At 37.2% G+C, this 72,089-nt stretch overlaps 3 protein-coding genes and 1 non-coding gene across 4 annotated transcripts; 3 read left to right on the top strand and 1 right to left on the bottom strand.

The window, feature by feature from the left end:
* Window positions 1–16,489: 16,489 nt before the first annotated feature.
* PDX2 (pyridoxine biosynthesis 2) lies at window positions 16,490–18,399 on the top strand. Its single transcript, XM_079076480.1, has 6 exons — window positions 16,490–16,741; window positions 16,839–16,966; window positions 17,140–17,227; window positions 17,332–17,405; window positions 17,527–17,795; window positions 18,071–18,399. Exons 1-6 carry the CDS (start codon window positions 16,690–16,692, stop codon window positions 18,204–18,206), a joined length of 747 nt encoding a protein of 248 aa, XP_078932606.1. The 5' UTR covers window positions 16,490–16,689; the 3' UTR covers window positions 18,207–18,399.
* A 462-nt stretch (window positions 18,400–18,861) lies between these two features.
* On the top strand, window positions 18,862–20,502 carry NF-YC10 (nuclear factor Y, subunit C10). Its single transcript, XM_079076485.1, has 4 exons — window positions 18,862–19,375; window positions 19,962–20,046; window positions 20,139–20,180; window positions 20,276–20,502. Exons 1-4 carry the CDS (start codon window positions 18,881–18,883, stop codon window positions 20,338–20,340), a joined length of 687 nt encoding a protein of 228 aa, XP_078932611.1. The 5' UTR covers window positions 18,862–18,880; the 3' UTR covers window positions 20,341–20,502.
* Window positions 20,503–28,612: 8,110 nt separating this feature from the next.
* Window positions 28,613–31,813, bottom strand: LOC145157453 (putative catabolite repression protein creC). The gene is made up of 11 exons (XM_079076492.1): window positions 31,450–31,813; window positions 30,802–31,149; window positions 30,615–30,723; window positions 30,414–30,507; window positions 30,211–30,298; window positions 30,031–30,114; window positions 29,796–29,892; window positions 29,628–29,715; window positions 29,419–29,524; window positions 29,230–29,325; window positions 28,613–29,151 (listed from the first exon to the last, which is right to left on the bottom strand). The coding sequence occupies exons 1-11, from the start codon at window positions 31,648–31,650 to the stop codon at window positions 28,804–28,806; spliced, it is 1,659 nt and encodes a 552-aa protein (XP_078932618.1). The 5' UTR covers window positions 31,651–31,813; the 3' UTR covers window positions 28,613–28,803.
* A 32,249-nt stretch (window positions 31,814–64,062) lies between these two features.
* LOC145151787 (small nucleolar RNA R71) lies at window positions 64,063–64,169 on the top strand. Its single transcript, XR_013732342.1, has one exon. It is a non-coding gene; the product is annotated as a small nucleolar RNA R71 (small nucleolar RNA).
* Window positions 64,170–72,089: the final 7,920 nt, after the last annotated feature.

The raw sequence follows: 72,089 nt of genomic DNA on the forward strand, positions 1-72,089 counted from the left end.
AGCCTCCAAATTGTAGATCTAGCCTCCTAGGGCATGGTTACCACGTAAAGTTGCAAACTTTACGTACATGCAAGGCCTTAAATGCCAAAACCAAGCTAATGAAGAGGTTTAAGCCAAAGAGAAGGGCCAAAGCATGATAAATGCGATAACTTTATGATTATGAGGGCTTAGAGGAGTCCAGATCTGTAGTTACAACTTCAGATCATGCTCAATACTCGATGATAAATTCGATAACTTTATGATTATGAAGGCTAACAGTAGAATGATCAAGGTAACAACTTGTTACCTTAAAATGGAAGCCAAAATGGAGTAGGTACTGGATCTACAAGCTTCTCCTTGATCCAAGCTCTTGATTCTTCAAGTTCCTTGCACTAAAACCACCTTCCAAGCTTTTACACACACAAAATGGGCAGTAATACACGATTAGGGTTTTTTTAGGTCGGGGGGGGGGGGGGTACGATAAGTGAGGCAGAGGATGGCTAATGATCCTTTAAATAGGGTGCAAACCCCTGGAAATTAGGGTTTCACATTCCAGCTACAACTCGTCGAGTAGGCCTTAAATCACGCGGCCATATTCGTTTCTACACGACGAGTTGGGGCATCCAACTCGTCGAGTAGGCCTTTAAATCTTAATATAAAGCTGTAAAATTTATACCTGGGAGTCGGGGTGTTACACTGAATGGCAAGTTGCAGCCTTTGGAAGTTCCCATGTGGAAGTGGGAACATATCACCATGGATTTTATCACCAATCTACCAAAGAATGCCAAGGGTTTTGAGGCTATCTGGGTCATCGTGGATCGATTGACCAAGAGTGCCCACTTTCTGGCCATCCGGGAGAGCTCCTAGGCCGAAAATTTGGCCGATGTGTATGTTCGTGAGATTGTTGCTCGTTATGGGTAACGGTCCCCATTATCTCAAATTGAGATGTTCGGTTCACTTCCCGATTTTGGCAGAAGTTCCACGAGGAACTGGGTACGAGGCTTCATTTCAGCACTACCTATCATCCGCAGACCGATGGCCAGAATGAGCGGACCATCTAGACACTTGAGGATATGTTGATAGCTTATGTCATAGATTTTAGTGGGAGTTGGGATTCCTACCTACCTCTTATGGACTTTTCCTACAACAACAACTATCACTCCAACATTGGTGCACCGCCCTTCGAGCTTCTGTATGGTCGGGAATGATGTATCCCAGTTTGTTGGGGAAGTTGGTCAAAGATTCATGGGGAGGACTGAGGTAGTCCTCCAGACTACAGAGCTCAATCAACAGATAAGACAAAGATTGCAGACAACTCAAAGTCGGCAGAAGAGCTATGTCGACCGGCTTCGATCGGAGTTGGAGTTCCAGGTCGGCGATATGGTGCTACTGAAGGTCTCACCCTAGAAGGGTGTGATAAGCTTCAGAAAGAGGGTGAAGTTGGGTCCCCAGTATATTGGACAGTTCCGTGTTATCGCCAGGGTGGGCAGGGTGGCCTACCAGTTGGATTTGTCGAGTGAGCTCATCCAGATCCACAACACTTTCCATGTTTCGTAGTTATGGAAGTGCGTGATGGACGACAAGGCAGTGGTCCCTTTGGATTATATTCAGGTCGATGAGCACCTGAATTATATTGAGAGGCTAGTAGCGGTGGTGGAGAGAAAGATGAAGGTCCCATGCAACAAGGAGATACCTTTGGTAAAGGTTTAGTGGCAACCTCGGAAAGGCTCCGAGTGGACATGGGAACCGGAGGCGGAGATGCGGGAGCATTATCCTGAGTTATTTGCAGCAGCGGACTTCGAGGACGAAGTCTAGTTCAAGTGGGGGAGAATTGTAACATCCCGATGATGAGGTATTTTCAATTTTGACCCTTTGTATGAGAAATATTGCATTTTCGGCCCTTGTGCATGAGAAAGGTTGCAAAATGGACCATATTGGCATTTTCATAATTTTAGGCCAAAGGTTAGTATGTTGGGCATACATGCTCGGGGGCTAGTACGGTGGGGATACCTCGCGTATGCAGGGCGTACGTGCGAGGGTTTCAAACCCTAAAATTTCGGGCTTGGACCCTATTTAAGCATCTTTATGGCCTCCAACCTCATCTCTAATCCGCCTCCAACATCTTCATACGATTTTTGCAAACCCTAATCCACTTTTGATCACTATTAAGCTTTGTGTGTGTGTTTTGGTCACCTTGAAGGAGAGAGGAAGAAAAGAAGAGCATCTTGAACGGATCCAACATCTCATCACCATTTATCATCACTTTGAGGTAAAAAACTTTGATCTTGATGAAGCTATGCATAGATCTAAGTTAGTCATGAAGTTTGTAACCTTTTGGTCCCATTAGTTGGGTATTTTGAGTATGAGCTACTCCAATCCATTTAAGTTGTCCTTTCAGGCATTTTGAGGTGTTTAGAAACATAAAAATGTGGTCTTAATTGTTTCTTCCCTTCCATGCATGTGCTACAAGGACATAATGGGCTAAGTGGTTAAGGTTTTTGATATTAAGCACTTATTGGCCATGCAAGACCATAAAGTTGGAAACTTTATGGTCAAGAATGATATTTGGGACTTGGATCTGCATTTTAGACGTAAAAGCCGAAGTATTAAGCACTTAATGGGTTAAGATGAGGAACTGTTGCGTATGTTGGGCGTATCGTTTGGTACGTTGCGCGTATGCGGCCAAACCCCCGATTCTGGCCAGCCATCGAGTACGCCCCGCATACAGAAGAGTACTCCCCATGTACGAGGCCTGAGTTGGGCTCGGCTGGTTGTGTTGATTTGACCGGTTTTGACCTAGGGGTATTTTGGGTATTTTGAGCTTTTAATTAAGATTAGGTCCTTGGTATTGGTTAGGTGGTCGATTGAGTCGATTTCCGGAGCCAAGATTTATTTCAGCTTGCATTCAGACTGAGAGGTTAGTTTCTTCTCACTGTACCGTGGGTCGAAGGCACTAATACCGACCCACTAGATTATTTATCTTGGTTAGGATAGTATTATGCTAGTTTGTGGCTGATTAGTAGATCTGCATGATTATCTGTAATTGTTGGTTCTGTGTTTATGTTTATCTGTTACATATGTTGATATATTGTGTTGGGTTGAGGTTGTACTGCTTTGTGTTGTAGCCAACAAACCCGTGAGCATTCCAGATATGAGATGAGGGCCCGATTGGCATGCCAGATTCATACTATGGGCTCAGGGGTAATCCAATCTTTCTAGTTGTGGACTCGGTATATGTTGTTATATATATATATATATATATATATATATATATATATATATATATATATATATATATATATATATATATATATATATGTGTGTGTGTGTGTGTGTTTGTTTGTGTGTGTGTGTGTGTTGGTACTTTGGGGGAACTCACTAAGCTTTGGCTTACAGTTTTTAGTTTATCGTTTCAGATACTTCAGATGATTGTGGAAAGGCAAAGGCGTGATCGCACATAGCTTCCTGTTTTATGTCACTGGGTCTTGGGGAAACTCCGATTTGAAAAAATGCTTTTGAAACAATGACTATTTTTGTACTAATGGTTGATTTTGAAAAACTTAAATTTATTGTGATTTTTGTTGTGTTACACACCTAGTTTCTTGGAATTCCCATTAAGATTATTTTTCCGATCGTTCTCTCATGCATATTTGGTGCCCCCCCCCCCCCCTCTCTCTCTCTCTCTCTCTCTCTCTAACCAGTGGTAGCCGGAAAAGAGGAGTCAACGCCTAGGTCAACTTATCGATGTATATGGTTAGCTTTGTGAGTGAGTAGGATGTTTCATTATTCAAATTTGTAAAATTGATCGTGATAAAACATTTTTTTAACCGGTAAATATAAATTTATAATCTATTCCTAAACTAACACATAATTCTATTTATGTTCACGACGAAACTTGAACCCTAGACCTCAATGAAGGAGAACACCAGGCTAGAAACCTTTTAGTAATTACTAATTACAATTGACTAAGCTCGCGATATAAATGAAAATATAACTTTCAGATTGTTTACAATAATCCATGTTCTCAAACATGGTGGGTATACGTTATAACTTATATGTAAAGCTATACTTTATAATGTATAATTCTTTTGTTTTTTAATAAATAAAATAATCTATTGTAATAATCCATATTCAAGTTTGAAAAAAATGTGTTCGAACGTGGTGTCAACTTCAAAACCCTGTTCTCGTTTTATTTTTGGTCATTTCCGTAGTTGGGCGTCCATTTAAAAATAATAAATGGCACTTGGTCCATAAAAAAATAATGCACACACTCTCGAGTCTTGTCATTTTCATTTAGCGACATTTGAGATTTTTTTGGTCTTAAGATTCATTATTTCATTTGGTTGGCTAACAACAAATGTAACAAAAAGTAGGAATTTAGGGTTTTATAGAAAACCACGATACAACATATTGAGCCAATTATATGGAGATGATAAAATCTAATCAAGGTTAAAACCTATTTCACTTTAAAAAATATGGTTATGGTGTTGTTTGTATACCTTTATATGTATCTTACACTAAAATGTTTTGTACACTAGGTAAAAGAACATTAATTGAATCTACAGTTGACCAATCTTTTAGATAAATTTGTAATCATTGTCACATTTTTAAATGTCTTCTATCTTAGCCTAATTTGCAGAAAAAAACTATCATCATTTACGCTAAGCCATTTAATTTTATCTTGTAACCATTGTCACATTTTTATCAATAAAACGAGGTTCCAATAATATACTGTACATCATATCATGAAACATAGATTACAAATTCCAGAGTGAATTGATATACACACCTAACGTTGAATTGAGTTTTTTTTTCTTCTCAATCAACGATTTCTTGTGCTATGTGCTCGATTGATATTTTGTGTTCATTGTTCAGTCAATAAATGATTCTGCAATTTATGCGTTTTGCTCAACTAACATTCTTATCGTTTTTTTAGTGATGCTAATAAGACACTCTTTAGACATCCAATTGACCATTTTATAAAAAGTCAACCTATAATTAACTACTTATAATCAATTTTTTCGGAAAACAATGCGATTTCAACCAATAAAAATATTTCAAAATTTAATTAGGGTGTCTATATGGTAAAATGGGGTGTCTTTTTAGCAAAAAAAATTTCGTGTGTTGTGTTTAATCAATAAATGTTTAAGGCTTCGATGCATAAATATGAGATGCAAAACGGAAAAGATGTGAACATTTTCGGACTCTTTTTATAAGTGGTCCACATATAAAAGATGTCTAAACCGTTATCAAAAGAAGTTCCAACTAAAGTTTGTAATAAGACAACGATACTTATTAAATATATTCATTACCTATAGAACCACCATGTCTTTACTCACACCTCTTTTATACAGAGTTATTAATGAAAGCCCCATTCATTTATCAAAAGAAGTTCCAACACACTAACCACCATTCTTGAAAGCAATCGAGTTGAACAACCGCCATTCTTGAAAGCAATCAAGTTGAAAAAAAATGGTAAACAACTAATGGGTTTCACACTATGTGGTAGGGTTGAGCATTTGGACCGGATCGGATCGGCTTTTGGACCGAACCGGTTTCGAAGAATATCGTGGACCGTGGACTGGACCGGATGAGACTTACCGGGTCCAGGTTCATGTCTGGGTCTAGGACCGGGTTTTCCGGTTCTTTGACCCGTTTGGACCGATACAACTTTACATGCATATCATACAACTTTCTTAAAACAAGTTTTTGGGTTTGATACAACTCGTTAGAACGAATATGTTTTTGGATTTGATATATTACAACTCGTTAAAATAAATACTTTTTTGGGTTTGATACGGTACTATTCGTAAAAATAAATATGTTTTCGTTTATTGTGCCGTTTGGACCGGTCAAACTTTGATTGTTTATACATTATACCATTTGTTTGAAGGATTGTAACTCATTGAATATAACAACAAAAACAACATAATTATAGTCCAAACGCATCTACAAACTCTAAATTACACGATGGAAAAAACCGCATGTCAATTCGACATAAAACAAATAAGATATGCTTGTTTAAATAATTTTACATAATACAAAAGTTCAAATTTCTTGCTGAAAAGCTGAAATATTTCAGCTTTGATATATCATCTTTGAAGGGTTTTAACTCATCGAATATAACACCAATAACAACAAAAATATAGCCTAGAATCATCTACAAAGTCTAAATTAAACGTTGGAAAAAACCGCATGTCAATCCGACTTAAAACGAATAAGATATGCTAGTTTAAAAATTTTCACAGAATATAAAAGTTTAAATTTCTTGCTAACAAACTGAAATATTTCAGTTTTGATATCTCATCTTTGAAAGATTGTAACTCATCGAATATAACACCAAAAACAACAAAATTATAGTCTAAAATCATCTACAAACTCTAAATTACACGTTGGAGAAAACCTCATGTCAATCCGACTTAAAACGAATGAGATATGCTTGTTTAAAGAATTTCACAGAATACAATTTTTTTTTAAAATAAGTCGGTCCAAAACCGGTTTTTACCCAGAACCGGCCGGACCAGACTAGTAAAAAAACCGGACTAGTTTTGCTCAAATCCTAGAACCGAGAACTGGCCCGGGGGTCCAAAAAAACGGGCCGGTCCGGTCCGGTCCGCCGGTCTGATTCGGTTCGCCAGTCCGGTCCGGTCCACAGGTCCAAATACTCACCCCTACTATGTGGAGTCCAAATAAAACTCCGTAAGGCTAAACACGGAATGTAGGAGCTTTTTACCGACATCATTCGATGTGGATGCATTTATTGGCGACAAAACACCGACGACAATCTCGTAGGCAAAATTGGGTGACATATTTTTACCGCTGAAAGTGCTGGAGGCAAACCTTCTTAACTAGCCATTAAGAGGGTTAAACATATAAAAAATTGTTTTTTTTTAACTAATTGTTTCTAGCTAGACCTGACAATTCGTGTATTCGTGTCATGAAAACGTGTCTGCCACGAATTTAACACGATACGATTACACGATGAGAAATAAGCTTTATCTCAATTTTTAAAATGTATTCGTGTCGTGTCGTGTCTCTCACAGATTCATGTATTCGTGTCTGGATTTGTCAGGTCTATTTCTAGCTGAATATATATAAAAAAAATTCAACACTACAAATACACACATCTATTTATTTTACCACCTTAAATATTACTACCCTTTCGGTTGGAGGCATTAAATGACACCACATCATAATATAGGCATCAAATGACAAATGTTAGAGACACCATATGTGATGTCTATGTAGCACCAAATATTGGAGGCAATTTGTAATATCCTTAAATTGAGCCTAAGAGTTTTGCAATTTTTAGTGAAAAAATTAAAATTTTGAAATAAATTAAAATAAAATAATTAGATCATAAATAAAATAATAAATTAATTATAAAATGATTTCAAGAAGTTGTAAAATATAAATGATTAGATTTAAATAAAATAAGTGTTGGATCTAACAAATGGAAAAAAAATGATGAGGGGCTACTTTTTCCAAATAACAAACTTTAATGACTATTGTTAACTTAGTTAAACGACCTAGTAACTAAAATGAAGTATATTTGGGGCCAAAGTGTAAAAGAATAAAATTCTGCAAGATAGATTATTAAATGATGTCATTTTTGAGAAAGTAGGTAGTGGGAAGGACCAATGGTGCCAAATGATGAAAGAATTTCAACCCTTGGAATCCAAGGATTTTATCACTTCAAGATGTATTACGATGTTCTAGAATAAATTAAGAAGACTAATTGAAATGATGTTTGATAATAATTAAAGTCTTTGAGAGCTTATTGGCTAATAAGAGTTTTAGATGTCATCTTATGCTTTCCTATAACTCTTATTACCTATAAAGATCTTATTGATTAAGCCATAAAGTGGATAAGACTTAATTGTGCTTATATAATGTTATTGACCCTTATTTGGTCCATTAAAATCCTTTGTCGAACTTTATTGAGCATTGGAAGCCATTGGTGCAAAGTACATGGCTTAAATGAGAAAAACTACACTTTTGTGGTGACCTGCAAGAGCCACCTTGTGATCTTAACTAAGCCTTGGCTGACTTTTTGTTATTGTTCTTGCGAGCAAAGGGCAACCTACGATTCTAACTAGCCATCCGAAATTGATACGAGGTGTGTGAATTTAGTGTAAATCGAGATGGGGGGGGGGGTGTCCAACATTTTGTAAATGGTACTTTATTTTTGAAAAGCTTAGTATTCGACCTCTGATTGCTCCCAAGTTTTAAATATAAGCTGGAATAAGAGAAATAAGCTTATGAATGTCAAATTGTTAAGAACTCTGTAGCAGTATTTTGGTTATTTTCTAATAAATATTTGGTAATGACAATAGGTGGTGTTTAAGATGTATGTGAGTTTAAAGAATAAAAGAATAACTTAGATTCCATTGACTTGGTTCTTCAGTCACTTCTCGAGTCATATAGTCAGTTTGTTAAAGACTACTATGTGATCGACAACGACGTGACCCTTATTGATATGATATAGTTGTTGATTGTTGTTGAAGCAGAAATACTTTGGCGCACTGGTCAAACAAATTTGATTGGAAGATCTACATCCCAAGATTCCATGGACATAGGAAATGACAAAGGTGATAGTCCAGAAATGGTTTCTTCTCCTAACGGAAAGAAATCGACCATGGTCGAAAAGTTTGATCATAAGAGAAAGGCAAGTTCTGAGATAGTCTCATGTGTCATTCCCAAAGATTCCATATGTTTCTATTACCAAGAGAAGAGGCATTGGATGCGAAGCTGTCGTATCTACCTGAAAGATCGCAATGATAGTAAAGTCAAACTGTATGACTCTGCTTCAGGTATTACCACTATCTAACTCTATTAAGTTCATATTTATAGATTCTTAATACATGATGTGATAAGATTGCATTTTGATGTTTTGTAGGATCGAAGAAAAGGAAGGAAATTTAAAAGAAGAGTAAGCTGAGTTTGATCGTGAAGACATGGATTTCAATCACATGGTTCGATGATTGGATTTTTGAGCTGCTACTTAGGAGTTACGATCGATTGCTTAGGAATATTTAGAAACATAGTTTTCATATGTACTTGCATTGTAAGGACAAGTTTTCCGCACATTAATAAAATTGTTTTATTTACTTTATATTTCCTTGCAATGGCATTTATTGAAAATTGGTGTTTTATATTTCTATTGTTGGCAATATTTAAAATACATTTGATTATTGGTTGTATCATTTGCGGTAATGTCATAATTTATCAAATAATGAAGGATTCTCATCACTCAAGTTTCAATTGGACAGAGACTTGGAATCATGCGACTTGTATTGTGTGATGATTGAGAATCTTCATCTTTGGAAAATTAATACTAATTCCTTGTTCACATGTATATGTGAGTCAAGTGAAAGACCAATGGATCTAGTACACATTAATGTGAACGGGTCAGATCCACCACAAAGGACAATGAGACTATTCGTCATGATTTACTAGAAGTTCAGTAAATATGGTTATACTTATATGATTAAGTATGATTCTAATACTTTGAAAAAGTTTCGAAGTATAGCAGAACGAATAAGAAGAATCAATCAGGCAGAAAGATAAAAGTTTCTCCAATCTGAAATGAAAGGAGGGTACTTTAGTATCGTGTTTTATGATCATCCTAATGATTATGGAACCGTGTCACAATTGATCCTCTAAGGACACCCTAGTGCATTTATATGACTAAGGAGAGGAATCGGGAATTGTTGAAATGGTTAAATCAAAGGGATGAATTATACTTCGTTCCAAAGTCGAGTTTAAGTGTTATACTCTAGTTACTTCAAGTTATACCTTGAGTAACATGTTCTAAGTAGGTTTATAACACCTCATGAAATGTGGAGTAGAAATGTTTTCTAACTCTTGCACAATTGAAATTGGAAGTTGTGATTTTTTGGATAAAACAAAGATCAACTAAAGACCAATCATATGAAGTGTCTTCTTGATAAGAGTCCTCACTAACTCTTGAATATTTGTTTGTTAAGGAATGTTCATTGACAAGAGAATCTTATATGTCAAGAGGTCAGTGGAAGTCTTAATGATCTTGAAAATGTTCAGGAACTAATCAAGAATAAACCTTTTAGTTATCACTAGCACACGACCTGAGGTTGACAACCTATCGTATTGACATATTCTTATTTCTGTGCCTATTCAAGTTAAGATGACTATGCGTGTGAGTTCTATGAGTTCTCTTTTGATTGCATAAGGCAAAAACACCTTGATCAGTGAAAGTACATTAGTCAGTGTGGGTGAGCTGGTCAATAACTTGGAAGCAATGGTAGGCCCTTATGCTGCCGAATGACAAGAAATTAAGATTAAGCAAGTTCAGTCCATATGAGTTTGAATTTGTCATAAACCTTGTCTTGTGATAGTGGTTCGAAATGAAAAGTTCACATGGATAGGAACACATACACCATAAAATCTAAGTGGCAAGAGATTTCTCTCTACTTCATGAAAATGATTATGAGGAAACGGTTTCACTTGTAGATTTTATAGGATTAGAGTTAGTAGTTGTGATAAGTGCGTTTCCAAATTCAAGTATGATTACAACATCCCTTTTCATAGTTCGAATTGTGAGAAATGGCAAATGGTTTGAACATTTGGGACTTATCGCTATAAGTTCTGAAAAGGTTTAGACACACTCATAAGCTATCTGTTGAAAGGTGTATGAGCTTGAGAAGTTTAGGAAAAGACTTATCAAAGCATCACATATCATAAATCTGAACTTTGGTAAGAAAGTCAATAAGTATTGCTTTCTAGAAGTCCAACTGATTTTTTAGTACATGTCAAAGCTAGTGGGAGCATAATTGTTATGCTAGTAAGAATATAATTATTATTCTAGTGGGGACATAACTATTATGTTAAGTGTTGCAAGTTAGCAATGCTATTTATAGGACACCAAAATTCTAAATTTGCAAAGTTGCAGAATTTGGAAATTGTCTCACTGTAGTAAGGCTTAAGGGAGAGGGCATTTATACTTCATTTCGAATCTAAAAGCTAAGATAGAAATTTTAATCGAACTTAGTCATGGTCATATATGAATATCATGTTGAAATGTTTTAACATAGGAAATTCTATATATGGAAATATTTTAGCAAGTATCATCTCTTTATGTAAGACATTATGAATCGTATCCTATATGCTTCAGGTATAGGATCAATTGCATATGCTATAATATTAACTTGTTCTATTTTTCCAAATGCTCAGTGCATTAAGAAGGAAAAATGGAATAGAACTTGATATGACTAAAGTTGTTAAACAATTGTCAAGAACAATTTGAGGCTTACCAAAGATTGGTTGCTTAAGGACAGTTGGAAGTATAGTAAAGGATGAACCATATTGACGTAATTCTTAGTAGATAGGATTCTATTAAGAATAGATTGTCATGTGGCAATATGGAAATGTTTCCATAAAAGGAGTTGGATATTAAGAATCTATGTGTAAATTTAGAAACTTTAATGCAAAAAGGATGTTAAAGGAATGTACTTTGAATGTGAGACTTCATTTCCATGGAATTGTTTTTGTAACCAATCTCCAATGGAATGCTTTATAATATCATTGTCCAAGTCTCTATGACTTTGGTGCCTTGACATTACAAAAGGATTATTGCATGAAAGTTTAGACTTTAACACATTCTAGTAAGTGGCAAGAATTTTGTATTCTTACACTTATAATAAGGATTGAGAATTGTGAAATGAGCATCATTGGAAATGTGTTCAATTGATCTATTTCACAATGAAAGGACCATGGATAAACATGGTGTGTATGCTAAGAGCATGGCGTGACGGATGTTTTAATTCAAGTATTCAGATGATTGGTCGAAACAATATACAATGAATAAGGTCTAATTAATATGGTGATTAAATAATAAGTGTTTTATTTATATTCAAAAGTTTGAGACCATATTGGATTAGATTATTCTTGTGTTTCATTTCGCATGTTTTACTTCCCGAATAATAAGATTATTCAAATATCCACAGCCGATCATACTTTGGAAGTAAGTAGTGAGGTAAGACTGTTATGAATCCGACTGTAGATTGTCTAAGTGTTTAGACATGGCAAATGTTTGCTGCAGTGTTCATGAGTACTCCTGAAATAGGAATTTCAGTATTGGATTAAACCCACGCTCATTTGAATCACTTCATGGATTTTATCACAGGTGATTGTGAGACGATAATATCTTATATTCTTGAAACGGAGACATATAGTTGTTGTTTGCAAGTCGGTTGCGCATTGATAATACGTAAATGCATCAGTAACTTGATGTTATAAAAAGTATTGTTGTGTGTGATTTGATGAGAAAATAGTACAAGCATATGAGTCGAAGTTTATCCGTTCCTTTTACCCTAAGGGGATAAAAGCTATATATGTGGGCCCTTCGATGGTTTAGTGATGACACCCTAAGCGCTTGGTCAAGCCTGGACTGATTTGATTTGTTCAATTAGTCGGTCGTCATAAATAGGAAATCGGGAAACAGAACTTGGACAGGGAGAATGATCATAATCCATGTCTCTTGTCCATATGATATCTTGTAAGAACGGAGGAATATTTGATCCCTTATCTAAAGGGCGAGTTACTGATATGATCAGAGTTTGACAATGGCTTTTGAAAGCTACGATTGTTAATCAGATTCTGAAGTCATACTTGCAATAATAGTTATTAGACTGTTGGATTAGGTGTATAAGCCCATAACTATATTTGGTATGTACTTGATTTGATTATGAGCATGGTCCTTTTGGGGTGCCTTCACTCATGCAACTTGATAGGATGACTAGTGGAGAGAGAGAAAAAGTAGGATTTATTATGTGAATAATAAATTGGTACTCATAATGATTTTTTATTAATATATTATAAGATTAATATATTATTTGGAAATCATATTATTAATTAGTAATTAATCAGAAATTAATCTAGTATTAATTTTAGGATTTAAGGAACTGATTAATAATGGAGGGACTGGTTTTGCAAATCATTGATAGTTGCAAAACTGGGCTGATGGACTCCATAGAGTGAAGTGGATGAAATCCTATAGGGAGGCCCTATAGATTTCGTCTAAGGGCTCTAAAGAAGAAGTCCATGGGCTACTTAAGCCTTAAGCAGGAATTAGGGTTTCCTCCAGAAACCCTAGCAGCCCACACAACCTATATAAACCCTCCAAGACTAAGAATTTTTGGCCCTAAGCTTGAGAAACCCTAAGGTGGCCGATTTCTTGTCTCTCCTCTTCATCCTTGTTGTGTTGGGTGTTTGTGACTCCATTAGAGGTGCAACATTTAGGGCACTAAGCTTTCAAAGGTCAAGGATATTCAAGGCGAACTTGTTATTGCCACATAACAAGAGAGGTAACATCTAAACCCTAATTTATATGTCAATGTCGAAATTGTATATGCTAGTCTTAGGGTTATTGCTTTGGAGTTTGTAGTTGCATGTTCAATAGAGAAAAACTTAGATCCAAAGCAATTAGGGTTGCATGATCACATAAGAATGTTGTTATGCTCAAAGCCCATCAAAATCTTATTTATAAATTCATAAAAACAACTATGAATCTAAATATAAATTACACTAAAATAGAATAGAGTATAATTTTAACTTACAGAGATTCCCTAGACAAAAGTCTGGAAATTGCACCATCAAAGCTTCTATCTTATTCATATGAGCACCGTTCTCGACGAGTTTTATATCCACGTGTAACTATCTATGAGATTTACAACTTTCATTTAGACTCCATTGGCTAATTTTGACTTTATTTTTAAAGTTATATTTTTAACAGACTTAGACAGTTAAAGTCCGTTAAAAATTCATAACTCTCTCGTCTAACGTCTATTTCCGGCTGTCTTTATATTGACAGACTCCTATTAATGAGATATCCGATCCTCATTTAGATTGTTTCGGCTAAAAACTAACTGATCAAAATTTCGATTTCTTTGCTAACATAGTTATGTTGAAATATTAGAAAAATCATAATTTCCTCTCATGAATTCAGATTTAGACATTCTCTATATGCACGCTCTCGGTTTTACGATTACTACAAATTTCATTTAGATCACTTAGGCTAATAAGCAATCTATCTCCTATTCACTCTTTACGACACTCGATGTCGTATCGGGTCAAACACGAAACTTCAATGAATCGTAACTTCTTTGTTATAAGTCTGTCTTGAGCGTTCCGTATATCCCCAGAATCCTCATCACTACTACTTTGACTTTCGTCAAGGTTACTTGGCCTAACTATTATTCTATTTAAGACGCGTATTTTATTTCTTATTTTATTATATCGCTTTAAGCACGTATACTACATATAACTACACACAGAACACATAATACTCACTAATTCTCTTTATTTACTTCATAAAGGTTACAATTTCTAATTTTTATGACTCGATCAACTTAGAAACATGCAGAAAAGACACTTATAAGGTTTGGAGCAGCTCCTACTCAAAATGACAAAGGTCAAGGGACCAAAATGCTCATAAACCTCATTACTAACTAGATTTATGAAAGACATCATCAAGGTTCAAGCTTTATACCTCATGGAGAATGTTGATGAGGTGAAAGGCCTGAATCTACAAGCTATAGACTCCTAAGTGCTTCTTCAAGGGAATCATTCTTCACAAAACACTCAAAAGAACACACAAATGCTTCAAAATCCTCACAAGATGGCTAGGGTTTCGAGGTTACTGCATATGAGGGTGGAGGCTGAGCATAGGAAGGCTTCCAATGGATTAGAGCCTTTAAATAGGGCTCACAACCCCTCAATTAGGGTTTTGGTCAGCAGCGACTATGCCCTGTGTAATAAGATTTACGCCATGCACAGATCATTAAAGACACATTCCTCCATCAACCACTACGCCATGCGTAGCTATACTACGCCCTGCGTAGGCAAAACTTCCATCTCCCCGCTCAATTTCAATCAATCATAACTTCTTCGTTTCAAATCCGTTTTCGGTGTTCTTTATATGAACGAAAAGGTATTAAAAATCCCCACACTCCTATATAGTCACCTTTGGCTTAACACATGCCGAACTAAAACCATAATCCATACAAGAAGCCCGCCCTATAACTTTTCCCTTTCTACCATTTGGTTCCAACATACGAATCAAGGGCTTAGACCCCACAACCAATGTTATCAAACTTTAATAAGGTCAAAACTTTACTTTCTCAAAGCCCAAAGCCTTTACATGATCGAATTACGACCCTCAAACCCCGAATTAAGAAACATCCGAAACAGGGTGTTACAAAAAATGTGTGACATGTGTCTTATATTGGGAAAACATCACGAAGTACTCACATTGGTAGTTAGGTTACTATCTGCATTGTTTCCCTTTATCCTTTGCCTTCAAAGCTTTCCATTTTTTCTTCAGTTACTATAAAATTGCCGCATTGGAATGGTTAACTAACCATCATCATATGTTTCACACATAACAAGTTTCAACATGCCCATTTAACCAACCCAACCTTTTATTCCATTCCATAACATTTTATATGTTGTTTAGCAATACACTTTAGCACTATAATTCTCCCTTCATTGGTTATTTAACTTATAATGGTTTTATCTAGGAATATAAATATTTCTTTGACCAATTGGTTACTTAAACTTATTTAAACAATATAATGATCTTTGAATAAGATATTAACCCAAATACTAATCATGTTTTAATATTCATGTGTAAAGCAAGCAAATTGCATTAATACTCTTGTTAAAGAACCATAAGAATCAATTTATAATTTATTTATCCAAGTCTTCATATTTCAAATTCCAACTCATGACTAGCCAAACTTGCAAATTGCTAAATACATGCTATTTCTAATAGATAACATGTTTCTCAACTCATTTTATAATTTTCTAGTCTCAAATCTCAATTTGATCATGGAAGCAAACTCTTAAAAAAATATATAATAGATCTATACCTTCAATCTTTGCTTTGAATGAGAAAAACTTTTTAATTTTCCTTGGAATTGAGTTTTTAAACACTAGGACACCAAGAAGTTACACACATTTTTTCTCCCAACTCTTCGAAGGGCAGCAAGTTTAAAAATGAAAGAAAAATGGCGTTAAAATGGTAAAAACCATAAAAAAATGGTCTAGAAGCATTTTAGTGACATCTTACTTTTAACTTAATTTTTGACATTATTAATTATTTTGTGACAACACTTATTTACTAGTAGAAAAACAATCACATAATGCTTTGCAATGGTTTTGGAGATGGAGTGGTTAAGAAAATTTGAAACTTACTTTATATAAATGGGGCCATTCGTCTCTTTTTCACGTATTGCTAACTAGTTTTCACTAATTATGTAGTCATTTCTTTTAAATATATAAAAATGACTATTTTTGTAATACTAACTTCCACTTTATTTGTCATTTGTCATTTTAATTATTAGCTCTTTCTATTTCTATTAGGGTTGATATTGGACAACCATTGTACATCATTCATCATCAAACATATACCAATGGCCACCCAAAAGTCCAAAACAAGTCCAACAACTCAAACCCGTGCATATACTCATGACACGGTTCGATGCCCATCAACAGAATATCGAGTGACGCAAGCTCTTACACGACACGAGTCAAGCACACCCAAGTGAACTCAGCCTCACCTTCCACCAAAGCGCAGCCTTTTTTCACCAAGAATCAAGAACATCAAAACCCCTTTTTCTATCATCCTCCATTTCTCCTAGAAGCCGAAAGCCTAAAAAAAGTACAGTCAATATGCCGGTCGGCGTTCTCGCTTTACAGGGTTCCTTCAACGAACACATCGCCGGTTCGTTCCCTCGTCCTCTGTTTTTATTTATGAGTATGTATGTATCTATTTCAAGGAACTTTCCATTACTGAATCGTGCGATTGTGTTTGTGTGTAGCTCTAAGGCGGATTGGGGTGAAGGGGGTGGAGATTAGGAAAGCAGAACAGTTAGACAACGTAAGCTCGCTCATTATCCCCGGCGGCGAAAGCACCACCATGGCTAAGCTTGCCGAATTGCACAATCTGGTAAACTTCTATCCATCCATCTGTCTCTCCACCTTTCCGATGCCCATTTGATTCACACAACCCAAATCCAAAAATTGTATTGAAACTCTATACATGGTGTATTTGCACTCTATATGTTCGACAAAAGTCCTATATGAGCCTTTCTCTGAATCAAATTGGTAATCTGCTTGTAGTTTCCTGCACTCCGTGAGTTTGTAAAAATGGGAAAGCCAGTTTGGGGAACATGTGCTGGTCTCATCTTCTTGGCAAACAAAGCAACTGGTGAGATTCTATACAAAGAACACATTTTTTGTATTGCAAATAAGTTAAAGACTCAACATTCAAATTCACGAAATTGACACCAATGATTCATTTTTCTGTTTCAGGACAAAAAGAAGGAGGGCAAGAACTTGTTGGAGGGCTGGATTGCACAGTTCATCGTAATTTCTTTGGTAGTCAGGCAAGTACTTTCATTATTTTTCTCATTAAAGCATTATACTTTCATAAATTTAAATGACATTTTTAAAAATACAAAACAAATAATGAAAGTATGTTGCTATTTCTTGCATAATAATATACAGATTCAAAGCTTTGAAGCTGAGGTTCCCGTACCAGATCTTGCTGCTAAAGAAGGTGGCCCGCCAAGTTTTCGTGCTGTTTTTATCCGCGCTCCTGCAGTTCTTGAAGTGGGGCCCGATGTTGAAGTGTTGGCTTCTATTTCTATTCGGTCAACCGAAATAGTTGACCCAAGTCAAGAAGCTCAACCCGATACTAAAGTGATTGTAGCTGTCAAACAAGGAAATCTACTCGCAACCGCATTTCATCCTGAGTTGACTATTGACTCTCGATGGTATTTCCATTTCCTAAATTATTTTTTCAAACAAAAGATTATTCTTCTAGCAACCCTGAGCTGACTCACACTCACACTGTCCAAGAACATCATATAAGATGTAAATCATGGCCAACTTTGAAACTCTCGTACCAGTCTGTTGCTGCTGAGACTTGAACCCTTGACCATTTCTTTAAGGATTATACATTTATACCCTAGAAAAAACTTTTATATATTTCTTAAGTTGTTTCTTTAAAGTGCATTGCTAATATTTGTTTTTTTTTTTTTTTTTATAGGCATAGTTACTTTGTGAAAATGTCGGTTGGTAATAATGAAATAGTGGCATCGAGTAGTAGCAGTAGCTCTTATGAAGATCAAGAAAGTTTCCTTTACAACAAGCAACCAAAAACCGATCTTCCTGTATACGAGTAGCTATGAAATTGATTGATATAATTGTTGAGGGGTGTTTTTGTTAATGGGATGATTCAACAAGGGGGTGTTTGCAATTTTCAGGTCATTTGTGTATATAATGAAGGAAATTGATTCATCTTTTGCTTTTTGTTTTGTTTTGTTTGGACAAAATGTTTGGATGTTATCATTTATAAGAGATTGGATTTATGTTTTATTTCTTATGTGGTGTGGTTTGATGAATTTATGTTAGTGATACACACTTAAGGACTTAAAAACTCGATTGGGTTTATGTGTTTTTTTAAGCTCTCTTTGTGATGAAACTCAAATTTAATAACACGATCAATCTTGAATTTACTTTGATTTTAAATTAATTGATAAACTCTTCACTTAATCAAGTTTGATAAAATCTTCAGAATCCCGTTCTAGTCTAGATGTTGGAAACACAAACAATAGATATCAAGTATGGAAACCGGTTTAGAATGAAACCAGTTTGGGGGAAAACCGGTTTTTGTATATACCCTTAAAAAAGTGCAACGGGTTAAAAACCGGTTTGATTAGGCAGCCCAATTTGTGCACGTTAACATGTGTATGGAATGGACTTTTAGATGGGCCCATTATTTAAAATGGGCTTATATAAATGACAAAACCTTGCTAATAATATTTAGTAGCGTGACGAATTGCTGTTCTCAGGGAAAATGGCGAAGGAGCAAAAAGCTGAAGGTGGAAGAAGCAAAAAAGGGGAAACTGCTCCGGCAACGGCGAAAGCTAACGGTAAACGTAAGATTAAGAAAAATGCTGAAGGAGATGTACAGGTGGAAGTTCCGATCGTTCAGTCTTCAAGTTCCAATTCTCATAACCACGAGAGGAATGGAGTGAAATCAGAAGCATTCAAAGAAGAACAAGTGGAAGTGTCTGGAAAAGAGGATGTCGTTGATGATTCTGTAGAGGCGGAGGAGGCGATGAAGAGCACTGAGGCTTCGAAGGAGAAGAAGAAGGAGAAAGCGAAGGAGGAGGAGGTGAAAGAAGATACACATCATAAGAAGAAGAAGAAGGTGAAAGAGGAGATTGATGAGAAAGACAGTAGCTCATTGTATCAGATTCCGATGAATCGTGTGAGTCGTATCATTAAGGTCGAAGATCCTAACGTTCGTATCACTCAGGAGGCAGTTTTCATCATCAACAAAGCATCGGTATCACTAAATTCCCTTGCCTTTAGCTCCCATCGAATTAGGGTTCATTAGTTGCATAAAAAACACTATGGAGCAGTTTAGTAAAACAGATTCGAAATACTATAATTAATTTCATTTATTGTCCAGAATCGCTCATTCATACAAATTATAACCATGGTAAGCTGCAACGAGAGTCAAATTGATGTTTCAAATCATCGATTACTCCATTAACATTTAGTCTCTTTTGTTTTTTCTCCATTGTACCACATCCTAATGCTTTGACGAATCATTAACCCCCAAAATTTACGAACAATCAATTTGCAGATTAGAAACTTACGACCTTCCTTCTTGTATGATCAGAAACCGCTTCAAAAGACATGAATCCTGCTTTCATACAAAGCTTAACTTAAGCGACACATTTGACATTTTCTTCTTTAGGTCACAATGATCTCTTTTCAATGCTTTGAATGTTTGTGTTTGACACTAACAAATTAAAGCAACTCAACATAATATCTTCATAGAACATCAACAACTCTTTGGTCATATCACCTGTAATCTCTCTCTTATGAAATCTTTCAATGGATCAAAATTTCTTGTTTGTGTGCAGGAAAAGTTTCTTCAGCTATTCACTACAGAAGCATATGCTAGTGCTTTTCTTGATCGCAAGAAGCATATTGGTTACAAACACCTTTGTAAGTTCATCTCATTTATATTATACATCATGTGTACAAAAATTCATTACAGCATCTCATCATAAATGTGTAAATCTTTGTTGTTGAATCAGCATCAGTTGTTAGCAAGCGTAGGAGATTTGATTTTCTTTCAGGTATGTGAATATGTGATATGCAGATTCCTTTGTTTTATCAGATAAAGATTTATGGATTGTAATTTGTTTGTGTGACTTGTTGAATGTTGATGTAGATTTTGTTCCTGAGAAGGTGAAAGCTGAGGATGCATTAAAAGAAACACCAGCAGTGGAGACTTGAAATTTTTATTGTGAAGTGAAGATGTAATCCGAGTAGCATTTTTGTGACATTTGATGAGGATTCTCATTTTGTAATATTAATGTGCATTTGCTGTTGTTTGAATTGAATTATTGATTTGATTTTGTGTAATACAAGAATGGTGTCTTGAACTTGCTTGGTTAAGAGTTGATTTAAGGGCAAATTGCAAAAAAGTCACATCACACCATCAATCCAGCATTACGTGCACAAAAAAAAAAGTCACGCTGACCCATGGCTGTGGTGCGGTCCTCTATAGGGCGGGACACAGCGAGGCAAAAACCTCCCTAAAAAAGGAGGGTCACCCCTCCTCATTTCTTTACACCAATTCTTCCAACTCTCTCTCCCTCTCGAGATTTCGGTTCATCGTGATTCAACTTCTCGTTGTGTAATCTAGTTAGCGAAGCGTTGGAGATTTCAGAAGGATAATTAAGGAAAGGAAGTAAACATCGAAGTTGTGCTCACGACTATTTGGACCTCATCAAATCGAATTAGTTACACTTACTTAATAGTTGTTTCAAAAATATTCATGTGAATTAGTCTATTCATGTAACTCTATTCCAGCAGTCCTCACATTCTAACATACAAATGACATATATTGTCACATATGGTATGGTGAGATAACTCACCTGAATATTCTTGAAACAATTAAGAATGTTAGATAAGAGTAAGTGTAACTACTCAATTTGATGAGGTCCGAATAGTTGCGAGCAGAACTTCAACGTTTACTTCCTTTCCTTAGTTATCCTTATGAAACCTCTAGAGCTTCGCTAACTAGATTACATAACGAGAAGTCGAATCACGAGGGACCAAAGGAGAGAGAGAGAGAGAGAGAGAGAGAGAGAGAGAGAGAGAGAGAGAGAAGAAGAAGAAGAAGAAGAAGAAGAATTGGTAGAAAGAAATGAGGAGGGGTGACCCTCCTTTTATAGGGAAGTTTTTACCTCGCCTCGCCACGGCCATGGGTCAGACTGACTTTTCTTTCGTGCACACAATGTTGGACCTGTGGAGTTAGGTACATGTAATAAAACGTGTTGCGACACATAGAGGTGTGATGTGGCTTCCATATCACAATATTGTCATGTCATTTATTTGGTAACGTGCTAGATTGATGGTAACCGGTCATTTGGTTGATACTGCAACAAAATTGTAAATATAGTGACACAATTTAGAAAAAAAAACATAGTGTCAAAATCGCAATTTTGGTAAACAAAGTGACTTTATTGCAATTCGGGAAAAGTAGTTACCGGGAGAACAGAGAGAACCAATCATTTGATTGATATTGCAACAAATTTGTAAATATAGTGACATAATTTAGAAAAGACAAAACTGCAAGATTGGTCCCTATGGTAATCAAAAAACTTTGGATAGGGTCCAAAAAGTTTTCCACTTGCATAGAAGGTCCAAAATCAAGGTTTTTTTATGTGTTTTTGCTCCAAAAAACTTAAAAAGACGGTTATACCCTTTTACTTTCTTTTTTATATATATTTTTAATTTTTAAAATACTATTTTAATTTAAAAATAAAAAGAAAATAAAATAATTACCCCCAACACCACCTCTCCCTCTCTCTCTCTCTCTCTCTCTCTCTCTCTCTCTCTCTCTCTCTTTCTCTTTCTTTCTCTCGGAAACACAAAGTGGGAAAGGACATGCTTTTTAGTTCTTCATTCATCCTCTATCTTCTTCTTCAACGAAATCACACCTGTACCTCCATATTTCCTTCTTAACAAACATCCTTTAAAAATTGATTTCTAAAACCTAATCTTAATATGAATCGATTTCTGATGTGAACCCTAAACCTAAAATCGATTTCTATATATATGTAGGGCTAATCGGATGAAATCCCTCGCACATCTTCATCTTAATCCAAAATTATATAGATAGATATAGTGATGATGTATTTAAAACCAATTTCTTTTGATCTAGAAAAAGAAAAAGATGATCAATATGTAGGAACAACAACAAGAAAAAAGACAAAAAATACATTAAATCCAGAAATCAACATCAATCCACATTCAACGAATCCACACATATATGGGTTGATCCGACGAATGCTTTGAGGATAGTTTGATGGACAATTAATGATCCTCCACCACCGGAATCATCAAAGCTTGGATCTGAAGTTGTTGATGTGTCGCCAGTGGTGCTCGTCGATTCTCAGGAGGTTGGAGATCCAGAGTGTATGTTCACTACTAAGAACAACATGTCTAAGTTTTAAATCGCTTAATGGACAGATCTAAAGCAGGAAGCCCTAACTAAAGAACGAAGACAAAAACCCTAACCGACGAACGAAGTCGTCGTCGAGATTTGAAAAAAAAACCCTAACTGAAGAACGACAGCGATGAAAACACCACTGATGCCAACCTTCTTCCTGCGTCGACATAGCTGTTGCCGGTTGGCGACGCCGGAGGCTAGGGTTTTGCTAAGGGTTTTGTCGGCGATGAGAGAGATGGAGAATACCCAGTTCATTATAGATCTAAGGTTGGTGGCGTCAAATGCTAGGGTTTTTCCGACGAACATTACAGATCTTCACCCACCTTCACCATGAACACAAATTGCAGGCGAAGAAGACCCAATTCATCGGTTGTTCACTTTTCTTGGAGAATAAACTTTGTTATTGGACCTGCGTAAATGGGGAATAAAGGGGGCACATCTTGGATCTTAAATAACTTTAAATCGATATCAATTTTGAGTTTGAAAAACAATCCCATTCAAGTTTTCCCTTTTTCTTTTCCAGATTGTCAAATTGAATTTAGAAGGGGAAAAAGAAGTTGAAGAGAGGAAACGATGAACGACAAAACCATGGTATGGAGAGAGAGAGAGAGAGAGAGAGAGGTGGGGTTGGGGGACAATTATTTTCTTTTATTATTATTATTTTTAAATTTAAAATAGTATTTGAAAAATTAAAAAATATAAAAAGAAAGTAAAAGGGAAACCGTCTTTTCAAGTTTTTTTGGACCAAAAACACAGAAAAACCTTGATTTTGGACCTTCTATGCAAGTGAGAAACTTTTTGGACTCTATCCAAAGTTTTTTGAATACCATAGGTGTTGGGTTTTTATTCAAAAATCTGGTTTCACAATCGGTAAAAATGACAACGGAAGCTTTAAAAATGTTGAATAAAACTAAACTATTTTACCCACCAATGATCATTTTGCAAGAGTTAGAAAGATTAAAACATCCATAGAAGGGAAAACATAACAACCTCTGAAGACTTTGATCCTCATGGGAGGTTGGAAGTTGATGAAGTGTGGCATGAAACTCTAAAACAAGAGTTTTCTACAAGTATCCACCAAGCAAGAGTAGAACCATCAAAACATGCTAGTATTCACTTGTAATTTGTTGTTCATAACCCTTTGAAATATATACCAAATATATGTTCAAAAGTGAAGCAACAAATGGACATTCTTTAAACATTAAAATGCAAGAGAATGGAGGAGAAGAAGAGAGCCAAAACTCGAAATTTTGGCAGCCCTATAGAGCACTTGTTGCTCTCGGTTTTATGGCTAAAAAGAAGAAAAAGAAAAAGCTTGCTTGAAGTGTTATCTAATGCCTCCATACCTTAGCTTATATACTAGCCAAAAGTAATAAAGTGTCTTACATAAAGTAAGTCAAAGGTATGGCTTATGGAGAGAAGCATGCTTGAAGAATAGACAAGGCATGCATGCCTTGTCTCCTCCTAATTTCGGCCTTATGGCTAATGCATGGAACCAAAGGATGTTCCATTATTATATGTCTAGTTTATACATGTATAAATATATATACTAACTTTATATAAAAGACTATCATTTATATAAAGTGATTCTTATATTCAAACAACTAGTCATATATATATATATATATATATATATATATATATATATATATATATATATATATATATATATATAAACTCTAATTAGTTTATTAAGATATAAATATAACTTATAAATAATCATACTTTATGATATTTTTTATAAGTTGTTATTTCTCCAATAAATATTATTTTCACAAATAATAAATTTCCAATTAGTAAAATATTATTTCCATGAAATAATAATTTTCCAATTAAATACAAGTGTTGATATATTTATTAATAATCAAATTATACTAATAAATAATCAATTGACGGTAATGCTAAATGGTGTGACCCTATAGGATCATATATTATTAGCAATATCATTCTATAATGACTTTTGAGCATACTAGATCTTTCAACATGGACCAATCTTGCAGTTTTGTCTTTAGAAAAAAAAAACTCAGTGTCAAATTCGAAATTTTGTGATAATATAGTGACGTTTTTTTTTTGCAATTTGCCCTTGATTTAAATGACAAATATCAATAAAAAAACAAACAAAGGGTAAGAATGTCATTTCATATGAACTAGGATAAACCATAAGAAAGTTAAATAATAAATAGAGAAATCAAATATCCTCCACTTTTTTTCTCCTACCATCTTCCTATATATTTAAGATCGTGACATTTGTCATATTAAATAAATTTTTATTACACTTGTCATCATCTAAAAGGGGTAGAAAGATAGATAGAAAAAATAAGTAGGATGCTATTTAATTTTTCTAACAAATATTAATAAGCAAGTGAATATTGTGCGGATGCATAGATAGTGAAGATAAGTATTAGCAATAAAATACAAAACAAATATTAGCAATATGAGCTCAATCTTCCTCTCGTGCTACTTCTCAATCGGCTTACATTAATGTCTTAAGAGAACTTTCTGATTAGCTCGAATGTTATTTCACACATTATGTGGTTACTCTCCACTTTACTCATCTCTTATTTATGTTGTGATCAACGTCATTCTTAACACCTATTTCTTATAGACAATGGGTACTTGAAACTCTCAAACTCTCATTTGGGTGTAGCATTTGCTTAATGATACACATTTCTACTCCTCTCATTTCTCCTGAAAAATTGCACCATATATATTTTGTATTAACTGTAATTATCGATCCTAAGCTCTTTTTCCTGAGATTGATTTTTCAAATCATTTTATCTTATTTTATTTTAATAAAAAAAATTGGGATAGGAAGATGAACATTTCCATGGTTGTTGGATGAAATAAGAAGATAAAGAAAAGTGATGTGGCCAGAATGGAGAGATGGAAAGATATCATTCACGCATCTGCCAATAGGAAGAAGACTACTTTACCAAAGTTTTGTACATATGTGACATATGTATGTGCACATTCTCACAATGTGATGTAAAATTAACATATAATGGGAGGTCGTATATTTATAATCAACTTCAGAACAAGTTTTTTATTTTTATTTTATTACTATTGGATATGTATTTTTTGGTCGAATAAGTATAAACCATTCTATATAAACTTAAATGTTTTTGAGTTGGTTTTTAATACAACTAACCCCTTACTCCTAATTATAGCTAAATTTTAAATCTTCGTTATATATTTATCAACTAATTTCTTTTAATAAATAATAAATAATATTTTATTTTAATGCTTGGTATTATATATATATATATATATATATATATATATATATATATATATATATATATGGGTTAGGTTATTTTTGTTTTTACTAACTATTGTGTGCCAGAATGCACAGATCTGGACCATCGGATAGAATATAATCAAATGTCATGATCTGAGGGTCTATGATAGTAGAATATGATAACATGTACCATATAATCACACAAATTTCAACATAAGGGCATTTTAGTCAATTAACCTATATTAAAAAAGGAAATTTTCGGATTTTTAGGGATGATTAATTCCTTTATTTTTTAAAAATCTGAATATTTTAAATTAATTCAAATTTAAAAATCCGATTTTATTCTGTCAGAATGATAGAATGCCAACCATAAACTAGTGAATATATTTTTCGATTTTATTCTGTCAGAATGGCAGAATGCCAACCATAAACTAGAAAATACATTATGAAAGAATACACAAATCAATTCTTCAACTAATAATATAACAAATAATTACATTGTATGATTGTAATTCATTGAATAATAACAACATTCTGAAAGAAAAAATAAAAAAAAACATCAAAATCTAACAAAAACACTAATTTATTCTGAAAGAATATTATTTTTAAGCAACACTTTATACATTGTAGCATAACACATTCTGGTATATTATTTTTAAGCAACACTTTATACATTGTAGCATAACACATTCTGGTATAATACACTCTCGTTCTATATGTTTTCTTCCTTCTCCACATCAATGTTAGCCTCTTCAAAACCTAAATCCACAAAGAAAAGATAATCAAGTTTCAAAAATTAAACAATTCAATGCATTATAATAGAATACAACAATAAATATTCTTACAGAATAAACTATTCTTGCAGAATGGTTTTGAATATTCTTAAAGAATTTGTAACATATTCTACCGGAAACGATATAATAGAGAATGATAACATATTCTACCGGAATGTTTTTTACTTTCCCTATTTTTACAAATAAGAAGATTGAAATCAAATTGTCACAGAATAATAAGCATTCTGAGAGTTTTGACAGAATACATACAACATGGCCAGATTCTCTTTCAGGAATTTCCACAAACACCTTTTGTGCACACATATATAAATAATAGAGAATCAAAAGCTTAAAGTATAAAAAAAAACAAATATCCTCATTGTTCTTCTGATGCGAATTTAAGGGAGTGTACAACTCAGCAAAACTTAACATCCATTAAAATAGGTTGCTTCATCAATTAGGGTTTAAGAAAAAAGGGTTAAAGTATAATCGTTGTTACCTGTATCGGTTATCTTTATCTCACTTGTAGGTGAATTAAGTCTGGTAAAATCATTGTCAACTGCCTCAACACCTTGATTTCTATTTCTATCGTTGGGATCCTCTTTTGGAATTTCATGATGTTGCACTTTCATCGGCGAATACTGACTCGTACTCACACCGCCTTCTAACCGAGACAGATGGCCACATAATGCGTCGATAATTGCATTCGCCGCCGCGAACTCGCCTCGGAACCAGGAGATCATCGTGTCCCTGGCGAACGTCTCTGTTTGATGTACCGTCGGGGCTAGATCGGAAGTTGTAGAAACGTCGGTTGTCGGCGCCATCGCCGACGAAAGGGCCCGGCTCCACCCGTTCTCTTCTCCAATCCATAAAGTTGGTGGTTCTACCGTGTTATGGGGTGGTGCTACTGCTCTGGTGGTGTCGAAATAAGGAGAGGATAATGGTTTCTGGGTCTGTGAAGAGAGAACAATGATTTTAAGAGAAGTAGGGGGAATCGGTGGTGGTGTTATATGAAACTGATAACCTAAATTAGTGGGATATTGATTGATTTTGTTTTCTTTTACCATAATTATTTATAGTGTAGATTACTCTTATACCCTTTTATTATTTATTAGTGATTTAATTATTTCCTGAATTCTCATTGGTGCATTTAGACACACAATACTTGCTAAAAACATTTGAACCTAGCTCATATATATATATATATATATATATATATATATATATATATATATATATATATATATAATATAACTTTGAGTTTGTGAGTATAAGTTACTCTATCTAAAAGTACAATCTTTATGTACAATGTACAAGTATCTTAAATTCTTAATGCATGAAGTTCAACTTTAATCCCTCAAATTTGTATGACCCGTCACTTGTAACCCCTCTATTTCATAAAATGATATTTTCCATCCTATATATATATATATATATATATATATATATATATATATATATGTGTGTGTGTGTGTGTGTTTCCCTCTTCTACTTTATTAATACACAACAAAAACACGTAAAAGTTCGTGATAAAGCGCAAACTCCATTACTAGTTCTTAATTATAGTATAATATTTTTATAACTACATATTTATGATCTTTTGAACTTTTGGGGGGAAAACACCCTAAAAAGCTTAATTAAATAGTTAAATTTTTTGTATTGTAATATACTATTTTAATTAAATGTGTCACATAATATTTCATTTAAAAAAAATTGACGATCGTATAAAAAATAACAAATTTAGATGAGAATTCTATAATTCATTTCATATGGATGGGATAAATCAGTTAACTTATATACGATTTTTTTTTTTTTTTTTCAAAAATGGTCAATGATAGGGATAGATTAGTTAATAAATTTGGTGGAAAACTATGTTGTAAAACAAAAAAGCTATGCTTAGGGCGGAAGAATGTATATGCTCTAAAAAACAAATTAATTCTTTTAAAAATGAGATAGTGTTTTTGCTACTTTACCATCTTTGTTCCATATTCAAAAGATCATACAATTATCCCAAAATCTCAACCAAACACTCTTAAAAAAAAAAAAACAATACTACATTATCATTAATTCATTATAATAGTTTTATGGTCCCAAAACGGCCACAATCATTCTACATTTCACAACACCCGCAAAATGAGGCCAAAACCAAAACATTACACAACAAATTACCCACCAATCTCAATTCCAAAACTATAATATCACATACAAACATGCCATCTTGGACAAATTTATTTCAAACTTTTCACGGGTGTACAACTGTCCGAGCCGCTGACCTGGCAATCCGAACTTCCAGGTCGCATCCAGATCTTGACATGTCCATCCCGGCTGGCAGTAAAGGTAGACTCCTGAGAGAATACGAGTCCAGAAAGCGGCTCCGAGTGGACTCGGTGAGCCACCAACGGAGCGAGTTTCGGAACATCCTTTGTACTGGGAGCCGGTTGGAGGGTCCCCACGGGGACCACATTGTCCCAGTGAGATGACTGTGTCCGGCTGTACGTTGGGGACCCGCCAGGTGGACGCCTAAGTGGGACCACAAGCTCATCCATCACTAGGTCCCACAACAATAACTGCGTATCCTACACAAATTCAAATCATAGTCAGTAGTCAAGACAGAACAGGACAGAACAGACAGTGTTGTACTGTGTTTGACATACTTGGCCGACAGAACCAAATCTGTAAACCGCATTTTCGGATTCATCATCTTCTGAAGTGGGAGGTGACCAATAAGAATCAAAAGCAACTCCACTAACCTGAAATAAGAAATTAAAGATTTATTTAATTATTATCTTGAAATGTTTTTATTTATTTATTTTTTAATTAAAATTAAGAAATTACGAAATTACCCATGAGTTGTGACCTTCTCCCCATGCTACCACTTTCCGGTCTTCCATACTCCAAACCTGAACTAGATCATCTTCTCCACCAGTCAATATGTATTTCCCATCCGCACTGATTAATTTAATTTAATTTCATTAAATTAAATCAAGATTTTTTTTTTTTTTTTTTCGCTTAATAAAAAATTATGTAAGAATGAGTTTTGAAATTTTATTACCTCCAGGCACAACATAGAAGGGCACCATAGTAACTTTTTCCACCGCATATCAGTCGTTCATTTAAAAAATCAAACACCCGTAAATAACCTATATTAAAAAGATGAAATCAAGATTAAAAAATGTAGTAAATGAGTTAGAATGTTACAGAGGGCAGATTAGTAATTTACCATCTCTTCCAGCCGTTGCTAAATGTCTTCCATCAGCTGAAAATGAAATGGCATTGATAGGACCTTGGCATATATGCCATCTAGCAATAGGGTTACTCTGTTTGATGAGATATATATATATATATATATATATATATATATTAATAAATGTCCAAAAACAAACACATAGTTATTTTATATATAAATATATATAACATATATTTTCATAATATAAAAAAAAGTTAGTTATGTGTACCTTACTAGAACGTGCATGTGCAACAGAGAATTGAGTTTGATCCTTTATTACAGGAAATGTAGAGTCACCAGGACCATCTTTGCTCTAAATATATCAAAACAAAATCAATGTATTGATTAAAATTTAAATTTTAATAAAAAACTTTTAAAAAAATACATATATGTTGAAATTGAAGCTTGCCTTTTCATAAACATACAAGTTTCCATCAGCATGTGCAGCAACAAAAGCACCTTCACGTTCAGGTATCCATGAAATACTAGTGCATCGACTATTTAAAAAAAGATTGAATCTTGAGAAAATTACTTATAAATATGGTTTATAAGGTCAAAATAACCAAAAAGAGATTGTATTTCATTTGATATGAATCATATGATATGTTTTACCTGTTGTTAAGGGTTCCATCTTTGTTGTAATGATGAGCACCTACTAATTTCTTCCCAACATCTTGCAACTGCAGTCTTAAGGATACCGAGTATACTACAAAAATTAAGTGCTAAAAGTGAAAAAGTTGATTACTTTAGTGTAAAAAATATCTAAAAAAGTATAAATCCATTTGAAATGGAGAATTTGGGGAAAGAAGTTACCATCTCCTGAGTTTAACCCAATCAGTAAATCATGCCCTTCTTTGGCTTTTGAATCAAATGCATGACATACAGGATTTGAATTACCAAAAGTGATTGATTTTATTGGGTCCTGAAAATGTTATGTTGGTTAAGTTTGGACATAATAAATGAATATGTATAACTTTGAAGAATCAAGAATTAAGATTACCTTTTCTTCTGAATTGAGCTCTGAAATGTATAGTGTGTCTCCTACATTGAATATCAAAAAAGTTCCTTTGCCATCTGGAGTATTTGAACCAGGTGTAGAGTTGTTGACACCATTAGTGAGTACTCCTCCGACATGGCTACTCTTGCTTGTTCCACCATTTGCTTTACTGCTTGTGCCATTTCCTCCAACAAATCCAAGCATTCGGCTGCCATTGCCACTGCTTCCTAAGAACTTTGATGTCACATATCGCACTCCACTGCTTGCAACGCTATAGCTTGAGTTAGGTTGCAAAGGAGGAGTGTTTGTTGCTGCCTGAACTGGTTGATCCTTGATGTGTGCTAAGGTTATCTGAACACTCGCAAAATAAATATGTTTATCACTGATCCGATTCATGTTCATGTCGATTTTGCATTAGAGAGGAGGTAGGATTGAGATTAGAAATCAAATTATAGGTTTCATGAAGAATATACGCTCCCTTCGATCCTTGAGGTAAGCTAGGGTTTGTGTTATTACTATCAATTATCAAACACTTATACCTAATTTCAATTTCAACATCAGCTTATATGAATGATGCTTAACAGACAAGTAATAGTCTGTATCATCTGAACTGAGACAAGTTACAAGTGTGTTTAAAAGAGAATTGATTACCTGAGTGATGGACTTGGCGAGGGCGTAGGGAAGGAGAGAAGAAGGATGGGTTTTGTCTTGATGAAGCTTGTAACGGCCTTCGGGAGTTTTGAAGAAGTTTTTGAGACCGAGAGATTGGGCGGCGGTGTTAGAAGAAGAAGAAGCAGAAGGTTGAGAGGCGGTGTTGGTGGTGGTGGCTGCGGCGGTGGTGGTATTGATCATGGCGACGTTGACTGATAGTGATCGGAAGGAGAAGGTTCATGGCAATCGGAAATCGTGTTCGCCCATTGGTGAAGGTTGGACTTTGGAGTTGCAGGTCAATCTGTTGCCATGGCCGATGCGAGCGCACCCCTTTTGCCCATCTGTTTTTCTTATTAATTTTAATTTGGGGTTGAATGCTAAAAAATATCAAGTTTATTTTTAAAAAGCTTTTTGTTATATAGTTATATTTTTATTTCATTTTTATCTATTTTAATAAATAAAAGATTTTTTTTTCACATGGCATACTCTCATTTATTTTGTCACATGTCATTTTATGGTTATTAAAATTTTTTTTTCTACATGTCATTTTGTGGTTATTTTATTTTATTTTATTAAATTTCATATAATATATAAATGTAATAATTACAATAAATATAATAATAAATGAAAATCAATTTCATTAATAGACTTACCTTCTAATTTCAAAATTTCTAAATTAAGACTCTATTAATTTATTTTCTTTATTTATCTAAATTTAAAAAAGAAAAAACAATTCAATTTTATTAATTCAATATTTTTCTCAATTTTCATATAAATTCAAAATTTCTAAATATTTAAACCTTTCATAGACACATGTAATACATGAGTCTTATAACTAGTTCAATATTATATTATTTAAACTGTTTTTTTATCAACGTATTATATTTTACAATTTTATTCAATAAAGGTTAATGTTATGATTGATTATGATGTTCGTCTAAGGTAAGTCTTTAAAAGTTTAGTTTTCCAAACTCAAAGACTATTCAAAACGGGGGTTTTAAGCTCTTACGTTGTGGTGAAATCATTTTTGTATTTTTGTTAAGACTATTTCTGTAACTTTATTTTACAAAGAGCCAATTTCTAAAACTTTGTTACAAAAAGACTATAACTTTTTTCACATATGGATAATTTATGTAATTTCGTCTATTTCCTATCCTATGGAGGGATCGTTTCTATAATTTTGCACTCTAACCTTTTGTTGGAGTGGCACATTTTATTTTGGTTTTCTGCTGCTTATTTCGAGTCTCCCCTTTAGGCTTTATAAGATTTGTTTGTGTGTTTATGGCGTCTTCTCATACATATGCGAGTGGAACTTGGTCATTTATTGTTGCCCGTACGGTGAAGTAGGCGGTAGGGGGATTTCTCGTATGATTTCTCATATCAAGAGCTTGCATCTCTCCATGGATGAGCGTAGAACTATGTTGCGGGAGGCTATTTCTTTAGACTAGGGATTGTTTATGTCAGTGACAGCAACATTGAAGGAGTTTGGTCAATGGATATGTAGGGATTTAGGGATTGTATGAGCCTACATGCCCTAAGCCATGCTTGTCGCCACTCAGATGGTCTTGTCAAATTTAATGGCGAGTTTGATGACATGAGCGGACATATTGTTGGTATACAAAAGCCGCCACCCAATGAACTGGAGGTCGACCTCAATGAGGGGTTGGTGTTGGATGCTCAGCTCCTTGATCGTGTGTTTCAGCTACCTATCATCACAGTCAAAAGCATCTCTCAGAACTGTCGTATGACTTTCTCTCAGGCTTTGAAAGCATCCCTTTCCAAGGTAGTTGCTCATCCCGGATCCGTTAAAGTGTGGGTTACATTGTTAATTCTTCCTAGGTGTACTCTACAGGTGTTCAAGCCCAAGAATAGGCAAGACAGTAGGTATGGGAACATGAAGTCCTTGCAACAACGTAATATCCTAAGCACATTAACTACTTGGGGTACGGAAGACGGTATAGCCAAGCTTGTTAAAAACTTGGTTGACAATGCAAGGCTGGGGCAACAAGGCAAAAAAAGAAGAGTATATTCAGGAGGATAGAACACGGGGGCGACACCAACGTCAGACAATGTCTTCGTAAGGTTGCAGATGGGTATTTCATAACAGCATTGAAATTATTATGTTCCTCGGGGGTTGCTCCATACGAGGATGATACCACCAAGGCATTGGAGGATAAGCATCCACACAAGCCACCACCATCCATGCCGAGTACCATATGTCCACTACCTTCCCTTGTAGTGGATATTGACAATGTCCTTGTGTGTATTAAATCATTCCCTAAAGGAACCTCGTGTGTAACGCCCGTGTTTCTGGGCTAAGCATTAGTAGATGGTGTAATAGTCTAGATCAACCAATGTAACTCATTTTGAAATAATAAAGATGAATCATTTGAGTATTATGTGAATTATGTGAATTTATGTGCTTTATACTTAATTATAAAAGTATAATAAATAAAGGATAAAAATAAGCGTCAAAATTAAAGTGTGAGATAAAACCGATATCTATACATAAAGTTGTAGTGGTCGAAACAAGGATTCCAGATATATAAAGAACGTCGAGATCCGAGCTATAACGAATAAGTTATGACCTGTCGAAGTTTCGCGACAGAACCGGCACGACACTACGGACGTAAATAGTGAATTTACGATAGAGCGATCTTTAGCCTTAGCGATCTAAACAAAAGTCGTAGAATACGTTAAACCGAGAGCATGCATGAAAAGAACGCCCAAATCTGACTTCGTATGAGAAAGTTATGATTTTTCGAAGTTTCGGCTTAGCGGTATGCAGCCCGGAGTTCGAGTATTAGATCGAGCGGTTATTTTCCGACACAACCTAAATGAGAATCTAAGATCTCGTTAATAGTAGCGTAACGATAAAAAGACAGACGAAAACGGATGTCGGATGAAGAAGTTATGGATTTTTAACGGACCAATCCTGTCCCGACCTGTTAAAAATATAAATTTAAAAATAAAATCAAAATTAGCCGACGGAGTCTAAACGAAAGTTGTAGAGAACGGTCCCGCCTATGCGTGGATATAAAGAACGTCGAAAACGGAGCTCGTATGCGAAAGTTACGAATTTTAGAAATTGGGAAGGAAAATTACGAAACTGATGCGAAAGTGATGACGTGGCTCGATTAGGGTCGTCGCTTGCTGATCACAGTCTGGCCTTCGGATCCGGACACCTGGCCTTGCTACGCCTCGCGTACGAGAAGAGCGCCCAGCGTCCGAGTACGCCCGGCGTCGGAAGAGGATTACGCCCATCGGTCTTCGGTTGCGCGGTTCCGAGATGTCCACGATGACCCAGCAGCCTTGCGACGCGTGTCTCGTACGAAGTCACATTACGCCCAGCGTACACCTTCGGTACGCCCAACGTAGACCGAAGCTGGAGCCTATAAAATGCATGCGAGGGCAGCCGGCTAAAGCACACAAAATCCTTCTACTTTCTCTCTCTACTTTCTCTCACTACCCCCTAACCCCCCCTAAAGCCTAGGTAAACCCCCTAGCACACGAAGGAAGCCCCGAGGCTCCCGAAGCCTCGAGAAAAAGAGCCGTTCGGCTCGGAAACGCTGCTCCAGCGAAGCCCGGTTTTTAATAAAAACCCGCTGTAAGTGAGATACGGCTACCGTACTTTAAATATAGCTTATATTTAAATATGATTTCGTTATTTTGAACTTATAAATAAGATTTATCAGTGATTCAAAGTCGTTATACTGATTGATCTACTTACGGGAATGATGTCTAGGCTGTGATTTAATGAGGTGTTTAAAGTGGGATTTCTAAACAGTATACTCCGTATACCAAACGGACCCTACCTCCGATATGATCCTACCTGGTTGTTCCTTACTTGATAGATCATGAAGTAGACTTTGAGTTAATGATGAATCTAGACTAATAATTAGTCGCAATGAATATTAGACTAAAATCTAGTGGTAATAATACTAGGTTTCGTCGAAGGAAATCATATTGTTAAGAAGCGAAGCGCTGCTCGAATTTCGAGTCGTCACCTTAACAAGTGAGTGCATAGTTACTTTCATCTTACACATAGATATGAAGTATTTTATATAAATTACGTGCTATGTGTGCATATTGTCTGAATACTTGCTGTCTATGCTGTATGAAAGATTTTATACATGTTTTAAATGATTTAAACTGTATATGTATTTTATATCTACAAAATGTGTTGGGTAAAACATGGGTAGAAGTAATAGTTGGGTGTGATGAAATAAAATGATGAGACGCCTCGATGTTGATGATGTTTCCAGTCATCTAGCGGAGTATAGATGAGGACCACAGACTTTTCTAGACAGTCCAGTGGAACGCTAGCAGGCTCGGAACCTGTAGGTGTTTGTGAGCGATGTGTTCACTGGTGTACTCCATCCCCCTCATGGTTGCCTTAAGGACATTTATTGCTGAGGAACCCCCTTAGCAGTAGTATCCATCCCGATGATGATCCTTAGGCTAGGTCTCTTATGATAGGTAAGGATAACGGGAATGGGTAATCGGGTTATTGTTGGTTGATGAAATTAATAAACTTATTTATTGTGGGTTGAAAACCCTATGTGCTCAACAGGCTCCCAATCCTGACCCACTCAGTTTCTTGTATTACATGTAGTGGCACTCGAGCATAGGTGTGATGTTTGGCTGAGGGATTACGGATTATAGGCATGTAGATATGAATAAATGTTGTAAGGCTTATATTGTATTGTTTATGCTTTTGATGATGGGTTTTTGAGCATTCTAACACTTCCTAAGTGTACATGCAACCCTAATAACCTTGAATCTATGTTTTCTCTATATACATGCAAATTTCTTTTCAAGGTTATTTCCTAACTAGCATGGCATGGGGATTACATAGAACATAAAACTAGTATAAATACATACCTTGTTGTTGCTTGGATTCTTTCAAGACTTTGTGAGCCTAGCACCCCAAATGTTGTGCCTCAAATGCTTCACACAACACCACAAGACTTGGAATAACTTGAGAGAATACTTCTAGCACTCAAAATCGGTTATGCCCTCTCTAGTAACCCTAGGTCACGATTTTGCTAGCCATAGGGTTCCTTTTATAGTGTTGTCACAATTAGGGTTTACACATGAATGCCCTTAATTGTCATGACTCTTGATTTCTCATGACCCATGGGTTTGTAACTCCCATGGACTATCCATGGAGCTCCATATGGTTATAACCAAACCCATAAACCATGGATCATTAATCCACCATAAAAGAATTGATGATTGTCATAATCAACCCTATATATTTAATTAGTCTCACTTTGATCACCAAATTAATACTAGATTAATACTTGATCAATACTAATTAAATAATACTATTATTAATATATTAGAACTTATAATATATTAATAATCATAAGTGCCTTATTCTCTCATTTAGTCTATCCAAGTATTGCAATGCCATGCAACCCAAATGGACCATGCCAGGTCGGGTCAAGTACATACCAAATAAAGTTATGGACTTAGACACTATATCCAACATTTGATATGTATCGAACATGACATCCCGAGGTTTTTAATGAAATACATTTCTTCGGAAATGCTTTGATAAATCTTTATCATATTTTCTTTTGGGAACAAATTTTGCAACACATTTCTTTAAAATGTTACTCTAATTTTTAAACAAAGCATAAACAAAATCGGTATTTTCTGGCCGTGAAAATGGGGATGTCACAGTTGGTATCAGAGCATTAGTTTAAGCGAACTAGAAATCTGTAGGATTTCTAGACTTAAACTTAGAATGCTAAGCGATGATTGTGAGATGAGTGTCTAGTATATTTTAGACACAAGCACTAGTTTATTTTAGGAAATATGCCTAAAATGCTTTTATGTGCTATATGCTATTATTTGTTCGGATCTATGGACTGTTGCCGACCGGATCTGGAAACCTTATGTGTTTAGGATTCTAAACGTACGACTACGATATTAGAACTAACATGTAAACGTTTCGGAGTGATAATGATGATTTAAACGTCTATCGAAAATAAAGATCTAAATTCACCCTATTCGGTGTATAGATCCAAATGGCAAGAACCCGAAGTGGAGTCGGGAACGTGAATGGAAATAGGAATCAGCCCCCAGTGATTGAGCAAATACCTGTTGTAGCAGATGCTCCTGAGCCAATCACAATGGCCGGAGTACAAGCGATGATCCAGATGATGTTGGATCGTCAGATGGAGGAGACAAGACGATTGCTTCAACATAATCGAGAGGAGTCTACTATGCCAGTTGAACAGCCCGAACTGAATGATGGGCAGTCAGAAGAAGGGAACTACAGTATGACTGTTGGTCAAGCTGAACCGCCATTGGTTAGACAAAATAACCAAGACGGATGAAATGACAAGGATGGGCGGATGTACAAAAAATTCTTGGGTGCAAAACCACCTAGTCTCTCAGGAAGCCCAAAGCATGTAGAGATTATGGACTGGATCTCCGAAACGGAGATGGTGTTTGAGAGTTGCAGCTGTAGCGACAAACAAAAGACCGTCTTTGCAGTTAGACAACTGAAGACCGGAGTCTTGAGCTGGTGGAAGTTACTGGCAGATACGATGCCCCGAGGGGAAGCCCTAAAGATATCTTGGGAATCATTCCTGGAGCAGTTAAAGATGCAGTACTGCTCAGAGATAGATCTGATTGATCTGAACAATGAGTTCCAGAAAATGAAGAAGGGAAGAATGAGCATTGATGACTATGCTACTGCTTTTACCAAGAGGATGAAGTTATTTCCATACTTGGTGCCAACCAAACTCTCCAAAATTGAGAAGTTCGGAAACGGACTGCCAGCTGACTTCGGCCCAACAGTCAAGATGACGACAACTCTGAAAACAGCTGTTCGAGAAGCTAAGAATGTGGAGACCCAGCTGAAGGAAAGGGGTCTGGAGAGGGCCGAGGCCGGTGAAAAGAGGAAGTTCGATGGATCTTCGAGTTCCAACAAGAAAATTAAATTCTCGAAGTCTGGTTCGAGGGGTGGAGCTGTTGAAGCGAAGAGGTGTGAAAAGTGCAAAAAGAAGCACTCTGGGAGATGTGACGGAGAAGTCACTTGTTTTAAGTGTGGAAAGCCCGGGCACTATGCCAACGAGTGCACGTTCAATAAAAAGGTATGTTATGGGTGCAATAAGGAAGGGCACATCTCGAAGGACTGCCCGAAGAAGAAAGAGGCAGCAAGACCCAACGTTCCACCAAAGCCGAAGGCGAGAGCCTTCCAGATGACGCTAGAAGCTGCAAAGGAGGCAGTAGATGTCGCTTCAGGTACCTTTCTTGTAAATGGATTACCTGCCAATATACTATTTGATTCGGGAGCGAACTACTCCTTTGTATCGCATAAATTTGGTAGGAAACTAGCATTACCTGTAGAAAAACTTGATAATGCCCTAGTTGTGGAAGTTGCCAGTGGCAAGTTCGTACCTGTTAGTGATCGTATTAAGAACATCGTCATCGACTTAAACGCAAAACGAATTCCACGAAGAGCTGTTACCCATAGAATTGAATGGTTTCGACATCGTTCTGGGAATGGATTGGCTCAGCGCCAACGATGCCGAGATACTTTGCAGGAAGAAGATAGTAAGATTAAACCCACTCGGAAAAGAGTCATTTATGGTGTACGGGGACAAACGCAGAGTAAAATCTGGAATCATTTCCCTAATGAAAGCCAAAAAATGTTTGTCCAAAGGATGCACATCATATTTGGCATTCGTAATTGATGCAAAGAAGGAGAAAAAGGAGGTGCAGAGTATACCAGTTGAAAGAACCCCTTTTCGATAAAAACTACATCATAATACTTCAAAACATGCTACATGCATATTTATAAAACAATATTTTACATTGATAGTTTAATTACATAGACTGGATACAAAATGACTATTAAGATTTTTACAAAATTTTACATAACTTCCCAGGAAATTTAACACTAAAATACAAAAGCTATAATATTATCTATTCTACATCTTCTAGCAGTACATGACTATACTGGATGCTTATCACCTGCAATAGTTTACACATTGAGAGGGATAAGCGGGTGACGCTTAGTGAGTTCAATAACAGTTACAATATAACGCTATGCCATATACATTTCAATATGACAGAAGCAAAGAGGGACAAAGAACAACAAAGGCATATGTGTATCATACGATGATTTGATACAAAGATATATAATCAATGAGACATAACAATTTCAATACTTCATATACATCAATAAAGCTTCAGCCCAAGTGGCGCAGAAAATACAATTTTAGAAAATCATTTTCCTAGAATACACAGGCTTTCAGCCCTATCTTAGCATTCTGCCATTGCCAAAGTGATGCTTATGTCATACACTTCATGGTCAAAGGCTACATACCAGTACCCAAATGATGCTTATGTCATACACTTCGTGGTCAAAGGTATAGCTCATTATCATAATAACACGGGAAAGCACATCGAACATATAACACATAACATACAATTGTCCCTATATTGAACTCACTGTGAAATAACTGGAGGAATAAATGATAATTTGGGCAGCACTTCGCCTCTAAAAATGACTTTTTGTGACGAAACCGGGGATTTTAGTTGAAAACCGGGCCTTACTCGGACAGAGTTTCGACTAATAAGATGATTTTCTCGGGAACTTCGAAGCGTCGGGACTTGCTTCGGGTGTCGGGAATGATACCGGGACTTCCGGGGGGGGGGGGGGGGGGTTAAAAGTAGGTAGAGAAGAAGTAGAGAGTGAGAGAGAATAAATTTTGTAAAAAAAACCCGTAGGTCTTGCTCACTATTTATAGGGGCTGAAACCCGGATTACGCTGGGCGTAATCTTCAAGTACGCGGGGCGCACTGCCCTGATAACCTCTTCGCTGGGCGTACACTCTATTACGCGGGGCGTAATGTATTGCGGCTCAGTACGCTGGGCGTACACCATGTACGTTGCGCGTAGCGTGATGCGTGGCATCAAACGTGTCGAGTCCGTATGATACGTGTCGTATGTGAGGGTTTGGGCGACGTGGCCAACTCTGGTTCACACACACGAGTACACTAGGCGTACTCATGTACGCGGGGCGTATACAGATTTTCCAAACTTCTAAAATCCATATCTTTCGCATACGAGCTCCGTTTTTGACGTTCTTTATATCCACGCGTAGGTGAGATTATACTCTACAACTTTCCTTTAGACTCCGTCGGCTAATTTTGACTTCATTTTTAAAGTTATATTTTTAACAGGCCGGGACAGGAAAAGTCCGTTAAAAATTCATAACTTCTTCATCCGACGTCCGTTTTTGTCAGTCTTTTTACCGTTGTGCTACTATTAACGAGATCTTCGAGTCTCGTTTAGGTTGTATCAGATAAAAAAAATACTCGATCTTTATTTCGAGTTTTTAACTTTTTACTCCTATTCCGAAACTTAGAAAAATCATAACTTACTCATACGAAGTCAGATTTGGACGTTCTTTTTATGAAAATTCTCGGTTTAACGAATACTACGACTTTCATTTAGATCGTAAGGGCTAAAAAATAGTTTATTGAAAACTCACTTTTTACGTTATACGGCGTCGTGTCGGTTCTGTCGCAAAATTTCAATAAGTCATAACTTCTTCGTTATAACTCGGATTTCGATTAGGTTTTTGCCTAAATGTTTCTAACGAGATTCTTTACAACTTTCAATAATATAATTTTACTTATTTTCAATTTTATATTTTTGTGAATTTCAATATTTGACTTTTGATTGGAATCTCATAAGATTTTCAATATTTTCCGAGTGATTCTAAATATAGTTTTACTTTAATTCTAGTAAAAACTATCTGTTAGAACTCAACGCTCAAAATCACATAATATTTCATAATATTATTCATTTTTAAGAGTTACAAAACACGATAACCGAACGTGTATGTTACAAATACCTCCTCCTGTTGAGGATTTCGTCCCCGAAATCACAACGATTTAAACAAATGGGGATATTTCGTTCTTATCTCATTCTTATTTTCCCAAGTATAATTTGGGCCTCGATGGTGTTTCCACTTGACAAGCACCAACTCCACTTCTTTATTACGCAATTCAGTCGTTCTTTCGTTTACGATCTCTTCAGGCTCTTCTACATATCTTAATTTATTATCCAGTTTCACCTCGGATAACGGGACCGTTTCATCATATATGCTCAAACATTTACGCAGATAACTCACATGAAATACATCATGTATACCTGCCAAATCTTCAGGTAATTCTAAGCGGTATGCTTGTTTACCAATCCTCTGGATGATTTTGAAAGGACCAACAAATCTAGGACTCAATTTTCCTTTCTTCCCAAATCACATAATGCCTTTCCATGGGGATACCTTCAACATTACGAAATCACCCACCTGGAATTCTATGGGTCGTCTCCTCCTTTCTGCATAGGACTTTTTTCGATCCTGGGCCGCTTTCATTCTTTCTCGTACAATTTGAATCTTGTCAGTGGTGTCTTGAATCATTTCAAGGCCTCCAAGGATTTTCTGTCCTATTTCACGCCAACATAATAGAGTACGACATCTACGTCCATATAGTGCTTCATATGGTGGCATTTTGATTGAAGCGTGGTAACTGTTATTATATGAAAATTTGACAAGAGGTAAGTATTTGTCCCAGTTACCACCGAACTCCAAGACACATGCACGAAGCATATCTTCTACTGTTTGGATTGTTCTCTCCGTCTAACCATCTGTCTGGGGATGATAGGCTGTACTGAGAGCAACTCAAGATCCCAATTCACGTTGCATACTCGCCCAAAAATGAGAGGTGAAGCGAGTATCACGATCGGAAATAATCTTTAGTGGCACACCATGTCTTGCAACAATTTCATCCAAGTACACTTGTGCGTATTTCTCAATTGGAGCTGTTTCACGCATGGTAAGAAAATGTGCACTCTTCGTCATCCGGTCAATTATTACCCAAATGCTATCATGTTGTCTCACAGTCTTTGGCAAATTGGTAATAAAATCCATGGACAGCTCCTCCCATTTCCACATGGGAACATTAATACCTTCTGGAACTCCGTATGGCTTTTGGTGCTCTGCTTTGACTTGTAAGCATACTAAACATTCTTGCACGTATCTTCCGATGTCTCTCTTTAATCCATGCCACCAATAATCAGCACGTACATCATAGTACATTTTACTTGTACCATGATGTATTGACAGCTTGGACTTATGGACTTCATCTAAAATCTTCTGTCTTAATCCACCAATCTTTGGAATCTATAGCCGATTTTTGAATACCTTCAATCCTCGTGGATCATCAAGTAAACATCTGTATTATTTCTTCACATTTTCTGGCTTTAGGGACTCTACTTGCCATTTCTCTAGTTCATCAATAATAGTGAATCTTACTGTAGTGTGAGAAATAGCATAACACACACTATTATGATAAACCTTTCTGCTAAGTGCATTGGCAACTACATTGGCCTTTCCAGGATGATACAGGATTTCACAGTCATAGTCTTTGATCAGCTCCATGGCTCGTTGTTGTCACATATTCAAAGTTTGCTTACTGAATATGTACGTGAGACTTTTATGGTCGGTAAACAATTGGCATTTTGTACCAAAAAGATAATGTCTCCAAAGTTTTAGGGCAAATACCACTGCAGCGAGTTCGAGGTCATGGGTGGGATATTGTTTTCATACTCTTTCAGTTGTCTTGAGGCATAGGCTATTACTTTACCACGCTGCATCAACATGCAACCTAGTCCCAATCTTGAAGCGTCGCTATACACAGAAAAATCATTATCACCTTCTGGAAGTGATAAGATTGGAGCATGAGTCAAAAGATCTTTTAGAGTTGAGAAAGCTTTTTCTTGGGCTTCACCCCATTCGAACTTTACTTCCTTTCGTGTAAGACTCGTGAGAGGTACGGCTATACGCGAAAAATCTTTAATGAATCTCCGGTAATATCCCGCGAGACCAAAGAAACTGAGAATTTTAGAAGCATTACGGGGCGCTTCCCAATTCTGAAATGGCTTCGATTTTGGTAGGATCTACGGATATACCGTCACCAGAAATCACATGGCTGAGAAATTGGATTTGGCGAAGCCAAAATTCACATTTCGAGAATTTAGCATATAATTTCTCCTTTCGAAGAAGTTCTAATACTTCGCAAATATGAATGGCATGATCAGCCTCAGACTTGGAATAGATTAGAATATCATCAATGAATATGATGACAGATTTATCGAGCATCGGATGGCATATGCGATTCATCATATCCATGAATACAGTAGGAGCATTTGGCAGACCGAACGACATGACAAAGAATTCATAATGTCCATATCGAGTACGAAAAGCAATCTTCGGTACATACTGCTCGTGTACTTTCAACTGATGATAGCCAGATCTCAAATCAATCTTCGAGAAATAGCTAACACCCTGAAGTTGATCAAACAAATCGTCAATGCGAGGTAGTGGATACTTGTTCTTGATAGTTACTTTATTTAGCTCACGGTAATCAATACACATTCGCATCGAACCGTCTTTCTTCTTGACAAACAACACTGGAGCACCCCAAGGAGAGGTACTCGGTCGAATAAAGCCTTTGTCAAGTAATTCCTACAGTTGGATCATCATTTCTTTCATTTCAGCTGGTGCAAGACGATAAGGAGTCTTCGCAATCAGAGCAGCACCAGGCACAAGATCAATTCGGAATTCTACTTGCCTATCTGGAGGAAGTGCAGAAAAATCTTCGGGGAAAACATCAGGATATTCATTAACAACGGTAATACCCGTTACAACTTTCTTCTTCTCTTTTGAGATATCAACTGTGTAGGCCAGATAAATAGACATCCATTCGATATGAATTTACGAGCTTTGAGGAAAGAGATTATTTTTAAGATTCTTTGTTCACCGTAGACATAAATAGAATTCTCCCCTTCAATAGGAATGCGTACTACCTCTTCATAGCACAAGAGTTCTGCGTGGTTCTTTGAAAACCAATCCATGCCGAGAATAATATCAAAGTTGGGCAAGGAGATAGGAATCAGATTAGCAAGAAAATTGTAGCCTTCAATTTCTATGACACAATCCCTATAGATTTTATCAGCAAGTAATGATATACTTCCCGCAGTATCTACGTGAAATGGTTGCACGAGTGCATAGCAAGCAATTTGAAAGGAATGCGCAAATTCATGAGATACAAAAGAACCTGAGGCACCAGAATCAAATAAGATGTGAGCAGGTCTAGAGTTGACAAGAAATGTACCCGTCACAACATTTGGGTCCTCGCGTGCCTCCTCTGTGGTAATCTGGAATGCACGGCCCTTAGCTTTTGGCACCTCCTCCTTTTTAGTTGGAGTATTCTTTGGTTGTTGAACAGGAGCTTGACTTTTTGCAGGTTGTTGAACAGAAGCTTGACTTCCCGCCATTTGGCTAGTAAGAGTAGGGTAGAAACGCTTCCTGTGGCCAACAACACCACAAGCACAACACGTAACATCCTTCATTGGGCAGAAGGGCTTCTTGTGGCCTATTTCTCCACATCCAAAACAGACCACTGATCCTTTTTCTATTCTGCATTCGCCCGGATGATTCTTTCCACAATTTCGACACAATGGCGACTGTAGAGAAAAAGATTGTGACCTGCCGCGGCCATGAGAGGTATTATGAGATTGCACTTGTTTACCGGGATCAGTTCGAACAGATTGAGTTGGTGGAATAGAGGAAACAGGAACAGTTCGATCGATACGTGGATGCTTTGGAACAGAAAGAGTGGCACCACGTATCTCCAAGCCATGCTCGCGTTTTCGGGCATACTCAACAGCTTTATCAAATGATAGAACATCCCGATTGCTCACGAAATCGTGGATTTCATATCGTAATCCTTCCAAGAATAACTGAATTTTATCGTCTTCAGTTGATATATACTTTGTAGCAAACCGTGCTTTCTGATTGAATTGAGTTTCATACTCATTCACAGTCATTCCTCCATGTTTAAGCTCGAGGAATTCTTTCTCCAATCTCCTCCTCATATCTAGAAGACAATACTACCCTAGCAAATGAGTTTTGAACATTTCCCAGGATAAATTCTCCTGGTCATACCCATTAAGAGCTTCATATGTTGCCTCCCACCAGACCAAGGCTTCTCCGATGAGCATTGCAGAAGCATAATTAGCCTTGTCTTCATTATCCACATGAGAGATACGAAATACTTTCTCTGTGTTCTGAATCCAAGTTAGAACACCTATGGGATTGAGGACACCAGAAAACTCTGTAGCACCACTACTCTTGAAAGTTTTGAATGAGAGACGTTTCGCCTCCCTTTTAGAAGATTCTCCAGTGACTTTCTCTTTGCCTTTATCACTATTCTTTTTGTGTTCTTCGAAAGTCTGTTGGATAACACCAGTAAGTTTATCCATAAGTCGCTCCTCACGAGGGGATACTGGAGTATCTCCTTCATCAGGACGAGGATCTCCACCCACCTCTGGCGTATGGCTATTCACCTGTTCAGCCATTGCTCTGCAATATGGAGTAACATTGTATTTTAGAATATTAGGGTTTATCATTACCTAATACTTTTACTTACATATTTCCTATGGTTTGTATCCATATATTTACAATGAATCCGTTCATATATTGAACTTCTAACGATTTAAGTCTAAATACCAATCTGTGGTATTTAGTTCACTTAAACTACTGCTCTGATACCATGATTGAAAGAACCCATTTCGATAAAAACTACATCATAACACTTCAAAACATGCTACATGCATATTCATAAAACAATATTTTACATTAATAGTTTAATTACATAGACTGGATACAAACCGACTATTAAGATTTTTACAATAATTATATATATATATATATATATATATATATATATATATATATATATATATATGTATTACATAACTTCCTAAGAAATTTAACACTAAAATACAAAAGCTATAATATTATCTATTCTACATCTTCTACCAGTACATGACTATACTGGATGCTTATCACCTGCAATAGTTTAAACATTGAGAGGGATAAGCGGGTGACGCTTAGTGAGTTCATTAACAGTTACAATATAACAGAAGCAAAGAGGGACAAATAAAAACAAAGGCATACGTGTATCATATGACAGGCTTTCCATATCAATCAATGATTTGATACAAAGATATACAATCAATGAGACATAACAATTTCAATACTTGATATACATCAATAAAGCTTCAGCTCAAGTGGCGCAGAAAATACAATTTCAGAATATCATTTTGGTAGAATACACAGGCTTTCAGCCCTATGTTAGCATTCTTCCATTGCCAAAGTGATGCTTATGTCATACACTTGATGGTCAAAGGCTACATACCAGTACCCAAGTGATGCTTATGTCATACACTTTGTGGTCAAAGGTATAGCTCATTATCATAATAACACGGGAAAGCACATCGAACATATAACATATAACATACAATTGTCCCTATATTGAACTCACTGTGAAATATCAGGAGGAATAAATGATAATTTGGACAGCACTTTGCCTCTAAAATGACTTTCTGTGACGAAACCGGGGATTTTTGTTGAAAACCGGGACTTACTCAGGCAAAGTTTCGACTAATAAGATGATTTTCTCGGGAACTTCGGAGCATCGGGACTTACTTCGGGTGTCGGGGATGATACCGGGACTTCGGGGGGGGGGGGGGGGGGGGGGGTTAAAAGTAGGTAGAGAAGAAGTAGAGAGTGAGAGAGAAAAGATTTTGTAAACAAAAACTCGGAGGTCTTTCTCACTATTTATAGGGGCTGAAACCCGGATTATGCTGGGCGTAATCTTCAAGTACGCGGGGCGTACTGCCCTGATAACCTCTTCGCTGGGCGTACACTCTATTACGCGGGGCGTAATGTATTGCGGTTCAGTACGCTGGGCGTACACCATGTACGCTGCGTGGCATCAAACATGTCGAGTCCGTATGATACGTGTCGTATACGAGGGTTTGGGCGACGTGGCCAACTCTACAACTTTCCTTTAGACTCCGTCGGCTAATTTTGACTTCATTTTTAAAGTTATATTTTTAACAGGCCGGGACAGGAAAAGTCCGTTAAAAATTCATAACTTCTTCATCCGACGTCCGTTTTCGTCAGTCTTTTTACCGTTGTGCTACTATTAACGAGATCTTCGAGTCTCGTTTTGGGTTGTATCGGATAAAAAAATACTCGATCTTTATTTCGAGTTTTTAACTGTTTACTCCTATTCCGAAACTTAGAAAAATCATAACTTACTCATACGAAGTCATATTTGGACGTTCTTTTTATGAAAATTCTCGGTTTAACGAATAATACGACTTTCATTTAGATCGTAAGGGCTAAAACGTAGTTTATCGAAAACTCACTTTTTACGTTATACGGCGTCGTGCCTGTTCTGTCGCGAAACTTCAATAAGTCATAACTTTTTCGTTATAACTCGGATTTCGATGAGGTTTTTGCCTAAATGTTTCTATTGAGATTATTTACAACTTTCAATAATATAATTTTACTTATTTTCAATTTTCAATTAACGTTAATTTCAATATTTGACTTTTGATTAGAATCTCATAAGACTTCCAATATTTTCCGAGTGATTCTAAACATAGTTTTACTTCAATTCTAGTAAAAACTATCTGTTAGAACTCAACGCTCAAAATTACATAATATTTCATAATATTATTCATTTTTAAAAGTTAGAAAACACGATAACCGAACGTGTATGTTACACCAGTGGTGTGTGATTATCCGGAAGTCTTTCCCGAAGTTCTTCCCGGATTACCGCCTGATAGACAAGTGGAGTTCCGAATAGACTTGTTACCAGGAACGACACCAATAGCAAAATCACCGTATCGATTAGCACCGACGGAGATGAAGGAGCTTATGACGTAACTTAAGGAGTTGTTGGACAACGGTTTCATTCGACCTAGTTCATCACCCTGGGGAGCTCCGTTGTTATTTGTGAAAAAGAAGGACGGAAGAATGAGAATGTGTATAGACTACCGAGAGCTGAAAAAGGCAACGGTGAAGAACAAGTATCCATTTCCAAGGATTGATGACCTATTCGATCAGTTGCAAGGTTCGAGGTATTTCTCAAAGATCGATCTTAGGTCAGGATATCATCAGCTGAAGGTGAGAGAGCAGGATATTGAGAAAACTGCGTTCAGAACTAGATATGGACACTATGAGTTCTTGTTATGTCATTTGGACTAACCAATACTCCAGCAGCATTCATGGATTTGATGAACAGGGTTTGTAAACCATTCCTCAGTAAATCCGTGATAGTGTTCATAGATGACATTCTGATTTACTCGAAAAGCCAGGAGGAGCATGGCAGACACTTGCGAGAAGTGTTAGAGGTATTGAAGAAGGAGAAGTTGTATGCAAAGTTCTCCAAATGTGATTTTTGGATCCGAGAAGTCCAATTATTGGGTCATGTGGTTAACCAAGAAGGGATAATGGTTGACCCAGCAAAGATCGAAGTTGTGATGAAGTGGGAACGACCGAAAAGTCCCACGAAGATTCGAAGCTTTCTGGGATTAGTTGGATATTACCAAAGGTTTATCCAAGGCTTTTCTTCGATAGCTGCTCCATTGACAGCTTTGACCTACAAAGGAGCTACTTATACATGGAGCGAGAAGCACGGAGGAGCATTCGAGAAGCTAAAGAAGAAATTATGTGAAGCACCGATTCTTTCTCTACCCGATGGAGTTGAAGACTTCGCAGTGTATAGCGATGCGTCGGGAGTCGGGTTGGGATGTGTTCTAACTCAAAGAGAAAAGGTGATAGCATATGCATCTCGACAACTGAAAGAACATGAAAAGAACTACCCCACTCATGACTTGGAGTTGGCAGCGATAGTATTTGCCCTAAAGATATGGAGGCATTATCTCTACGGCATGAAGTGCAAAATTTTCACTGATCATAAGAGTCTCCAGTATCTCTTTAATCAAAAGGAATTGAATATGAGGCAACGATGTTGGCTAGAGTTACTCAAGGACTACGACTGTGAGATACTTTACCACCCTGGTAAAGCGAATGTTGTAGCTGATGCTCTGAGTCGAAAAGTGAGCCTTGAGAGAAAAAGGCCAAGAGCGTTAAGAATAGAAGTTATCTCGACAATTGTGGAAAGTATCAAGAAAGCTCAAGAAGAAGCTTCAGAGAAGTATGACCGAAAAGAAGAACGTTTGGGTAGAACATTGGTGTTCGGTACAAACAACCAAGGGTTGAAGGTATTCCAAGACAGGATTTGGGTACCTAAGATGGGAGGATTAAGAGATCTTCTGATGGAAGAAGCTCACAAAACCATGTACTCGATTCATCCCGGTAGCACTAAAATGTATAGGGACCTAAAACCCTACTACTGGTGGCCGACGATGAAGCTCGATGTTGCAAAGTACATGGCCGAGTGTGTAACTTGTGCAAGGGTTACGACACAACATCAGAAACCGTATGGGAATTTATAACCTTTACCTGTACCCATGGGTAAATGGGAAGACATCACTATGGATTTTGTGACTAAACTGCCCAGGATGAAAAACGGTCACGACATGATTTGGGTAGTCGTGAATCGTTTCACCAAAAGTGCACACTTTATAGCAGCCAACGAGAGGTGGTCTATGGATAAGCTCGCAAATGCTTATGTAAAGGAGGGAGTAAGACTTCACGGTGTTCCTTTAACGATTGTATCAGATCGTGATAGTCGTTTCACGTCAAGGTTTTGGAGAAGTCTACAAGAGGAATTGGGTACAAAACTGTGTTTAAGTACAACTTACCATCCGCAAACTGATGGTCAAAGCGAAAGAACGATTCAAACACTTGAAGATATGTTGAGAGCATGTACCCTGGAATTCCAAGGTAATTGGGACGAGCATTTACCTCTGGTGGAATTTTCCTACAACAATAGTTTCCACTCGAGCATCAAGATGGCACCCTATCAAGCTTTGTACAGACAGAAGTGTCGTACGCCGTCTTGTTGGCTTGAGGCTGGGGAAAAGCAGTTTATGGGCCCCGAGATCGTCCATGAGACTGCTGAGAAGTTAAAGGTGATTAGGGAAAGAATGTTAGCAGCTCAGGATCGTCAAAAGAGCTATGCCGACAAGAAAAGACGACCGATGACATTCGCCGTTGGGGATTCGGTTTTGCTTAAAGTCTCACCATGGAAGGGACTTATAAGATTTGGGGAACGAGGAACGTTGAGTCCAAAGTTTATTGGACCATTCAAGGTTCTTCAAAAGATTGGGAACCAAGCTTACAAGCTCGAATTACCCGAAGAACTAGATGATATTCATAACACTTTCCATGTGTCTTATTTGAGGAAGTTCACGGGAGAAGTTCCCGACATAATTCCAATCTTAGAGTTAAGGATGGATGAGAATAAGAGGCTAATCGAAGAGCCTGAGGCAATTGTTGACCGTAAGACTAAGAAGTTGCGACGCAAGATGGTCGACTTAGTGCTAGTCCGTTGGAAACATACGAATGGGCCGAATCTCACCTGGGAAGCAGAGAGTGACATGATGATTCGCTACCCACATCTGTTTGCTGGTGCATGATTCTGGGACGGAATCATCCTAAGGGGGAGAGAATTGTAACGTCCGTGTTTCTAGGCTAAGCATTAGTAGATGATGTAATAGTCTAGGTCAACCAATGTAACTCATTTTGAAATAATAAAGATGAATTATTTGAGTATTATGTGAATTATGTGAATTTATGTTCTTTATACTTAATTATAAAAGTATAATAAATAAAGGATAAAAATAAGCGTCAAAGTTAAAGTGTGAGATAAACCCGATATCTATATATAAAGTTGTAGTGGTCGAAACAAGGATTCCGGATATATAAAGAACTCTGAGATCTGAGTTATAACGAAGAAGTTATGACCTGTCGGAGTTTCGCGACAGAACCAACACGACACTGCGGACGTAAATAGTGAATTTACGATAGAGCGATCTATAGCCTTAGCGATCTAAACGAAAGTCGTAGAATACGTTAAACCGAGAGCGTGCACGAAAAGAACGCCCAAATCTGACTTCGTATGAGAAAGTTATGATTTTTCAAAGTTTCAGCTTAGCGGTATGCAACCCGGAGTTCGAGTATTAGATCGAGCGTTTATTAGCCGACACAACCTAAACAAGAATCTAAGATCTCGTTAATAGTAGCGTAACGATAAAAAGACAGACAAAAACGGATGTCGGATGAAGAAGTTATGGATTTTTAACGGACCAATCCTGTCCCGGCCTGTTAAAAATATAACTTTAAAAATAAAGTCAAAATTAGCCGACGGAGTCTAAATGAAAGTTGTAGAGAACGGTCCCGCCTACGCTTGGATATAAAGAACGTCGAAAACGGAGCTCGTATGCGAAAGTTACGAATTTTAGAAATTGGGAAGGAAAATTACGAAGCTGATGCGAAAGTGATGACGTGGCTCGATCAGGGCCGTCGCTTGCTGATCTCGGTCTGGCCTTCGGATCCGGATACATGGCCTTGCTACGCCTCGCGTACGAGAGGAGCGCCCAGCGTTCGAGTACGCCCGGCGTCGGAATAGGATTACGCCCATCGGTCTTCGGTTGCGCGGTTCCGAGATGTCCACGATAACCCAGCAGCCTTGCGACGCGTATCTCGTACGAAGTCACACTACGCCCAACGTACACCTTCGGTACGCCCAGCGTAGAATGAAGTTGGAGCCTATAAAAGGCATGCGAGGGCAGCCGGCTAAAGCACACAAAATCCTTGTACTTTCTCTCTCTACTTTCTCTCACTACCCCTAACCCCCTTAAAGCCTAGGTAAACCCCCTAGCACCCGAAGGAAGCCCCGAGGCTCCCGAAGCCTCGAGAAAAAGAGCCTTTCGGCTCGGAAACGCTGCTCCAGCGAAGCCCGGTTTTTAATAAAAACCCGCTGTAAGTGAGATACGGCTACCGTACTTTAAATATAGCTTATATTTAAATATAATTTCGTTATTTTGAACCTATAAATAAGATTTATCAGTGATTCAAAGTCGTCATATTGATTGATCTACTTACGGGAATGATGTGTAGGTTGTGATTTAATGAGGTGTTTAAAGTGGGATTTCCAAACAGTATACTCCGTATACCAAACGGACCCTACCTCCGATATGATCCTACCTGGTTGTTCCTTACTTGATAGATCATGAAGTATACTTTGAGTTAATGATGAATCTAGACTAATAATTAGTCGCAATGAATATTAGACTAAAATCTAGTGGTAATAATACTAGGTTTCGTCGAAGGAAATCATATTGCTAAGAAGCGAAGCGCTGCTCAAATTTCGAGTCGTCACCTTAACAAGTGATTGCATAGTTACTTTCATCTTACACATAGATATGAAGTATTTTATATAAATTACGTGCTATGTGTGCATATTGTCTGAATACTTGCTGTCTATGCTGTATGAAAGATTTTATACATGTTTTAAATGATTTAAACTGTATATGTATTTTATATCTACAAAATGTGTTGGGTAAAACATGGGTAGAAGTAATAGTTGGGTATGATAAAATAAAATGATGAGAGGCCTTGATGTTGATGATGTTTCCAGTCATCTAGCGGAGTATAGATGACGACCACAAACTTTTCTAGATAGTCCAGTGGAACGCTAGCAGGCTTGCAACCTGTAGGTGTTTGTGAACGATGTGTTCACCGGTGTACTCCATCCCCCTCATGGTTGCCTTAAGGACATTTATTGCTGAGGAACCTCCTTATCAGTAGTATCCATCCCGATGATGATACTTAGGCTAGGTCCCTTATGATAGGTGTTTTAGGGACGTAAAGTGAGGATAACGAGAACGGGTAATCGGGTTATTGTTGGTTGATGAAATTAATAAACTTATTTATTGTGGGTTGAAAACCCTATGTGCTCACCAGACTCCCAATCCTGACCCACTCAGTTTCTTGTATTACAGGTAGTGGCACTCGAGCATAGGTGTGATGTTTGGCCGAGGGATTACGGATTATAGGCCTGTAGATATGAATAAATGTTGTAAGGCTTATATTGTACTGTTTAAGCTTTTGATCTGTATCGAACATGACATCCCGAGGTTTTTAATGAAATACATTTCTTCGGAAATGCTTTGATAAATCTTTATCATATTTTCTTTTGGGAATAAATTACGTAACACTTTTCTTTAAAATGTTACTCTGATTTTTAAGCAAAGCGTAAACAAAATCGGTCTTTTCTGGCCGTGAAAATGGGGATGTCACATCGTGTGGAAGAGATGGGTTGAGAGCTCAACACAGTTTAGATGCTCTTTGTGGAAAAGGTTCAACTATAGCCAACAACCTCCTACGTGCTATTACACGTGTGATTAATCTATGGCTAGGGGGAAGATGCCCTTCGAGTTTGTAAGAATTTGTTACCTATGCTCCTCTTACACCGCTCTTAAAACCTGACAAGGGAATACGACCTATTGCGACAGGCACTATATGGAGACGTTTGGTTTCCAAACTAGCTATGAAAGGTGTTGGTAAAGAAATAACCAAGTATCTCAATGATTTTCAGTTAGGGGTCGGGGTATCGGGTGGTGCTGAAGCCGTATTACATAGCGCCAATAGGGTGTTGAGTGAGTGCCATAATGACAGGTCACTTTCCATGCTTATTGATGTGTATATAATTGCACTAGTTTTAGTCCTACTTTTAAGATATAATTTAGACACACAAAGGCAGTGGACCTGCCAATTGGTGGTATAGTTGAATAAGCAGGGTATCGAACACAGGGAACGGTAATTAAACTAATAACTAGAATTAACTAAAACAAGTAATAAAAGTAAGAGTTTTCTCTAGTTTTGCAAGACTAGAAACTTACAGAACTAACTAATATGCTAATTAAATAACTAACTAAATCAAGTAAACACCAACTAAATTCAATGATAATAAGACTTCTGTTTAGGTTCGATTCATTTACTCCTGTGGTTGATTTTATGGCAAGTGCAATGGATTAATTGTTATTGGCTACCGATTAAAGTGATTAGGTTCACATTCGCTATTACCAATCATTAGAAAACAGATTAATTTAAGCAGTGATCAAGTGATTAAACTAATGAATTTCCTAGTTAATTTGTTCGGGTTAAATAAGACTTGTAATTAGCTAATCAAATTACTAATTCAATTAACTTCTTGTTGATGGTTTATCACACAAGCTCACACATTAATTTACCCATTTTCTAATTAATCCTAGTTTCACATTAGCTATTCCTAGGCACATAACAATGTTTTCACACAAATCATATGAGATAAGCAATTAAGAGATGTTCATGTAGCTTAATTACTTGCTAATTAACAGAAAATAGTTGTGGTTAATGCATAAGATTCTTTAACAAGCTTAATAAAACATAATTCACCAATAAACAATTAATCCAACCATAAATCAATCCATAGTTGTAAATTTTTCTACCCTAAACAGAAGATGAAAAGTTTAGCTCATAATCACAGCAGATAGTAGCTCACAAACAATGTCTAATAACTCAAACATGGTTCAAATAGAAGATAAAGTAAAGAGTATACTAATTTTGCCTTTAATCTCCTTAAAATTGAAGTATAGGGTTGTCTTCACGAACTCCAAAGCTCCAGCAGCACCTTAATCGCAGAGTAATCCCCAAGGGTTCCAGAGAGAGGTTTTAATTCGACAATTTGGCTTCTATTTATAGTCTTCAGAAAACAGGGGCTAATCGCCGTGTAGATAACCGACTCGCCGAGTCCCCTTTAGGAATTCGTATACGGCAAGGACTTTGTATTTTGCTTCGCGAACATTCGTGGGAACTCGTCGAGTAGTCGATCAGACTCGCCGAGTTCTTTAGGATTTTGGCTCTTTTTCTTCTTTCTTCAATTCCCGAGCTTCCGATTGCATCTCCTGATTCCTTTTGCTTCCGAGCTCATCTTTTAGACTGAAAATACAATTTAAACATAATTAAGTACCTTTTGTCCATAAATTGCAATAAATTAGCTAGAAAATAATAACATTCTAATCGAAATATATAGCTAACTATGCACATATCAAAATACCCCACACTTGACTTTTGCTTGCCCCAAGCAAAACTGAATTTTAATCATACTAGCATCACATAAAACTATCCCAATCCAGCTCAGCCATTATGCCAAGACCGCAACGCATGCATTTGTGTCTAAAATTTTTCCTAAGGACCCCCCTCAATTCTAAATACTAACAATCCTCATAAACACTCGCCCACTTCTTTTGAACAATGCTCATTTTATGCATCCCTCCGAATCCATCCGCAGAAAACTTCCTAACCTCAAGGTATTTTTGGTTGAGCAACCCAAGCATACATAATCTAGAAAATTACAACTTTTTGATACCACTATAGAGCTTATTTGGAATTCTTCACTTCTTTGATATTTGATATTTGATTTCTTTGAATTCACCACCTTGTTGTTTGATTTTTGGTATCTTCAACTTTGATTGCTCCAAAATTCTTACAATTTTTCTTGTAATTCTCTCTCTTTTTTTTTTTTACATTTAACTCACTTTTTTTCACTCAATACCTACATGCTTAAGCAGGGGCGCTCAACTTCAACCTTTATTGGTTAAAAGTATTAGTCTTCCTGGATACATTTCTGGTACACGATGCTAAACATATTGCATCCCTCAAACTAAGCGAGGTTATGTTTTTGTCCCATGATTTCACTAGAATAAAGGAGGCCACAAATGCACTAGAACGTATATAGGCTCAACTAAACATTTGGGTCTTCATGCAATCATCAAACATAACACTAGCATGGAATCCTAATTGTTTTACCAAAATTTTCTAAATTAATCCTAGTAATTTTAATGCAAAAATTTCAAAATTATACCTAAATTAGGATTCTAATGTAACTAATATAATCAACCCCTACCCACACTTAATTTATGCAATGTCCCCATTGCATGTTATGCATGACAAAGAAAATGACAAAGTAGAGAGGGAATTGGAACAAACTCCCCTGGGATAGTAGTGACGAGGTCGATATTTCTTCATGAAAAGCTCCAGCTTCAATTGACTTTAGACATGGGAACAACTCATCCATGCCTTGGGTGTCAAATCTCGTGTGGTATAGCTCCAAATATGCAGGAAAATAGTCTCTAAAATCTTCAGGAATTAATCTTCAAAGAATATGAGTAAAGCCCGTATCAAATGTGGTCAAATCGTAATCTTGAGAACGAAATATTGAGTGACTCGTCGAGTCAATATGATAACTCACCGAGTAGTAGCGTATCTGGCAGAAAAGTCGCGAAATTGCATAGGGACTCGTTGAGTCCCGAGTGTGCACTCGGCGAGTACAACGCTGAGTTGAAAAAATCTTCTGCTTTGAATCCGTTTCTGAGGTGTTTGGTAATGACAAATTAGTATTCCTCCTTCATTTTTCTTCAGTAAATAACACTCTTTAACCCTCTTCTCTACCGGACTCGATCTTAAACTCAAAACTTCCACGTCCTCGTCTAGACTCGACTCTTGGTTAGCTTAGACTCTAGACTCGTACATGCATCCTAAGCTTCAAACTGAAAAGATAAAGACAACCACAAGTGATAGATAACAATAAAAACTCCTACTTAAACCTAGTTACTAAAAGTTTAAAAACCACACAAAACACACAAAAACAAATAAAAGTAGTTTTTAAACAACCAAATAAAAACCATAAGATATCAATCTTCATCATCTTCTTCATTTCCTCCAACTCCGCTACCACCGACTTGATTCCTCCTTTGATTCACTCTCTCTTCCCAACTTGGAACATAAGGATATCCGGGCCAGGGTCTTGGAGCAATATTCATTTGTTCAAACAAGTAAACAAATGACTCATTGTGGTAATTCATGCTCCGTCCAAGATCATCCTGATACCTCCTTATCTCCACATTGTACCAGTCCATTGGTAGCTCATCATCCACCGGAATGACCGATGGGTCTTCTCGGACATGTTCCCTTCGCTGCCTCACCCTCCTTCCCTGCTCCTCGGGTACCAACACCTCATCCGCATTTGGAAATCCAATGTGCCCCCACCATAATCCTCAATGATTCGTGCCCTCCGAAATAATGTGGTGCTAAAAGGAGGAGCAGGAATCATTGTCAACACCCTTGCCGCCCCTTGCTCCAAAATCCCATACGTCCTAGCCAACCTTGTAACAAACATTCCACCATTAATTTTGGAGGTAATCCTCTCCTTAACCGCCCCCTCCGCTAAGTATTTTGCCAAACAATACGGCAAATTGCAAAAAGTATCAGGGGTAATGATGCTCCACATGTAAAAGGTATCGAGGGTGGGGACCTTGTCATCGCCCTTTCGCATGTTGATGGTGCTTGCGATAAGACGGTGGATCAAACGATGGATGGGGGAACAGATGTTTCCCTCTTGACCAGAGGAAGGAATATAGACCCGGTTGGCAATAGTATTCCACCAGTTAGAAGCAACCACCTCCTCGGGCAACTCTTTGTGGCAGTGTCCAAGGAATGACTCAAAATTCTCGGACATGATTATGTGTTGATCGTAGATCCCTAGTCTCCATGCAAGCTCCGCTATGCTGCGTTGGCGCAATTCCCCTCCAAGACAAAAGGTAATAATACCCGGATTATAGTAATCATTACCACCTCGGAAGGAGATGGTAGAGAAGAATTCCCAACATAATTCTTGGTAGACGGGTTCTTGAATTTTGAACAATTGACTCCACCCATCACAAATTATCGTCACCCCCTTGTTTTCAAAGGACTTGACCAAATAAGGGGTCAATTCCTCCTCCAATCCTGCTTGGCCAATCCAATGCCAATCTATCTCGTTGGGAACATAGATCTCCTTGCGCTTAAGTGCTTCCAGCTTGTTCTTAGCACGGGCTAATGTAGATTTGGAAGTGATTTGTGGGAAGTTTAGCCATGGGATGTCCCCATGACCACCTCCTCTTGAGCTCTGACCACACCTAGACATGTTTTCTGCAAAACAAAACCCAGAACACAACAAACAAAACACAGAAAAATTAAAAATGTAAAAATTATGGGCATCTGAAACATGGACTCACCGAGTACAAGAACCGACTCGGCGAGTCGCATGAACTATGCGAGTCGCCATTCTGAATCAGAAAAAATTATCCATCCAAAGCCATAAATTAGCCCAGGGGTTTGTCTCAGCATGTCTATTAAGCATTAATCCACAAAAATTTCGTCCTTAACAACCTAATTTGATCAAAATCGAAACCCTAGAAATCCAAGTCAAGTTCAAAATCGGGATTTCCACAATTTAGGGTCATGAGTCTACCAAAGATGGAAACTTTAACTAGATTATAAGTGAAAAATGTTACATTTTTGGTGAGATTGGAAGAAATCACACGAAATTGGAGATGAGAGCTTGAGAGAGACTTTGCTCGTCGAGCGGCTGGTGGCTGCACTTGTGATTGTGTTTTACCAATTAGGGTTAAAACCCCTATTTTACAGAATGTAAAAATGATTTATTTATTTTCGGATTAATACGTGGACTCGCCGAGTAGGGGTACCTACTCGTCGAGCAGATACGCGAATTTTCGAAATATCGCGATTTTCCAAATGGACTCGCCGAGTAAGGAAATGGAATCGACGAGTTTTTCATTCTGTTTGAATTTTTTTTGTTTGAGTTCTTTAAATTTTATGCCACCATACCCCACACTGGAGCTTTGCTTGCCCTCAAGCAATCGTTTTATGCAAAGAAGAAGAATGAAAAAGACAAATCCTAAAAAAACGAAAATAAAATGAAAAAGAAAGGTAAAAAGAAAGTAAACTCTAAAATCGGGTTGCCTCCCGAAAGCGCTTCTTTTTGAGGAGTCGTTAGCTGGACTCCTTCCCGTGCTACGTTGCAGTGCTTTCCTCCAAATCGATCCCTTCTTCAAGTCCTTCATCTTTTGGGATTCCTTCTTCATATATCTTCACCTGATGCCCATTAACCTTGAAAGGGGTTCCGTCTTTTGATAAAAGCTCAATAGCTCCATGTGGGAAAACTTGTTTAACCATAAAAGGCCCATCCCACCTTGTCTTTAGCTTGCCCGGGAAAAGCTTTAACCTTGAATTGAAGAGTAACACCTTTTGTCCTTCATGAAAGTCCTTATTGCCCTTTAGTCTCATGTCATGCCATTTCTTAGTCTTCTCTTTGTATATCAAGGAATTTGTGTAGGCTTCATTTCTAAGTTCTTCAAGGGCATTCATTTGCATTAACCGGTTGTTACGAAGTTCAGCCAACTCAAAATTACACATCGTTAAAGCCAAATATGCTTTATGCTCTAATTCAACCGGCAAATGACAATTCTTTCCATAAACTAACCTATATGGTGTAGTACCAATAGGTGTTTTGAAAGCTGTTCGAAAGGCCCAAAGTGCATCATCAAGTTTATCTGACCACTTCTTTCGATTGCCTCCAACCGATCTCTCCAAAATCCTTTTTAATGCCCGATTTGTCACTTCAGTTTGTCCACTTGTTTGTGGATGATAGGATGTCGAGAACCTATGGTGTACCCCATATCTTTTCAACACTTTAGCTAATTTATCATTTGCAAAGTGAGTGCCCCGGTCACTAATAAGAGCTTTAGGAACTCCAAACCTTGAAAATAACTTTTTGAGAAAACGCACCACCACTCGAGCATCATTAGTAGGTAATGCTTGTGCCTCCGCCCATTTTGATACATAGTTGACTGCCACCAAGATATATTTATTCCCTTTTGATATTGGGAAAGGTCTCATAAATTCAATCCCCCAAATATCAAATATTTCACAAACTTGAATATTATGTTGGAGCATCTCGTTTCGGGATGATATGTTTCACGTCCGTTGGCACGAATCACATTCTTTGACATATTGAGCAACATCTTTGAAAATTGTAGGCCAATAGAAACCAATATCAAAAATATTCTTAGTCGTATATTGTGCTCCGTGATGTCCTCCGGTGGGCCCGCTATGGCAATGTTCCAAGATTTCCCGACTCTCTTTCCCAAACACACATCTTCGTATCATCCCGTCTGCACAACTTCGGAAAAGGTATGGCTCGTCCCAAAAGTAGTACTTGATTTCTAAAAAGAATTTCTTCTTTTTTTGGCGGGTTAAGTCTTTTGGAATATATTCGGTTGCTAAATAATTAGCTATATCCGCAAACCATGGCACCTCTCCTACTATTACCAAAAGATATTCATCGGGAAAATCGTCTCCAAGCTTGTTTTCTTCCAATTCCTCCAAATGCGGGTTTTCTAATCTTGATAAATGGCCGGCAGCCACATTCTCCATTCCCTTTTTATCTCTTATTTCAATATCAAATTCTTGTAGAAGCAAGACCCAACGTATCAATCTTGGCTTAGCATCTTGTTTAGCAAAAAGATACTTAAGGGCAGAATGGTCGGTAAAAACTATTGTATTGGATAAGACTAAATATGATCGGAATTTATCAAAAGCATATACCACTGCTAGTAGCTCCTTCTCGGTAGTAGTGTAGTTTTCTTGAGTTGGGTTCAAAGTTTTGCTTGCATAGTAGATAGGTTGAAAATGTTTATCAACCCTTTGCCCTAAAACAACTCCCACCGCATAGTCACTAGCATCACACATTAGCTCGAAAGGAAGATTCCAATTTGGGGCTATCATGATAGGAGTAGTGGTCAATCTTTCCTTTAATAAATGAAATGCTTCATGACATTCTTTAGAAAAATCGAATGGAGCGTCCTTCAAGAGTAGTTGAGTAAAAGGCCTAGTGATCTTTAAGAAGTCTTTGATGAAGCGACGATAAAATCCCGCATGGCCAAGAAAACTCCTTACCCCTTTTACATTTTTTGGAGGAGGTAACTTAGCTATTGTGTCCACTTTTGATCTATCCACTTCTATCCCCTTCCTTGAAACTTTGTGTCCCAACACAATTCCTTCTTTTACCATGAAATGGCACTTTTCCTAATTAAGGACAAGGTTGGTCTTCTCACATCTAGCTAGCATCAAATCCAAATTAGATAAACAATCTTCAAAAGATGACCCGAAAACCGAGAAGTCATCCATAAAGACCTCCATAAATTTCTCGATCATTTCGTGAAAGATGGCCATCATGCACCTTTGGAAAGTAGCTGGTGCATTGCATAGCCTAAAAGGCATGCGTCTATATGCGAATGTTCCACTCGGGCATGTAAAAGTGGTATTGTCTTGGTCTTGTGGGTCGATTGGAATTTGAAAACACCCCAAAAAGCCATCAAGAAAACAATAAAATTGATGACCGGAAAGCCTTTCTAGCATTTGATCAATAAATGGCAACGGGAAGTGATCCTTTCAAGCAGCATCATTTAGCTTTATGTAGTCGATGCAAACGCGCCACCCGGTTACTGTTCTAGTTGGAATTAACTCGTTGTCCTCATTGGTAACCACCGTCATTCCTCCCTTCTTCGGTACTACTTGCACCGGACTTACCCATGGGCTATCGGAGATTGAGTAAATGATCCCAGCATCTAATAGTTTAACCACCTCCTTTTTCACAACTTCTTGCATGTTTGGGTTAAGTCTTCTTTGGCGTTGAACTACAGGTTTAGCTCCATATTCTAAGTTAATCTTGTGAGAACAATAAGCTGGACTAATCCCCTTGATATCGGTTATCTTCCATGCTATGGCTCCTTGCCTTTTCTTTAGTACTCCCACAAGGCTTTCTTTTTCATGTTTGGCTAGATCAGCAACTATAATTACTGGTTTTTGTTGGCTATCTTCAAGAAATGCATACTCCAAGTGATCCGGTAGAATTTTTAGTTCAGATTTTGAGTTCTGAATGCTACACGTCGAGTCCAGTGAGGGGACTCGTCGAGTCCCTGCCTAAATTTGCGACTGGTCGGGGTTTTTTGAAGGGACTCGTCGAGTCGGTAGATGCTACTCGGCGAGTCGGGATTTCAACACTCCTGATTAGATCATTATATTCACCTTCCTCGAGCAGTCTCTCTATCCCCATCAGGTCTCTTTTAGCATCAAATTCTTCTTCAAAGGTGACGATGGACTTGTTTGGCTCATCTTCTTTCCATTCCTCCATTAACTCTTCCAACATATCAACCGAGAATACCGTGTCATCACTATTCCTTGCATGCTTCATGGCTTGATCAACTCCAAACGTAACTGATTCGTCTCCCACCCGAAGAGTAAGTTTAGAATCTCGCATGTAGACTATAGCACTTGCGGTATTGAGGAAAGGTCTTCCAAGTATGATCGGAACTTGAGGATCTGCTTCCATGTCTAGTACAATGAAATCCGCGGGGAATACAAACTTATCAACTTTTACCAATAGATCTTCGCATATTCCCCTTGGAAATGTGACCGTTTTATTTGCTAAGTGAATTGCCATTCGAATTGGCCTTGGCTCCGGAAGATCTAATTTCTTGAAAAATGAGTATGGCATGAGATTTACACTTGCCCCCGAATCAGCCAATGCATAAATATTAGCTAAGTTTCCGAATTGACAAGGCAAGGTTAAGCTTCCCGGATCACCATTCTTCTTAGGTAATTTGTTCAACATTGCAACTGAACAATTCTCATTTAGGACCACTTTCTTCACCTCTTCCATCTTCTTTCTATTAGTTAGAAGCTCCTTGAGGAATTTGGCATATTTAGGCATTTGTGCAACCGCCTCGATGAATGGCATATTAATTTGGAGAGCCTTTATGTGTTCCAGAAACTTTTGGTAGTCAACATCATTATTTTCTTGTCTAGCTCGAGCTGGAAATGGCAGTAGAGGCTGATATGGCTTAACAGGAGGCTTGTTTTTCTGTTCAGGTGGGGGACTCGTCGAGTCCATATCGACGACTCGGCGAGTCGGATCGGGAAGTTGGGATTCTTCAGTTTCTGCTTCTTCCTCTTGCACCAGCTTAGGATCTTCTTTCTGAATAGGGGCCAGAGGAGTTATAATCTTCCCACTCCTAGTTGTTACTATGTTAATATGTGCGCCTTTCGGATTGCTTTCGGTATTGCTAGGAAGTCCACCCGGTCGTCTCTCGTTCACTTGTTGTGCATGTTGACTCAACTGCTTTTGTATGTTGAGAATGGATGCTTGCTGATTCCTAAGCAGAGCTTGTTGATCCTTCATCATAATTTGGTGTTCTCTCAACATGTTTTGTTGATCTTTTATTTCAGCATCGGTATCGTTATGCCTTTTCTCGGACGCGGCTACGAATCTTGTAAGCATATCTTCCAAGTCTGATTTCTTTTCTTGCACCGGTTCCTCTCTTTGATAAAAACCTCTTTCTTTTTGCTTATACTTTTTCTCCTTTGCCTTCTTGTACTCATCATATGGTAGCCATTATTTCTTGGGGTTTCGCCAATTGTCATCATACCTGTCACCACTCGAATAGCACACTTGTACTTTCCGGTTCCCGTTCTCGTCAAGGTCACAATATTTAGTAAGGTGGGGCCCTCTACAGTTTTCACATACCACTCTAATAACATGGATGGATTGGTACATCTTAGTCATTCTTCGGTCCATGCTCTCCAACTTCGCCATCATTGCTGCCATGTCATCAGTAATAGAATTCACTGCCCCTCGCGTTAATTCGTTCCTTGGGTTATGATATTCTCTAGAATGCTTAGAGAATTCTTCAATTAGAGCCTTTATCACTGGGGGTGCCTTCTTTGTGAGTGGTCCTTACGAATCAAGGAACTATCTAGTTGTCACGTTCACTCCATTATAGAAAATGGAGACTTCTTGTTGGCTGTTTAGATCGTGATGTGGGCAGTTCCTTAGTAAGCCTTTGTATCTTTCCCATGCTTCATAAAGTGACTCTCCAGCTTGTTGTTCAAAATTGGCGATGGCTTTCTTCTACTTGGCTATCTTTGAGGGAGGGCAAAATTGGTCTATAAATTTCTCTTTCATTTTAGCCCAAGTAGTGATGGATCCTGGAGGGAGTGATTTCAAACAATCTTTCGCGGCTCCCTTGAATGTGACTGGTAGCATACGAAGCAAAACAGTGTCGCGAGCCACATTAGGGACATTGAAGTAGTCGGCTATATCGTTGAACTCGTCTAGATGCTTGTATGCGTCTTCGTGATCTTTCCCGAAGAATGGGATTTCCTTAAGTTGAGCAAGTATGTGGCCCTTAAGTTCAAAGGTTGCAGTTGCAGGAATCGCGGGTTGCACGAGTCCTGGGCCGATGTCGTCACACATCCTTTTCTTCCATTCGCCCATGGGAACTTCATCGATGTTAGCCATGGGGTTAGCTAGTTCGCCTTCTAAATCGATTCCTTCTTCAAATTCGTTTTCTTCCTTTTCGGTTTCGTACTCGGTATCCTTCTTCTTCGGGTCTTCGTCCGCCAATGAAGAGACGCTGGATTCTCCCACTTTCTTTCCCTTTGTTTTTCCTTAAAGTTGCTTCCGGGTCTTCAAGTGGTGGAATCAAAGGTGTACCTCCTCCTCTGGTCATAAACGTACTGCAATCAAAACAGAAAACACGCGTAAAAAGAACAAAAATGAAATAAAAGACGTAACTGGGAATTCGCCTTGGACTCGTCGAGTAGCTTTGACTGTACTCGACGAGTTCAAGGTTAAGACGAATTTTTTTTTTATCAAAAACTAAAAAAAAACCTAATACTTAATCCTAATAACTAAATTAATAAAGCAGTAACTTTGTGCAAGATAAATCTCACACAAAGGATCGATAACACTAGAAATTAACATTAATTTTTGAACCGTTCCCCGACAACGGCGCCAAAAACTTGATGTGTATATAAATGCACTAGTTTTAGTCCTACTTTTAAGATATAATTTAGACACACAAAGGCAGTGGACCTGTCAATTGGTGGTATAGTTGAATAAGCAGGGTATCGAACACAGGGAACGGTAATTAAATGAATAACTAGAATTAACTAAAACAAGTAATAAAAGTAAGAGTTTTCTCTAGTTTTGCAAGACTAGAAACTTACACAACTAACTAATATGCTAATTAAATAACTAACAACTAAAGCAAGTAAAGACCAACTAAATTCAATGATAAGAAGACTTCTGTTTAGGTTCGATTCATTTACTCATATAGTTGATTTTATGACAAGTGCAATAGATTAATTGTTATTGGCTACCGATTAAAGTGATTAGGTTCACATTCGCTATTACCAATCCTTAGAAAACAGATTAATTTAAGCAGTGATCAAGTGATTAAACTGATGAATTTCCTAGTTAATTTGTTCGGGTTAAATAAGACTTGCAATTAGCTAATCAAATTACTAATTCAATTAACTTCTTGTTGATGGTTTATCCCACAAGCTCACACATTAATTTACCCATTTTCTAGTTAATCCTAGTTTCACATTCGCTATTCCTAGGCACATAACAATATTTTCACACAAATCATATGAGATAAGCAATTAAGAGATGTTCATGAAGCTTAATTACTTGCTAATTAACAGAAAATAGTTGTGGTTAATGCATAAGGTTCTTTAACAAGCTTAATAAAACATAATTCACCAATAAACAATTAATCCAACCATAAATCAATCCATAGTTGTAAATTTATCTACCCTAAACAGAAGATGAAAAGTTTAGCTCATAATCACAGCAGATAGTAGCTCACAAACAATGTCTAATAACTCAAACATGGTTCAAATAGAAGATAAAGTAAAGAGTATACTAATTTTGCCTTTAATTTCCTTAAAATTGAAGTATAGGGTTGTCTTCACGAACTCCAAAGCTCCAGCAACACCTTAATCGCAGAGTAATCCCCAAGGGTTCCAGAGAGAGGTTTTAATTCGGCAATTTGGCTTCTATTTATAGTCTTCAAAAAACAGGGGCTACTCGCCGAGTAGATAACCGACTCGCCGAGTCCCCTTTAGGAATCCGTATACGACAAGGACTTTGTATTTTTCTTCACGAACATTCGTGGGAACTCGTCGAGTAGTCGATCAGACTCGTCGAGTTCTTCAAGATTTTGGCTCTTTTTCTTCTTTCTTCAATTCCCGAGCTTCCGATTGCATCTCCTGCTTCCTTTTGCTTCCGAGCTCATCTTTTAGACTGAAAATACAATTTAAACATAATTAAGTACCTTTTTTTCCATAAATTGCAATAAATTAGCTAGAAAATAATAAAATTCTAATCGAAATATATAGCTAACTATGCACATATCACTTATCGTGGACTTTTCCAATGCCTTTAACCTTGTTGACAGATCCGCATTACTTAATGAGGTTAGACTGAGGTGCCCTTCTATATCCTTGTGGGTAGAATTCCTAGATGCTCAAGCAACAAGGTTGTATCTAGAAGACACATATATTTGGTCACTACTGCAGTTCAACAAGGAGACCCCTTGGGACCACTTCTCTTTGCCATTGTGTTGCACCCGCTCTTGCATAATATTAGAGACAATTGCAAGCTTCTTCTCCATGCATGGTACCTTGATGATGACACACTTATTGGAGATTCGGAGGAGGTGGAAAAAGCGTTAGACATCATTAAAGTTATTGGCCCAAAATTGGGCCTTCAGTTGAATATCAAGAAAATCGAGCTCTTTTGGCCCTCATGTGATGGTAGGAAGTTACGCAAAGGGCTTGTAACATCCCAAAATACGGGCCAAAAATTTCATTTTTAAATTAACAAATAGAAACCCATTTGTCTGAAAACCATAAAGGAATAATATATATCAAGCCAATGTATCCATAGTCAGAACATGTCATAACAAAATCATGTAAGAGTATAAATCCCATAGATCTCTGATGCGGAAAATCATGTGTGTGATGCGCTGCTACCGTGCCGGCTCCTTTCCCTTCGAGGAAGAAGTACCTGAAACCAAAACTGAAAATCGTAAGCACAAAGCTTAGTGAGTTCCCCCATCATACCACATACCATATAATCACATAATGCCTAGCATATTTGGGTGCTAGCCTCCCCTTCGGTCTCTTTCAACTGGTAACCTGCCTAGCATATCTGGGTGCTAGCCTCCCCTTCGGTTTCATTCAACCGGTAACCGGGGACTATTTCACCCATACCACTACCACATAATAATCTAGCATAAACATATCAATCATATACAGCCTAGCATATCTGGGTGCTGGCCTCCCCTTCGGGCTCTTTCAACCGGTAACCGGGGACTATTTCACCCCTACCACTACCACAAAATAATCTAGCATACTGGTAAATAAATCATATCAGATAGTGGCATACCAGACAATTATCACAAAGACAATCATCTCATCTATAATCACCTACTAGTGGGCCGGCATTGGTGCCTTAGACCCACTTCTACTGGAAGGTAACTCACCTCAATGTCGTGCAGTAACTGAATTGTCCTCGGTGCTGGGATCAACTCTCCTCATCTCCTACACATAACATCTCTTTTAATTACTCTTTTAAACTTATAACCCCTTTAAGGGTCGACTCTGGTCAATGGTCAAGTCAAAGGTCAACACCCTGGTCAAAGTCAACCTTCTGGTCCAAGTCAACATTACGGTTGACTCAACTCGCCGAGTTGGTCCGTCAACTCGTCGAGTTCCATGATTTAGAGAACCTCGAACTCGCGATCTAACTCATCAAGTTACCCTCTAACTCACCGAGTTTTTCCTTATGACAGAATCGGGACTTTCCGTTTAAACTCGTCGAGTCCTTCCTTGGACTCGTCGAGTTCTCCTTCATACAAGTCAGGACATTTGCTCATCAACTCGCTGAGTCCATCCTTGGACTCGTAGAGTTCTTTGATCTTCCAGTCCTTAAACACGTCCAACCTGATGAGTTATCTTCTAGACTCTACAAGTTTGCTCAGAAACAGTAAAGGTTGGGGAACCACGACCCAACTCGCCGAGTCCTAAGAACGACTCGCCGAGTTCCCCAAAGTCTAAATCAATATAGTCAATTTTAGTCAGGCGCAATGCATCCATAATGTAGATATGGCATCCTAGGGTCGATATAACACGTAAAGTTACAAACTTTACGTTCATGCATGGGTTATCTAGTTCAAAAGGCCCTAAAATGAGGTTCACAAGTTGCATGGGACTCTCATGGCCATAAAGTGGCACCTTTATGCCATGGAGCCCCTCAAAGGTTCCAGATCTAAAGTCAATACCCCAAGATGCTTGCATTCATGAATGGTTCCAAAAATGGCTCCTTAAAGCCCTAAACTACTCCAAGAAGAGATCTAATAGATGAATGGACAAGGTATAAACTTTATACCTTAAATGAGCTGGAAATGGAGCACAAACTCTGGATCCACTTGCTTCCTCTTGAACCCCCAAGCTTCTTCTTTCTTTTCAAGCTTCAAAATCACCAAAAGTACACAACAATGGCTCAAGAACACTCAAAATGGGTTAGGGTTTCGATTTAGGGTTTTCTGGACTAAGGGAGGCGATGAGGGAGGCCACAATGGGGGTGTTAAGGCCTTTAAATAGGGTGCAAACCCTGAAAATTAGGGTTTCACTCTGGCAGACCTACTCGTCGAGTCGAGGCTCCTCGACTCGTTGAGTATGCTTCAAGTCCCGCGTCCAACATATCGAATTCCTACTCGACGAGTTTGGGGCCTCCAACTCGTCGAGTCCCTTAACAAATATGAATAATTCTTATTTAAATACGTACCAGGAACCGGGCGTTACAGGGCTATTCCCGGTTGGCATTAGGAGGCCGCCATTGGGGGTGAAACTTCTCGGGGGAGATGTTTATAGAGATGCTAGTTTCATTAGCAGCTTAGCCATAAAGAGAGCTGAAAACACTATGAATTTGATGTGCATTCTTCCACAATTGTCTGACCCGCAGACTGAGCTCCTTCTACTTCGGTCTTGTATGGGTTGCTAAACTTTTCTTTGGGCTGAGGACATGCCAACCTGTTCACATAGAGGAGGCGGCGTTGTTCTTTGACAATGGGTTGCACAGGGAGATTGAGGACATTGTAGTTTGTGGTGGCCCTTTCTTTGGTGACATACAGTGGCAAATTGCTTCCCTACCCATTAGGTTTGGTGGCTTGGGTTTATACTCGACAGTAGAGGCTCCCTCATATGCTTTTGTTGCCTCAAGAGACCAATCTTAGGTATTGCAAGACCATATCTTACGGGATAGTGGCATATATGGTATGGATTCTTATTATGCTTTTGCATTTAGCTTCTCTTCGTAACAAGCTTCCGATCATTGACCTTAGCAGTTTTATTAGTAAAGACACAACCACTTCTAAATCCCATAATATACTGGCGTGTGCTCTCTTTAGTAAAATTGTCCCAGATATGGAAGTTCATTTCAACATGACGGCTTGACAGAAAATAGTTTTCCAGTGTTTATGTGCACCACATGCTTAAGATTTTCTTCAAGATATCCCTATAGATGGGCTTAGCCAACATATGTCACCTGTGGAGTATCGTACCATCCTCAAATATCGACTCATGATTCTAATATTCCCAGCTGACGAGATATGTCCGGTGTGCCGCAAGGCATGTTTGGACTCTTTTGGTGAGCATGCAATTCATTGAAAAGAACTCCAAATGTTCAAATACAGACACAATATGGTTATAGATGTTTTGGTCGACCTATTTAAGCGTGGTGGGGTTTCTGCCAAGAAATAGGCTCATGTGAATTTCTTGACTGACCCGACAGAAGGAATGTCGACCTTTAGACCGGCTGACGTTTCGATTTTTGGATGGGCCGGAGGGAAAAACGCATGTGTAGACCTTACAGGGGTATCCCCTCTCATAGGTTTGAGGGTCGAAGGTTTCACGGCGGGATAGACTGCATTAAAAGCTGCTACATGCAAGGTCACCAAACATGAGAAATCGTGCATGGAAAATCAACACGGGTTCATACTATTTGCATTTGATACGTTTGGTTTCCTTGCGCCGGATGCGGTGAAACTTCATAATGGAAGTACAATGGATCATGCATAACAATGTTATATCCCCTAGATCTATGGATGTAGTCTTCATAATAATTGGTTTTACCATATAAAAAGGCTTAGCGGCGCAACTTTTTGTCCGTTTGCCTTCTCATTCGTTGTACGATGATAACTAAGATTTATATATTAAATTAAATTGAGTGATATATATATATAGACCAAAAAAAATTTCTCACACAAGGACCAGTTTGTCATTTTATGTATTTGAAAATTACTAGGACCAAAACTACAATCCAATAATTTCAAAAAAAAAGAAGAAAAAAAAAAGAAAAACGAAAAAAGGAAAAAGAAAAAAGGAAAAAGAAACAAGATTTGACCTAGAAAATATAAACCAACATTTTGATAAATGTTATATTGAAAAGACATCATCTTTATCTACCCTAATAAATAAGAACGATTTTGTCATATATCATTCTTTCATTTAATTGGCCACATGTCATTTTGTCCTAATTTTGAGATATATTTATTTTCCACTTGTCATTTACTTCATTCTTCATTTTTCCAATATATTATTAATTTAGTTTCCATAAATTAAACATATCATAATCACTATTAATTTTAAATTTTAAATTTTAAATTTCAATTTCAATTTCAAATAAATTTACAGTTTAAACCTTTGTGTTTAACATTTTGTTATAATTAACCCTTTTAATATAACTAAACACAAATTTTTAATTAATTTATTTTTTGCATGTTTTTTTTCCTCATAATTTTCAAATTCAAATAAACTTCCTATTTAATTGTTCCTATTTAACATTTTATTTTAATCAACTCGTATAATATACGAGTCTCACAACTAATACTCTAATATTAACAATTAATTTGGATGCTTATTTGTTGCATAGATGTCATGTGGTGGTCCATGTAAGCGAGCCTAAAAATTGACCTATTAAAGTCGAAATTAAATATTGCATACCTTAGGAGATATTTCATTTATTTATCTCAAATTAGACAATGTATCATCACAAAGTTGGATAATTTGTGATTTTGTGCCTTTAATTGTGCATAGTGATGATAATCTTGTGTCTTGTTCTATTTAACATGTTTTCTTCCAAATTGGTATGGTTGTCTTATTAAAATAATTATGTTTAATGCTTAAAAGGTTATAATTAATTCTACCTCGCATGTTTTAATTGATACCAAGTTATAATAAGTACTCTACAAGCTTGCAAACAAATTTAGAGACTAGTTTATATGATGAGATATTAAATATCCTCCTATATTTTCTTCCTATTTATCTTCCTATCCATATGAAATTATGACAAGTGTCATATGAAGTTATACCCATTATTATAGTGGTTAGTGATTGGTATAACTGATGGTTTAAGTTATAGTTTCTTTAATGATTTTCAATTTTCAAAAACTGTGCATTTATCTTGAATGATTACCTTCCGTTCTGAGAGTGAAACCTCCGAAAAGTGTTTTTTCATGTTTTTTGTGGCTAAATAATACGATATAATTTTGTGAAATTGGACACATGATCAATTCGATTGTTAATTAATAACTTGTTCTTGATTTTTTGATCTTACAATTTCATAATTAAACAAATATTTTTTTTACCTTTCAAATTTCGAGGCGATAAAGAAAAAAAATGCACCGTAATGTTTATTTTTCTTTAAATTGGGATATTCATACCAATTGTCATAATATCCTCGATTAAATCTATATTATCTCTTCTAATTTACATAATACATAAATTGATTAAAAATGCACCGTAATGTTTATTTTTCTTCAAATTGGGATATTCATACCAATTGTCATAATATCCTCGATTAAATCTATATTATCTCTTCTAATTTACATAATACATACATTGATTTAATGGAAGTCGAATACCAAGCACTGAGTCATAGCCTAAAAACGGCTGAAAGAAGCAAATTGACGTATGTATTAACAAT

This window comes from Lactuca virosa, chromosome 1 (assembly GCF_052849685.1).
Source record: "Lactuca virosa cultivar CGN04683 chromosome 1, Lactuca_virosa_CGN04683_v6, whole genome shotgun sequence".
Lineage (NCBI taxonomy): Eukaryota > Viridiplantae > Streptophyta > Magnoliopsida > Asterales > Asteraceae > Lactuca > Lactuca virosa.

Coding starts and splice junctions, on each gene's coding strand:
- PDX2 (XM_079076480.1), top strand. CDS start 16,690: ATGCCGGTCGGCGTTCTCGCTTTACAGGGTTCCTTCAACGAACACATC. Junction 16,967..17,139: donor TTGCCGAATTGCACAATCTG/GTAAACTTCTAT, acceptor ATCTGCTTGTAG/TTTCCTGCACTCCGTGAGTT. Junction 17,228..17,331: donor CTTGGCAAACAAAGCAACTG/GTGAGATTCTAT, acceptor TTTCTGTTTCAG/GACAAAAAGAAGGAGGGCAA.
- NF-YC10 (XM_079076485.1), top strand. CDS start 18,881: ATGGCGAAGGAGCAAAAAGCTGAAGGTGGAAGAAGCAAAAAAGGGGAA. Junction 19,376..19,961: donor TCATCATCAACAAAGCATCG/GTATCACTAAAT, acceptor GTTTGTGTGCAG/GAAAAGTTTCTTCAGCTATT. Junction 20,047..20,138: donor TATTGGTTACAAACACCTTT/GTAAGTTCATCT, acceptor TTGTTGAATCAG/CATCAGTTGTTAGCAAGCGT.
- LOC145157453 (XM_079076492.1), bottom strand. CDS start 31,650: ATGATCAATACCACCACCGCCGCAGCCACCACCACCAACACCGCCTCT. Junction 30,115..30,210: donor ACTTGTATGTTTATGAAAAG/GCAAGCTTCAAT, acceptor TGATATATTTAG/AGCAAAGATGGTCCTGGTGA. Junction 29,152..29,229: donor GATTTGGTTCTGTCGGCCAA/GTATGTCAAACA, acceptor GAATTTGTGTAG/GATACGCAGTTATTGTTGTG.